We start from the raw sequence: 72,089 nt of genomic DNA on the forward strand, positions 1-72,089 counted from the left end.
TCTGATTTAGATAGATATCCAACTCACCATCTTCGCGATACAGTTATGCATGTGTATCGGATTCAAAGTCCAATTTAACAGCCCATATTGTATCAGAGATTGATTAGATCTTTAGTTATGATTATGGGTCGGGTTGGGGTGAAAGCAGGCCCAGATCATGGTTAATCCTGGTCTGAATCGATCAGTAGAGGTAGTTTGCATTCAAATCCTTGTATGGATCGGTGATAGTGGTGGAACCCAGATTCGCTATTTGTCTGCGATGCTAGGCCAATAGAAATTGGTAATCAACCAGGTTTTACAAAATGGTTGAGGTATAATTGACATTTTTGTCTTATAAAGCGTTCACATTATATGCAGCACCGCTGACAGCCACCCATCTTGGCAGTTCTTGAGATGGGTGTGGTCTCCATCTCGAGAAATGTTGAGATGGGTGGTTGTCAGCAGCTCTGCATAAAAAATACCCTCTTTTGCAAAGCAACTCATCTTTTATGATTTTTGGTAAACAATAACAAGTGAGGGTGTTTTAATCACTTTTTTTCTAAACAAAATGATGGCAAAGAAGCATGCGGTCAAATGCAATAACCAAAATGTTTGTTGTTCCTGTAAATTTTGGATAAGTTACGTGGCTTTTTTGTAAATAATTCTTTAATTTAATATCATATAATATGTAACGGAACATTAACTTTCTGTTTTAATGTATCCCAAAGAGAGATGGTATCACTATCGCTCATTCGGAAAACCCTTTTAAATTATTAATCATCAAGGCCAGTTGGTTGATCCATCATCTGCTGGAGGATTTATCCACTCCATGAAACCAGCAATTCAGCTTGAGGCTATAAAAGCTGACTTTTAATATCTTATGGATCGCACATTAGCTGGCCTTTGGTTGGTAAAACCTTGAGGTGCCTCCTGCCATCAGAGAGTACACCCAACTTCAACCATGTGGTTAGGGACGCCACCTTGGGGTTTTGAACTTGTGATGCCCCCATCAACTTGGTGACATTCTCAAGTCGCCACTACCAGATGAGCAAGCCCTTGTGGGCTTAGTGCCTCATATTAAGCCTTGGTTGGCCAGACTTAGAAAGGACATGCTTATTATTATTATTATTATTATTATTATTATTATTATTATGATGATGATGATGATGATGATGATGATTGTGGTGTTAGAAACCTTTGGAGAGACACTGGTCACTTAATGAGTCAGTCCCCTTATGAATGGGTGAGTCAACTGGCTCCCAGCCTTAGCCTTATGGGGACTCGCCTTGAGAAAGCAATGGGGTGCTATACCAATGATAGGACTCGATTCCAGCTCTTTTTACTTGGACACCTTCATAATACCCCCTGGGCAAGAGTTATCAACTCATGAAGGCAAGCTTAATCTCAATTTACGTCAAAGAACAAGTCCAAGCCAAACTCTTGTGGCTTTATCAAATTTAAATTTACTTGGGAAATGCCTTAAACTAATTTGGATTTTTCTTCTACTTCTAGTTTTTTTTTGTTGGATACACTTTAGGAAGACCACACCTTACCACATAGCATTTTTATTTGGATCTGATACCAGCTTTTAACATTCCGTTAAATTGATTTTAGTAGGTCAGATATCTGGTCCTAACCCTTACCATTGGGCACCACTTGGGACCTTTTTTTTTATATTTACATTCCGAAACAGACCCAGGATCAAAGGCCTAGCATGGCTCTGCCTGCCGTACTTACGATCACTGTCCTCACAACATAAAACTCCATGGCACCACTTGAGATCTGGTAATGGATTTGTGGCATAGATAGAGATGTGCAATGGGTCAAGCAGCCAGGTGGGCCAATCCGGCCTGACCCAATTTAGAGAATTCGAGTCAAGGTTTTAGGCCCCTACCCGTTATAAGAAGCTAGGCTGAAAACTGACCTGTTTAATAGTGGGTCGGGTCGAGTTGGCTATACAATAAAACGATTGTCATCCTATAAAAACAAAACTTTGATTAATTCAACAAAGACAAAGTATGACCCCAACTTTAACTCTTAGCATATTAAAAAAAGGGTACGTGTCGTCCATTGATTTGTATATAATTTAAACATGGCAATTGGCACCAACAACAGGCTTAAGCTTTTGTAGGTGGATAATGCATAACTTGTCTCCCGGAGGCTTATACCAGGCCATTAGTGAAGTAGGTCAAGGCTTAATGAATTCTCCAAAAATGAAAGACGGACAACATACTACTTGACCAAGACAACACTCAAACAAAAATGGGTGTCCAAATCACAGCAACATTTTTTATGCTTCTCATATCACCTAAATCTATTTGCAGATAAAGCTGTCAGGTTATCTCAGATGGGCTTGTTTTTAGCTCTTATGTGATAAAGCTCATCTACAACCGAGGAGGCTGGCTTGTATTCCCAAGAGTTTTTTCTTTCTATGGCCGAGTGTTTTCTTTTTCAAGGAAAGATGGCTATTGATGTTCTCTAAGTGGCTGTTGATATTCTCAATATGATAGCTCATAAGTTTTCCATCTTTTGAGGCTCGGATCCTATATATATGTGACCTCGGGCTCTCAATAATATATAGTGTCTTCTTGATCGGTCGCCTATTTTTCTTATCCTTGTGTCTTGATGGTGGATCAACAAGGAAACAACGACGGTTCCTCAACTTCCTCCAGCGGCGTTAGTCAAGTTACAAAAACAGTAATTCAAGAGCAAAATCATGCTCGTAAGATTACTACCACTCCTCTCAACGGAGTTAACTATCTCAGTTGGGTTAAAGCAACGAGCTTGTTCTTAAGTGGTAAATCTTGTATTGGATATATCAATGGAAAAATTGATGTTCCTGCAAAAGGTTCTCTTGAATATGATGAGTGGGAATCCAACAACCACCTTGTTATGTCCTGGCTTCTTAATTCTATGGAGCCAAATATTACTGATGAAATATGGGACTCTCTTAGTGAAATTTATGAAGAAAAAAATAATTAGGCTCGTATTTATCAATTGCAACAAGACATAGCCAATTTGTCAAAAGGAGACAAACCTTTTAGAACGTATATGAGCAACCTCAAAGGTATGTGGGAAGAACTATCTCAATATGGACCAATTACTGCTAATATTGAGGAGATTAAAGAGCGCCTAGAAGAAGATAAAATTTTTAAGCTATTAGCATGGCTCAATCATGACTCTAAAGCCATTTAAAATTCAAATTCTCATGTCTTCTCCCTTGCCCTCATTCAATAATGTATGTGCCATCATTCAAAAGGAGGAAACTCGTCGTTTGGTTATGAGATCAGAAATCAATCAAACCGACACCGTGCAAGAGAAGGTGGCGTTCAAAGTTGAAACTATCAAGAACCAAGTTTTTGTTGCTGCAGTTGTAAAACAAAACAACAATGAATGACCTCACAATCGGCCTCGTCTTCAGTGCACATATTGCAAAAAGATTGGGCACACTAGAGAAAGATGTTGGGAGCTTCATGGTAAGCTCGGTAAGGATAAAGACAATGTGGTCACCAAATCCAATGATTCCAAGACCAAAAACATGCATAGCATCGAAGAACTTGCAAAACTCTTTAAGCACATGTCAAAATCCAATCTTGCCGTTTTCAAGGAATCTGAAGCTGATAACAATAAAGGTTTGAATCTTGCCTTATTTTCTACTACTCATTTTGATTATTGGATTCTTGATAGTGGAGCTACTAACCATATGACTGGAGACCCAAAAAATTTATGTGATATAGTTGAATGCAAAAGGCCGCCAGTTTGCATTGCTGATGGAACATTTATTCCAATTGATGGTATTGGAAAAATGCCTCTAACTAAGGATGGAAAAATGATCGAGGTTCTTCTTGTATTCAAGTTTCCTGCCAATTTATTGCCCATCAAACGGCTTATAAAGCAATTGGACTCTGATATAACTTTTTTGTCTAAGGGTGTTTTGATTCAGGACTCCAAGACTCAGAAGAAGATTGGTGAAGGGATCGATCATGGTGGTCTCTATGTTGTTGCTTCTCCTTCATTGGCATGCATATCTAATAGTAATGTCCCTTCTCATAAGCTTTGGCATGATCGACTTGGGCATCCTTCAGATAAAGTTCTCAGTTGTCTGTTTCCTAAGCTCCAAAAATGTCCTAGTTCATGTGAAGCCTGTGAGTTTGCTAAGATGTCTTGACTTCCTTTTAAAACATCTGAAAATAGAAGAAATCTCTCTTTTGAGCTTATTCATGCTGATGTATGGGGGCCAGCACCTGTCGACTCACCTTCTGGCTTTAAATACTTTGTGTTATTTATTAATGATAAATCTAGAGCGACATGGATATATTTTCTCAAATGGAAAAGCCATGTTTTAGAAAACTTTAAAAGGTTTTGCCAAATGGTCTACAATCAATATAGTAGCAAGATCAAAATTTTCACATCTGATAATGGGGGAGAGTTCATTAATTTAGCTTTTGAAGATTACTTGAATGAGAAAGGAATTCTTCTTCAAACAACTTGTGCTGGGACGCCACAACAAAATGGTGTCTGTGAAAGGAAAAATAGACACATTCTTAATGTGGCTCGAGCAATAATGTTTAACATGAATATTCCTAGTCTTTTTTTGTCAGAGGCAATATCTAATGCATGTTATTTGATAAACCGATTGCCTAGTCCTAAGTTAAGCAATAAAAGCTAGATGCAAATCATACTTAAAAGAAAAATATTCCTGAATCATCTACGGGTATTTGGTTGTAAATGCTTTGTTCGCATCCAAGAACAAAGTAGAAATAAGTTTGAGAAAAGGGCAGCAAAATGTATTTTTTTAGGGTATTCTTCTGTCAAAAAGGGATATAGATGTTATGACCCTGAAAAACAAAAATTCTATGCTTCAAGGGATGTGAATTTTTTTGAAGAAGAACCTTTTTTCTTACAGCAGGTGGATCCTTTTCCTATTGATGTTTTTTGTAATGAGAAAATTCAGAATCCTCCCTTACCGGCTTTAGGAGCCTATGATGATATTGAACTAGTTGAAAAGACTCATGTCGTTGAAGATAATGGAGAGTCTCAGGAGACGAGTATCACTACTAGCCCTTCTATTCATTCTCCTAATGTTCGAAGATCAACAAGAACAATAAGGCCTCCATCAAGATTTAACGATTTTTATACTTATGTGTCGTCCTCTACACCATACCCTATTGAAAAATACATGTCTATTGGAGGCTTTTATAGAAAAGATTGTGCCTATCTTTATAGAATTTATGCTCAAACTGAGCCCAACACTTTTCAAGATGCAAATTCTATGCCAGAATGGAGAAAGGCTATGCAAGAGGAACTAGATGCCTTGAAAAAGAATGACACATGGGATCTTGTTCCTCTTCCTAATGGAAAAAAACCCATTAGATGTAGGTGGGTTTTCAAAATAAAATATCAAAGTGATGGCAATATTGAGAGATATAAGGCTAGACTTGTCGCCAAAGGGTATAATCAAGTTGAAGGGATTGATTACAATGAAACCTTTGCTCTGGTTGTGAAAAATGAATTCTATTTGAATCCTTCTATCTGTTGCCACCAACAAAAACTGGCCTTTGTATCAACTTGATGTTAAAAATGTTTTTCTTCATGGAGATTTAGAGGAAAAAATATTTATGAAAGTTTTGCCTAGACTTCGTATTGCTTCTAATTAGAATCTTGTGTGCAAGCTAAAAAAGTCCCGGTATGGCCTCAAACAATCGCCAAGGGCATGGTTTGCAAAATTAAGTGAAAGTCTTTACAAGATTGGTTTCAACAGAAGTCAGTCCAACCATTCCATGTTTACTTATGTTAAAGAGACAAGCACTATTGTCATTCTAGTCTATGTTGATGATATTATCATAATTGGTAATGATCTAAGACTCATCGAAAAGACTAAAACTGCTTTAAATAAACTGTTTGAAATCAAAGATCTTGGGCAATTAAAATATTTCTTGGGTATGGAGATAGCTCATTCAAAAAAGGGGATCTTTCTTTGTCAAAGAAAATATACTATAGATCTATTGAAGAAAACAGGTACTCTTGGAGCCAAGCCATCTGACACACCAATGGAGGTAAATGTGAAACTATTGAAAGATGAGAGAGAAAAAATACAAGAAATTACAAGTTTTGAAAGACTCATAGTTAGATTGATATATCTAACTATCACCCGGCCTGATATCACTTATGCAGTCAACACTCTCAGTTAGTTCATGTATTCTCCCAGAAAGGTTCATGTAGATGCTGCTCACAGGGTCCTTCGATATCTCAAAGGCACAATTGGAAAGGGCATTCTTATGAAATGAAATGGAAATATTAATGTCACAGGCTATGCTAATGTCGACTGGGCAGACAACCTTAATGACAGAAGGTCTACAACAGGCTACTGTTGTCTTGTGGGAGGAAACTTAGTTACTTGGAAAAGTAAAAAACAGAGTGTGGTCGCCCGATCTAGTGCTGAGGCTGAATATCGTGCAATTGCTCTAATTGCATGTGAGCTAGTATGGGTGAAAGCTATTCTCAAAGATATGGGAATTCAAGTTGAAGAACCTATAGATTTAAAGTGTGACAACCAAGCTGCCATCTACATTGTAACTAATCCCGTTTTTCACGAAAGAACTAAACATATTGAAGTAGATTGTCATTTTATTCGTGAAAAGGTTCAATCAAAGGTCATTACCTTATCCCATGTCCGAAGCAACTGTCAATTGGCTGATATGTTTACAATGGCTCTAAGTAAGGATCAAATGGCTGATATCTTAGTCAAGTTGGGTTTTTTACAAATAGGATCCCAACTTGAGGGGGAGTGATAAAGCTCATCTGGCTCGTATTCCCAAGAATTTTTTCCTTCTATGGACGAGTTTTTCTTTTTAAGGAAAGATGGCTCTTGATGTTCTCTAAGTGGTTGTTGATATTCTCAATATGATAGCTCATAAGTTTTCCATCTTTTGCTGCTCAGATCCTATATATATATATATATATATATATATATATATATATATATATATATATATATATATATATATATATATATATATATATATATATATAGAGAGAGAGAGAGAGAGAGAGAGAGAGAGAGAGATGTAACCTCAGGCTCTCAATAATATATAGCGTCTCCTTCTCTCATGACGTAGGCCTTGGAGCCGAACCACGTTAATCTTTGTTGCCTTCTTTTTCTTATTCTTCTTGTTGTTTAACATTATGAAATCGATACTCACATGCTTCAACACTTTTAGTTCCAAACATTTCTTAAACACCGATCCACTTTTTACCCAGGTAGCAATGATACAATCATTCCCCAGGATCTCTTATAAGCTGTCAGAAATATACAGGTATGACCCGAAATTCGAAAAAACAAGACACGGGGACACGGATTTTTTTAATTTTAAATTAACAGATGGCTAATTTTTTGATATTTTAACATATAAAAATGCATTTCTATTGAAACACAATTAAAAGTATCAAAATAATACCCATCTATATCTGGGTCATGTCAACGTGCCACAGTGTATCCGATTCGTGTCACTGAGAGCCACAGCTAAAATGGCAGCTCCATGTGATACAGCTTATAAGTATTTCATCAAAAAATAATCTAATTGTGTAAGTCAAAAGAGGCTAGCATACTCTTTCAATCACACACACACACACACAGAGAGGTTCAGCAAAGTCTGTTTTCTTTTATTATTTTTTATTTTTTCTTCTGTCCATTGTGTTTTTTCCGTTTAATCGCAACTATTGAACAACTGTGTTCTTCTGTACATGTTTCAGTTAATCCTGGTCCAAAAAACTCTCCTCGAGCTCGAACTTTTAGGAAGTCAACTCAGTCACCTGTACGTATAAGATCAATACTGACGGTTACTGTAAAGCTCCAACTGCCATTCACACTTGTAGTAATTGGAAAAATATATTTGGAATCTCAGCCTATGGAAGTCAGGAGTCGAACACGATAATCCGTCTTATCAAAGATTTCCTGCTGCATAACCAATAAAGGATGGTTAAAGATAGCCCACACGAGAAATACCAGTCTGCTTGCTTAATCACTGTAGCATTCTAAGGCTAGACTATTAACCCCCGAGTCTCAAAATGTGTATAACCCATAGTTAAAGCAATGCATGAAGCATAAGTGGGGAAGCGAGGCAAAAAAAGGAAACGAGAGGAAAACAATTGGAAGCAAGCAAGAAGCACACTTCCCACATATGGAAAGAAAGTTTCCTCAGTGTGGCTCTTCCGGCCTCGAAAGTGCGATTCATCCCCCCTTAGGAAGGTGCTTCCGGTAACTATGGTATAACCCACTGTATACAAGCTTTGAAATTAGATAGATCCGATTGTCTTCTAAAAGAAAAAAAGGAATCGAGAATGCGGGGAGAGAAATATTTTATTTTCTCTTGAAAAACTAACTGAATTCAAAGTGGGCAATGCCCAATAAATTACATATATACTTCAGAAAAAAAACTGGATACTAGTACATTTACAATAACCGGAGCACTTCTTATCGTGATCCTTGATTGTCGATATCTTCTTTGTACATGTTGCCTTATATTGATATCCTTGATTGTCGATATCTTCCTTGTACACGTTGCCTAGATTATCGATACACTATATATCAATATCATTGATTGGCGTTATCTCAATCCCTTGTTTATCGATACAGTAAAATCCCTTGGTTATCGACATCGATAATCTGCCTTGATTGCAGTAACAGGTGCACGTGTACAGTAAAATGTACAACACTTGAAATAATCTTTTATCTTCTGTTCGTAACATGGGGGATCCAATATAAATACTAACACAGTAAGCTCCTAATAAAGAATCATTAGGAAGCTGCCACACGGATATTCCATTTTGACTCCTGTTTGATATCCGTTCATATATTAATCATATTGAAAACTTCGTAAACATGGCTGTATGCCCGTATCCGCCTCTAACCATGTGACATAGGAAGCCACATGCTAACATCCATCTGAAACTTGGATGATGCTCAACATTAGGGGTGGCAATTGGGTCGGGTTGGCGGGTCGTGTCGGCGGGTCAGCATACCTCAACACGAACCTGACCCGTTTAATAAATGGGTCGGCTGTGGCAAACACGAACCCGACCCATTTATTAAACGGGTAACCCGACACGACCCGGTTAACCCATTTAATAAACGGGTTGGGTCGGGTAAATGGGTTGGTGGGTTAGCGGGTCGGGTTGGTGGGCAGGTCGGGGTTGGGTAAACGGGTTGGCAGGCGGGTCAGCAGGTCGGGTTCGGGTAAACGGGTTGACCCGCCCGCCTAACCCGTTTATTAAACGGGTGAGCCAGGTTGGCGGGTTGGCATACCCCTAACACGAACCCAACCCATTTAATAAACAGGTTAGGCGGGTCGACCCGTTTTATGACACAAACCCGTTTAAGCCAAACCCGAACCCGCCTAAGAGTCGGGTTGGCGGGTCAGCATACCTCAACACGAACCCGACCCGTTTAATAAACGGGTCGGCTGTGGCAAACACGAACCCGACCCATTTATTAAACGGGTAACCCGACACTACCCGGTTAACCCATTTAATAAACGGGTTGGGTCGGGTAAATGGGTTGGTGGGTTAGCGGGTCGGGTTGGCGGGTGGGTCGGGGTTGGGTAAACGGGTTGGTGGGCGGGTCAGCAGTTCTGGTTCGGGTAAACGGGTTGACCCACCTGCCTAACCCGTTTATTAAACGGGTCAGCCGGGTTGGCGGGTTGGCATACCCCGAACCCAACCCATTTAATAAACAGGTTAGGCGGGTCGACCCGTTTATGACACAAACCCGTTTAAACCAAACCCGAACCCGCCTAAGAGTCGGGTTGGTAGGTCGTGTCAGGTTTTGCCACCCCTACTCAACATTGGGGTGTGGCTATTCAGTTATATTCTATTGAAGATTGCCCATCTTTCAAATTGACAGCAGATGAAGATAAAGTTGTTACTGGCACTGGTCCTCCACAATTACAAATAGGTACATGAGAAATACCTGCAAGAGCTCTTCAATAACATCTTCCATTGTAATTATACCCACAACTTCTTCATTTTCACTAAGCTTTGGTATAAAGTCATTTTCAATTTGAAGAACATCTGCAAACTCATCCCTTGACCATTTTTTGCCTCTCGGGGTGCCTCCGTATGACAAAGAAGGGAAACTCTTCCATCTGTGCATTTGGTTTTTAACGTACAGCAGCATCGTCATCAATATTCAATCGCACCTCTTTTCCTATATCAATAATGGCATGTTGGAACACTTCAATCAATGATCAACAAACTATATGCATCAAAAAATAAATTTCGTTTGGATCAACATATGAAATTAGAAATTGCAATTAAAATTCCTCCCACTGGTTTCACTTTACCTTGGTCACCCTGTTCATGCGGTCTTACAACAATGGCCATGTGATTGTGACCTTTCTGAAACTCATTCAAAATATCATACAAGGGCCTGTTCTCAGGAACCCTATCATCACAAGAGAAAATAAATCTATCAACTTCCACTGGTGAGAGGTAATGGCAGGAGCCAAATAAGATCAGTGAATGAAAGAGTGTTTCACTAATTCTCTATCTACACCCTTAGGAGCTCAAAACTGACATAGACAAGAGGTGAAAGTGCATACTCTAAAAAACTAGATCAATGGATTCCCTAAGAAATTCCAAAGGTTTAGCCTAGAGAAAACTGAGTATATTTTGATCCACTTCCCCCCCGTTACAAAATGAACAGGAACGGAAGGGACGAAAAAAAAAAAACATCGACGGGCGCTCTCTCTCTCAAGCATCGGGCGAGCCCATTGGCGGAGTGGCCACCGGCGGCCGGCGAGACCATCGTCGTGCTCTCTCTCTCTCTCTCTCTCTCTCTCTGAGTAGAGGTCTCTCCCTCGTGAACCCTAACCCGATTTTAGGGTTAGGGTTTGCTAAATCCGATTTTAGGGCAGGGGCATGGCCGTCCGACGTCCGAGTTAGGGCTTTTCATTTTTTTCCCTTCCCCCAATTTGTCTTGAGAATGGCTGAGGCTGTGGAGGATTGGTACAAGCAGATGCCCATCATAACTCGCTCCTATCTCACTCCCACCATCGTTACCACCGTCGGCTGCTCCCCTGAGGTATTCCGTTATGACCATCCTCCTCTGTTTTGGTTTCGATTTGATGGGGTCCTGGCTTTCTTCCATGATGGGAAATTCATTTCTTTTTTTTTTATCTCTAAGTCTCTCTCGTTGATCATTCCTTTTTTGGTTCATTTAGTGATGCTGGTTTTTTTTCTTTTTAATTTGGTTCAGATTATATCTTCGTATAACTTGTACCTGAACCCCAGCTGGATCGTGAAGCAATATGAGTTCTGCTGCCTAATCACCATTTTTTTCTACTTTCGGAAGATGGATAATTTTGATTCCCTCTGTTTGTTTCTAAATTTCTGTGCTCCGAGTTTTCCGTTTTTGCTAAAGAATATTTTTCTTTGGACATGCATTTAAATTTCTTCTTCCCCAAATTAGTTTGGTTTCCGATCTTATGCCCTGTCCCTTTTTTTGTTTCGTTTTTTTTTTTAACGATATTGCTTTGCTTTTTTTTCATGGGATGAGTTCTTCTGGAGTTTCTTATTTCTTAAATTTCTCCTTTTGCAGTACATCTTTGTGTGGGTTGGTTTTTCAGTTTAGGGGAAATTGCAATTATGGATGTTGTTGCACAAAAACCATATAGTGATTGCAGTTTTCTTTTTTCCCTTTTTTCTGTTATGTGCGAGTGTGAGGGCGCTTGATTTATAATTCGAAAGTGGAGATATTGAGCTTTTTCTTATATGGATTCTGCAGTTCCTCGATATTGCAAACTCCTTGAAGAGAATTCATTCAGGGGACGCTCGGCAGATTTCTTTTACATGCTGTTATTTGGGGCATCTGTCTTGACTGGAATTGTACTTGTTGGTGGCATGATACCGTGTCCGCATCTTTTGCAAGAATTATCCGTTTGGCTTGTTTTGATTGCTGAAGATTGGTGGTCGGATACAGTTGCTTACAGATTTGTTGTGTGTGGAAATTGATTGCCATTCAACTGTTGCTAGTATTTCGCTCTGATAGGTGGTTTACTACATCGATCTTCCATCATTTTCGTGATTATTATAGTGTACACGGATGTGATGCACGTTCCTTTGGTCATGACAGAACCTCTGTTTGCTGCTCTTGAAGCAATAGTGAAGAGTTCAACCTTCTGACTGCACACTCATATCAGGTCATTCATATAAGGAGTTGGAATAATTTGGTTTCCTTTTTTCCCATTTATGGATCATTCCAAATTGTCTTTAGAAATTATGCATCAGACATAATGATCATGGTTTTAAGTTTAAACTTTCTGCCGTGATGTTGATTTGTGTGGTTCGTTGTGGAACAAAATCATAATGCAATAATTGGCACATGCACCACTACATGTATATTGTATAGAAAAAGAAAAAAAAAACTGAACTCATGAAGGTGTTTTTGCTTCAATACTTCCTGGGCTAACTTCTTGCTGAGACTATTTTTAAATTTAATGTATATCTAATAGTAAGTTTGATGATATAACATCTGTTTGAAATTGTTACTGCAAGTAATCATTTGAATCTCATTGGCAATCATAGCATCTACTCTGGATTCTCTCCTAGATTTTTTGTCAGGTTTTATCATGTGGTTTATTGCATTCTCAATGGAAACACCAAATCCCTATCAATATCCTATTGGGAAAAAGCGTATGCAGCCACTGGTCAGTACCTTCCCTTATTCATTATGTTATAGAGTACCAGGCATGATTATACGTACACATGTATGGTGATGGTCATAATGATACTTTTCTGTTTTGTTTAAACTTCTCAGAAAATGCTGCATACAATTAGAATTGCGACAATAATGCTAGCATCAATTTTTATGTTCATTATGTTAATAGTAAAATATTAAATTGATGGCTAAGCATAATATTAGCTCCTAGAATTTACTGGATTTGATATTACTCTGTGTTTTTCTGAGAGGGAAGAAAACGGTTCTGATACTACTTGAAAATGGGAAAGCTTCATCCATTGATGAACTAAGAATCTTCTCACTAATATTATGATTATCATTGTTTTAATGATTTGCAGGGTATCCTCATCTTTGCTTCTGTCCTGGCAACCTTGGGTTTGCAAATAATTTTAGAGTCTGTTCACACCCTAATATCCGATGTAAGTCTCTCTCTCTCTCTCTCTCTCTCTCTCTCTCTCTCTCTCTCTCTCTCTCTCTCTCCTCCTGGTCAAATGTGCTAGCTGATTGTTAGGGTGTCTTTCTTAGCTGATAGATCTTGTGTTGAAATCATCTATTCCTAGCAAAGAAAAAAAAAAGGAAGAAAACCTTTCTCAAAGAAATATTCTAGTTCCACCAAATGGTTTAATATCTCAAACTTTTGTAAATGACAAATTGAAAAAACCCTCTAATTTTTCTCTATTCGATTGGAACTGGTATAATGACTTCTATTTCTATTGCTTGTCAAAATACATCAGCAATAAATGTGGTTGGGTTTCCCTTTTGTTCATGACTTCATATTAACATGTGGTAACAAATTCTTCAGATGAAGTAAGGTTTTTCGGCATACTTTGAGTGTGTGAAGATAAGGATTGGATTGTGCATTTTGGCTGATTTTTGGTTAGTGTGATTTCTTTAGTATAGACTCAGTGTGTACAAATTTGTGCCAAGAGATTCCTTGTTTTTTTATGTACTTTTGTTATGTCAAAGTTGGGTTCAGAATAAGTCTTGTATTTTCTATTTGTTGCTAAGTTTGTGAAGTGTTCGATAATTTGTTTTTGAGTTCATAATTATATTGTAAATTGGCTAAGTGTGGCCTATTGTGATCAAAGGGTCTGTAATTGATTAAGCACAGTTGGTTTTAGTTCTTCAGAGAGGTGGAATCATTTGTAATGGATGCACAAGCTTATTGAATGTTGAAGCTTTACAAGACATCATATGAACTCTGTCTTATGAACTCTTTCTTGCATCATAAATTGTTTACGAGAGTAGCTTACAAGATTCACTGTTTTTATTCAGTTGCTTTCAACATATTTACTTTTGGTAGTATAGAATGTCTTACATACATACTCCTGCCACTTCCATGGCCCAAGTACATTCAAAATTGGTTCTTTTGAAGCACTCACATGGCTAACGTTAGAACATTAATAATAAGGAAACTATACAAACTATGAAACAACAATAATAAGGAGACTACACAAACTAGGAAACACAATTTTTTATTCATGTTGGATCTGGGTATTGGATTTGGATCAAATATGGATTTGTATCCAATATCTGGACCCAAGTGACATTATATCTTGTTAAAATTTATATATATATATATATAATCTATTTTGTTTTAGTTCTACAACGACGTCTCTGTGTTGACTGATTCGGGTGGGGTCTCGCTCAGATTCGGGTTGTTCTCTCTCGGATCATGATCTAAAAGAAGAAGAAGGTAAAAGCCCTATAAGTTTTCAGGGCAAAAATTCATATTCTTGGCAAAAATCTAATTTGAGATCCATATTCGGGGCAAAAATTCATATTCGAGAAAAAAATCCAATTTGAGATCCATATTCGAGAAAAAAATCCAATTTGAGATTCATATTCAGAGCAAAAATCCATATTCGGGGCAAAATCCAATTTGGTGCAAATTTTCATATTTTGGGCAAAAATTCAATTTCAAATTCATATTTAGGGCAAAAATTCATGATTTTAGATATAATTTCATAATTGGATTCATATTCGAGTAAAAAACCCTAATAAACTTGTTAAAACATGTAAAATGGTAGACAGATTGGGTCATACGATCCAAAACAAAGTAATTCTACTCATTATCCATGATTGTTCAAGTTGTCCTCACATTGTCATCAAACAACGGACATTTGAAACATAGCATCTGAGTACGGTCCAAACAAACACTGGACTTGAAACCATTGTTACAGAATGAACAGAACTATTGTTCTGTTCTGTCTTTTTTGTTCATTTCGTCCAATTCTGGACAAGCCATCAAACATACCCTAAACTTCAGTTCACATTCATCTGATTTTCATTTGTTGAAACCACCCAACAGAACAGACTACAATGTTCCCTCGTATGCGGTTTCAACTCCTCCAGTCCTACCATCTCTGTTGTTCGTCCAAGCCACGTCACATTGGGCTCCAGAACTGAGCCTCTGTCATTGCGCTCGGTTTGGACCTGAAACTGAGCTTCTATGGTTGGGGTCATGCTCCACTTTCTAGGTTTACTCCTAAAACTGGGACAGCCTAGTCTTAAGTTTGACATGTTCGAGGTCTGCTTGTTTGGGCATGGTGAGCAGCTCAGGGGCTTGATGCCATACAGTAAGGGCGGAAGTAGGTCTGGCACTCAGGGTGTAAGTAGGTCCGAACAGGAACTAGGCCAAGTTCATGAACAGGGCTACCTTGACCTGGACCCGGAACTGGATCCTACTGGAACATATTGCCATAGATCCTTGAAACCGATCCAGCATGATCTGAAAATATGGTTTGCCAAGACGACCGATTATTTATTGGGCCAGATCCGAATATCAAGGGGTGGATTAGAGTTCAGCTTCAAGGTGTAAACAGTTGAGTCCCGATAAGTTCTTGTCAACCTATTTTAATTGGATCTAAATAGATCTGGAATCGATCCAGCTTGATTTTCGTCCAATCTGGGTATGGCTGAAAACTGTGGACCCAATATGGATTTTAGCGGGTTGGGGTGCAAATGGGCCAGGTCTTAAGTAGACCCATTTTTTAACTGGGTATAAAAATTAAACCCAATGACTCAATTCGATCCATGTTTGAGTATGGCTGAAAATCATAGACCGTATGTGTTAATCGATTCAAGTACAAAGCAGGTTGGTCGTCATTTGCTTCCGGTTTGGGTTCAAGATCGAGTATTGTAGATTGGTATAGGGGTTAATGTGTTCAAGTATAGACTGGTTAGGGTATAAATGGGTTGTGCTTGTCACGAGCTCATTCTTAATTTAGTTGGCTGCTCCTTTTACAAGATTATGCACTCTTAAAAAACAAGATTATACATTAAAAAGCCTTATTATATATAATTTATAAACACTTGTGATTCGTAAAGCATATTAAAGATAGCTTTTATAAAGTATGCAAAAAATTAAGCCTTATTATAGTGTGTTGAACAAGTTGTTCCACCAAGTTTCCCAATTATTTTTCCATCAAAGCCTGAGTTAAAACCACCTCCAGATCCAATATCACAATACCAAAAGTCACATACCAATCCAATTCAAAAGTGTTATCGAATAAAGGGCTGAGATCTATTAGACCCAGTATGAATCAAACCGATTTTAACATCTTTACGTTACCGAAAACTATACCCATAAAGGCCCCGACAATTGATAAAAATTTAATATTGGAGATTGGTAGGGGTGCGCCAGGCCCGTGCAGTAGTGCAACGCAAGGGCGACGCTCGAAGGGCCCAGTAGCAAGCTACTGTGGTGGCACCCCCCCCCAAAAGAAATTAATTTAATATCGTGTGGTCACATGGACCACATATCAGATATTAAACTGATAAGAACAGATACTACACTTGATCTTAGCCAAAAGGCCGAGAAAGGTATGAGTTTAACACTCCTCTCAACCTCATTTTATACACCCTTCACTCCTCTCACTCCGCTCTCCTCATCGATATGGGACTAAAAACGGAGCCTCATTTTTCTACCACCAAGCACAGACACCCACCCACCCATGGTTTTCCTCGCTTGGGCAAGGGTTCCTCATCATAAAAAAACATGACGATAATACCATGATGACGATAACATTTCTCGCATTGCATGTGAGGCCACAACTCACCACCCATCTCCATTTTCTTATCGGCTCCATTTCAGTCCTCATGAGCAACAAGAATCCATAACTACCAAGCCCAACATTTCTGACTCACAACACCTAAATCCTTCAAACCCAATAAATTCACGACGGACATTGATCATACAAGATAAAACAATCCGCCTAACTGCCGAAAGCACAGCTCATTTGGATACGATTCAAAGCATATCAAGTTCTATGTTTACAATCCTAACATCAATACACATCAGCAAGACAACAACATCATACAAAGAAGAATGTGACTGAATTTCCGAGCCGGGGTCCTGCCTCCCGGCCCAGTTAATTTTTTTTTAAAAGCCCAGTCCTAGCCCAACCCTGACTGCTGCAAATAGTTTGATTTGTCCATATGAAATATATTTTTATTAATAATTGTAGCCATTTTTTATTTTATCTCAAAAAACACATTTATGGGGCGCTGCCCCGGAACCCTAGACTATCACACCATTTTTTTTTTTTTGCTACACCCTTGTTTGCCACACACACACCCCTCACATGAATCCTAGCTACGCCCCTGGGCAGGGGTCCTAGCCTCGGAGTTTTATCTTTGTGCCAGGTGGGGTTTGTTCGGGTTATAAATCCAAAAAAGCACCAGACAAGTTAAGCATTTACTTGGTATTTTTTTATGGTATACAGGCAGATAAATGTAAAGTCGTCATACGTGATTTTTTTTTTTGTCTTGAATGATATGGTCTCAACCTTTTTAAGGACTTGTTTGGGAGCTGGCGGTTGAAGTTTGGTCAATGTGATGGGGGTGGCTGTTGGGGACAATAAACATTAAAGGAGGAAGTTTAACTCTCAAAATGAGGCAACTATAAATATGACAAAGGTATTAAACCCTAACCGATACTTGGACAAAGTCCATACCAAGGGAGCTATGACCATGCACCCCGGAGGGGTTTGTGGTGGGCTTCCGTCTCGGGCCTAAAGCTCGATCCCTCTGGTACCACCACAAACCCCCTTGAAAATTCCTATTGGATATCTTAGGCATGGACTTACAAACAATTGGGATCTTGAGCGTGAGCTTGGTTGACCTTGACTCAGGCAGAGCCTGACAACCGTTGGTCAAGCTCAGGGTTGGGTGCAATTTTAAGACCCCAACCAATCAATACATAGTGGGGTCAATTGAGTCCGGATCAGGTCCAATCACACTGCAGAAAAAGAGTATGGCAGTGCACCTGTCTGGACAACGTGTAAATGGGTCTAATAGATCAATCCATGAACCGATCAGAAAAGGCAGGGCCCATAAGCTGTATCGAGACAAGTGTTGCCTGGTTCGGTGCAGCAGCACATTTTTTTTTTGTGTGGTGTGGTAAGGGTGACTTGCTAAAGTTGAGGGAACACCACAAGTTCGAAACCCATGAGTGGCGTCTCTTGCAAAGTCGAAGCTGTACGAACATGAGTCACTATTCAAGGCACCGCACATATATATATATATATATATATATATATATATATATATATATATATATAGTAGTAGTAGTAGTAGGTAGGTGCCTGATGCTTTCTACTGAGTTTTGGAAAGATTGTTTATATTTTTTTTTAAATTTGATCATACAGATGTGATCTGCATGCTTGCTTTTATGGGAATGGACTTTTTGATGTTTTTTTCAAAAAATTTGATCATATATATGAAAATGTAAACCTATCCACTAAAAAACATGCCAACCATACAGACCAAAAAATTTTTGATGTTTTTTTCAAAATTTTGATTGACACTGATCATGAATGTTGGATAGAAAAAATGGTATTTGGAGCATAAAAAATTTATAAAAATTGTACGCCGTTGATTTTTTGAAACTTATAAAAACCTTCAACTCCGCCTGTGTAGTTATACACTGCCGGTCCCAAACCCGGACAAAGGAGGAGGGTTGCGGTAGGCCTGTGACAGCCAGCATAAAAACTTTGTCATATCCTATGAAAATGAACCAATATGAGAATTTCGTTGGGGCGTTTCCTACTGAGCGACGCGCTGTACTCTCTAGGCCCGGAGGCAGTGATAAATGTGCAAGGGTTGCTAGGTCGTCGCCCAGAAGCGACGCGTCACACCGGCGCCCGGGTGTGATGTCAAATAGGCAAGGGTTCCCTCACTTTGTTGGACGGGTGGGGGTAAAGAAGTTAGTCCAAGACCATAAAATTAGGTTAGCCACTTGGAACATAGGGTCTTTAACTGGTAAGTTGGTAGAGTTAGTAGATGTTATGTGTAGGAGAAAGATTGATATTTTATGTCTTCAAGAGACCAAATGGGTAGGTGAGAAAGCTAAAGTGATAGAACCTTGGGGATATAAGATTTGGTATACAGGAATAAATAGGAATAGGAATGGAGTAGGGATTGTTATGAGTCGTCAGTTTATAGATAATGTAGTTGAGGTCCGTAGGAAGGGTGATAGAATTTTACTTATTAAATTAGTATTAGGTACGGATATTATTAATATTATTAGTGTTTATGCACCTCAAGTAGGTTTAGATGATTCCATTAAGCATCAATTTTGGGAAGATTTAGATGGAGTAGTACAAGAGACATCTTATGGAGAAAAGCTTTTCATCGGCGGTGACCTTAATGGACATGTAGGTATTAGTAGGGATGGATTTGAGAATATCCATGGAGGCTATGGTATAGGAAAAAGAAATGAAAGTGGAGAAAGGATTTTAGATTTTTGTTTGTCCTATGATATGATCTTAGCAAACACTTGGTTTAGGAAGAGGGAGTCTCACCTAGTAACATTTAAAAGTGGGGTTAATACGAGTCAGATAGATTTTTTCCTACTTAGAAAGAGAGATAGGGGTTGTTGCATCGATTGTAAGGTTATACCAGGAGAAAGTGTAGCTACACAACATAGAGTCTTAATTTTAGATCTTAGAATTAGACAATGCCGCAAAAGGGATAGACATAGGATAGATCCTAGAATTAAGTGGTGGGCACTGAAAGGAGCTAAACAAGGAATGTTTGTAGAGCAGGTAGTTAAGGAAGTTGATTGGTGTCTCGAGGAGGATTCAGAATCAATGTGGAATAAGATAGCGGGTGGTATGAGAAAAGTAGCTAAGGAGGTAGTGGGTGAGTCTAAAGACGGTGCACCACTAGGTAAGGATACATCATGGTGGAACAAGGATGTCAAATTAGCTATTAAGGTTAAAAGAGAGTGTTATAGAAATCTAAGTAAGAGTCGTGATAATGAGAATTTGGAGAAGTATATGATAGCAAAGAAGGAAGCTAAAAAAGTTGTTCGAAACGCGAGGGCTAAGGTATATAAGGAGGTTTATGACAAGTTAAATACCAAAGAAGGCGAGAAGGATATTTATAGGCTTGCAAAGATGAGAGATAGGAAATCGAAGGATTTGGGTATGGTTAGATGTATCAAAGATGAAACGCAAAGGGTTTTAGTCAAAGATGAGGAGATTAAGGAGAGATGGAAAGATTATTTTGATAAGCTATTTAATGATAGTCATGCTCAAGATCTTGGAGACTTCTCCATTCCTTTTCATGAGATAAATCGTAACTTCATGCGCAAGATTCAAAAGACAGAAATTGCAGAGGCTTTGAAGAAAATGAAATCAAGAAGGGCAGTTGGCCCAGATGGTATACCTATCGAGGCTTGGAAATGCTTGGGAGAGAAAGGTTTAGAATGGTTGACAAATCTTTTTAACTTGATTTGGCGAACAAATAAGATGCCTAATGAGTGGAGGAAGAGTACTTTGGTGCCTTTATATAAGAATAAGGGTGATATACAAGATTGCACAAACTATCGTGGTATAAAACTCATGAGTCATACTATGAAACTTTGGGAGAGGGTGATTGAGTCTAGGTTGAGAAAGGTTGTCATGATATCGGAGAATCAATTTGGTTTTATGCCTGGAAGATCAACTATGGAAGCTATACATCTTCTTAGACAACTTATTGAAAGATATAGAGAGAGGAACAAAGATTTGCATATGGTTTTTATTGATTTAGAGAAGGCATACGATAGAGTATCTAGGGACGTTCTCTGGTGGACAATGATGAAGAAAGGTGTTTCTCTCAAGTACATTAGTATTATGTATGAAGGAGTAGTAACCAATGTCCGCACTTGTGGAGGGGTGACAACCAATTTTCCGATAACGGTTGGGTTACATCAAGGATCTGCTTTAAGCCCTTTCCTATTTGCGATAGTGATGGATGAGCTTACGAGATCAATTCAAGAAAATGTACCGTGGTGTATGTTGTTTGCTGATGATATTGTTTTGATTGATGAGTCTAGAGCTGGGGTTAATGCTAAGTTAGAATTATGGAGACAGACATTGGAAGCTAGAGGTTTTAAGTTGAGTAAGAGTAAGACTGAATATATGGAATGTCGGTTTAGTAAGCAACGAAGTAGTGATGGGAGTGTAGTGAAGCTTGGTGAGCAAGATATACCGATGAATGACTATTTCAAATATTTGGGATCCATCATTCAAAAGTATGGAGAAATTGATGAAGATGTAAATCATAGGATAAAGGTTGGGTGAATGAAATGGAAAAATGCTACTGGAGTGCTGTGCGATCGTAGAATGCCATTGCGGTTGAAGGGAAAGTTTTATAGGACGACTATTAGACCCGCTTTACTATATGGTACGGAATGTTGGGCTGCCAAGAGACATCATATTCAAAAAATGAGTGTAGCTGAGATGCGGATGCTTAGATGGATGTGTGGAAATACAATAAAAGATAAGATTCAGAACAAAGAGATACGTAAGAAGGTAGGTGTTGCACCCATTGAAAATAAGATGCGAGAGAATCGTTTACGGTGGTTTGGACATATTCGGCGAAGGCCTAATGATGCTCCAGTTAGAAGGTTGGAGAAATGGGAAAATATATTAGTTAAAAGAGGTCGGGGTAGGCCTAGGAAGACTTGGATGGAGATGATAGGAAAGGATATGAATGCTTTGAACCTCACCGAGGACATGGCGTTGGATAGAAATGATTGGAGGAAAAGGATTCATGTGGAAGACCCAAAATGAATTTCTTTTTTGGTTCATATCGCTGACCCCAATTGTTTTGGGATGAAGGCGTAGTTGTTGTTGTTGTTGTATAAAAACCTATCTATGCATCAGAATCAAATGCTCCAAGAACTGATTCCTATAAAAACAAGCATATAGATCACACCTGTACTATTAGAATTTTGAAAAAAAATATCAAAAATTCAATAAAACATGTGGTGAGTAGGTTTGACATGTTTTTTAGTAGGTAGGTTTCATTCCTCCACATAGAGTCGTTGGTAGCTGCAAAATCCATAGGTAATAAATTTGTTGTCAAACATGCTGACCTTCCTGCACGTAGCCAGCGCAAAACAAAACAAAAATCACATTTTTGACGAGTTTTTCTGTCAAAGGGGCTTGGCGAAAAGATGAGCATTAGTAGCGACAAAAATCACTGCTAATGACCTTTAGCGGCGATTTTTGTCACCGCTAATGACCCTTTGTCATTTTGATGCTATTTTTTTTTTGGCGTGACCATCCATCACTGTGCGCGATGAACCAGCGATTGACCACCGATTTAGTACCTAAGCATTCTGCAGCTACCATTCTCTCTCTCTCTCTCTCTCTCTCTCTCTCTCTCTCTCTCTCTCTCTATATATATATATATATATATATATATATATATATATATATATATATATATATATAAAACTCTTCAACCGCCGTCTCTGCGGACCCTGCCCACCAGGGAGCCTGGTGCTATATGCTTGTTATATTCCTTACTTCCAGCAGCTGCATAGGGTGAGTGATACTTTGTATTGGAGAGATCAGCCACCAGATTGGATACTTACACGTGGCTCGCTATCTTTAACTGAATGTAAATCCTATGCTGTTTAAATTAATACAATTTGGAGGGAGCCGAATCCCCCAGCTTGCTTATTGATCAATATGCTTTTTAATGAAACTTGAAACATAAAAGCATGTAATAGCATGAAGAATTTATCACTATACTTGAAAATAAGCATTACCAACAGTTCTAAGAAATATAGTTGTTAAATGCTTTGAAATACTGGCTGAAGAATCAATCATAATCTGCAACATAGCTGAATCTTGAGACAGACGGCAACAACACAGGTGAACTCTTTTCTCATGGCTTGCCCAGCAGTTGCCAATTGCTCTCAAGAGATTCAGTTTTTGTATGATTTTGGTTCAAAAGAAAGATCCACATGAGTAGGATATCAGTGTAGCAAGCAGAAATAGTGACCAAGATCTAAGAAGTGTGTATACCAGCAGCAGCAACAAAATTGGTGAAGATTCACCAATAATCCCCGCATGAACACTTCCCATCTTTAAAATGATGAAAACGCTTGACATCCCTCACAATGATTTCTCTATGTAGAATCTTGAATATAAATTTGAAAGCAGTATGACAATCACCACAAGCTCGCAGGTTCTTTGTTACCATGATCCTTGAACCTGCAGTTGTGTTCAAGAGGGCAAAAGCAATTGCCAACCTTTCACTATGACCACAGAGCATCCCCTCCTTCACATGCTCTGCTAGCTCATGCAGCACAAGCTCGGTATCGGGAACATAACCAGCTTCTCTCATTTGATGATCTAGAGCCTCTAGAAGTGCCATCATCGCCTTGTGCTGCTCATGCGTCTTATCCTCCATAGCGAATCCATGAAGCTTCCCATTCACAAGTGTTACACTATAACCCGGTGTCTTGTTCATCCCCAGCTTCTTCATGATCTTTCTAACTTCTGCAACATCATCCCACCTCCTTCCCAGAGCATAAACATTTGAAACTAGTACATGCATGCCTGGATCATCTGGCTGCATGTCACAGATTATCTTTCCGACAACTTCGCCAAGCTCTGTATCACGATAATTTTTGCACCCCACAAGCAGTGCACTCCGAGCAACAATCCCTGGCTTAACTACCATGGATTTAATCAACTCATGAGCTTCCTTTAATAGACCAGCACGAGCCAATAGATTGACCATGCAAGCATAATGCTTCTCACTTTGTTGAATGCAGAACTCATCCAACATCAGGCAGAATCAATACCTGGCCTTCAACAAGGCCTGTGTGGCTACATGCTGATAATAAAGAAGCAAATGTAGCATCTGGCTTCACCTGGCAGTGCTGCATCTGCACGAAGAGTGCAATTGCATCACTTCCAAGACCATGAATGCCATAGCTAGAGATCATTGCACTCCAAGCAATTAAATCACTACAGCTCATCCAATCAAATAATCTCTGTGCCATCACTAAGCTACCACATTTTGCATACATGTCGATCAGTACAGTGGCTGAAATATCATCAAAATCAAGATTCTTGATTATGAAGCAGTGTATAGATTTCCCCTGTTGGAGGAGACCAACATGAGAACAAGCTAGCAGTGCACTCACAAGTGCAACTAAATCTGGCTCACATGTCTCTTGTTGCATTGCAATGAACAGGCTAAGTGCATCCCGCACGACCATTTTGGGCGTATCCAGACACCATTGCACTCCAAGACACCACATTCCTCTGTGGCATTGCATCAAACAAGCAGCGAGCTGCATCCAAAGCGCCATTTTTTGCCTACATATCCACAAGACTTGTGTTCAACACCACATCCATGGGAAGCTCCCTCCTTAAGATATGCCCATAAACAGAGAGACCAAGTTTAAGTGCCCCCACATTAGCGCAAGCTTGAAGCAAACCCACCATGACAATCGCATCACCACCAACTCCGGCTGACTGCATTCTCCTGAAAAAACCCAAAGCCTTCTCTCCCATCCCGCACTGTGCATAACCGGTAACCATGGTCGTCCAATCAACAAGATCGCTTTTAGGCATCCTATCAAACACCTGGATCGCATCATCCATTCTGCCAAATTTAACGTACATATTGACAGCAGCAGACCCAACGAACATATCATCTCCATACCCCGATTGCACAGCGAAATTTCGGATCTCTTCACCCTTTTCGAAAACTCCAAGCTTGGTGCAAGCCTTGATCGCGAGAGTAAACGTCGAGCTATCGGGCCGAACTCCCTCCGAGATCAACCTATGATACGAATCGAGAACTTCCAAAGAAAACCCATTTCTCGAATAGCCGATTATCATGGCAATCGTTCGTTGAGGCATTAAATCGAACACTTTGCGCGCAATGCCCACACACCCAAACTAAGAATACAAACTCACCAATCTGCCCCATATTGCAATGTTGGAAGAGGGCCCTCTTATTACAAAGTGAGCGTGGAGTTGGCCAATAGGCCTCACGTTGGTGCAGACCCGGAGAAGTGAGTCATAGTGAAGTTGGTGCGTCTGAAAATCTATGGAGGATTGATACAGGAAAGAGGGATATTTAATCATGAAGGATGAGGATGGAAGGGATGACAAAAGATGTAATGTCCTTGATGGAACTAAAGCATGGCCATGTATCATCCATCAAGCCCACATGGGTGTGATCTTGGTTGTTATTTGGAGCCTCAGCTCATGCACAGGACTATGGATGATGGGCACACACACATCATGTGTACTTAATAGAGTCAGAGACTCGAGTACTGGTCTCAAGTAAGAGGTAGGGATATAAATGGTTCGGATTCGGTTCCAATTTTGGTATATCAACTAATCCAACGTAATAAGTTCGGATGGATCGGGCAAGAACTTAGAATGGGCTAGCAAGAGACCTCATTCTGTTCTGTTTTTTGCTTTTTTCTTATTTTTGTTTTCTCTTGCCAGGCCAAGGTAAAACCAGCCAGGATCAGGCACACTTTGAGTGTGCCTCTGCAGCTGGCTGCCCTTCATCTTTGGCTGAGAGTATGGGGCCCAAAAACAGATGGAGGGCAGCCAGGTGCAGAGGCACACTCAAAGTGTGCCATGTGATAAAACCCTATGTCCTCCGTACGCACATTAATTAGCAAGCCTCTAGTTAGTAAAACACTTAAGCCACACCAACGGTGGCTCCGGTTCTGGTAGGATCAGCTAGTCGAAGTCACCCTGTATTGGGTCTTTGCAGGTTCAAAACCTAAGGGCATAGTTGTATAACTGGTAGGGGTCGGCTTAACCTCACCTTTCAAAAAAAAAAAAAACCTTTTTTATTTTCAGGTAACCAAAAGGCTTTAATGAGCACTGATTTCAAAAAAAATACACTCACTTGTGCCAGAGGATGATTTGATGTTTGTTTCATGGGAAAGATTACATCACGTTGTAAGTTTTATTAAACAAACAAAGCCTTATGGTCTCTTGGGAAAAAAGATACCAATCTTTGATCTTACAGCAATGGCTGATTTTTGTCAAATAGTAATTAATATATGATTGATATTTTGAAAATATTTTGTGTTTTTTAATGTGATATTCTTAAAAGCTGTTATTTTGTCCTTGATATTAAGAAAAGACTTCACATTCACATTATATTCAGCATAGCTGCATGCTGCTTGACAGCCACCCATCATGGCATTTCTAACGATGGGTTTGGTCTATTTTGAAAAATGTTGACATGGTCATCAACAGAGAAACTGTATGCGCTGCGTAAAACATGACCTCTCTCTCTCTCTCTCTCTCTCTCTCTCTCTCTCTCTCTCTCATATCGAGGGAGCGGCTCAAGTCCTAAGTGACCCTTGGACAAAGGCACCATGGATGCCATCAATGTAGAAATTGAATGGAACCCAAAACCCATCAAACAAGATGGTCTCCACCTAGATAGGCCCCACAGATTTTTTTGATGCCATCCACTTTTCAGATGAACATCAGTTGCAGAAAAATGGACTGTTGACATTTTAAATTCATCTAAAATGTCAACCTTTTAGTATAATTTTGGACATCTAACGCAGGAGCCGAGTGATGCATATTCCATCATTAGAGATTCATATTATTTAGTTTAAATATTTTAGTATTCATATCATTTTGTAATGGATCTTGAATTCGATACTCAGATTTAATTAGATTAGAATAATTAAGTTGCATTTTATCTTTTTAAGAGTTTATCAATTTATGTAGTTTATTTGAATTAAAATTTGGAAGACCTCATTTATAAAAGGATGTGAGCCCTATGTAGAATATACATTTGAATTTTATATGAAAATCTTTGTTACTTTCTTATTATGTTTTCAATTGTTTCATTAATTTTCTTAAGTTTCTCGTATTTCTAGATTTAGTTTATATCTTTTCTAAATAATTCACAGTGTGAGTAGCTTTATCGTAAATTGAGCCATTCTCGATTTACATCAAGTGGTATTAGAGCGTCTCTTATAAATCAAGCTCTTTTCGGTTTACTCTCACTTAATAGAAGCTTCAATTTTTTTAAATTTGAGTGCTTTTTTCGTTGATCATATCATGTTGATATGATCTACAATTATTATTTAGTGAAAAACAAGTTTTGTATCATATGATTATGATATACATGTAGGTCTTTTAAGATCTTCAAAAAAACATATACCAAAATTTCATGACTTAAAAAAACCCATTTTGATGTTCAAAAGCATGATCCAAAACATGATTCCTATAACTTACAACTATGATTTCTACTAGGTGCTCTCTCTCTCATCAACTTAGCCAAATTGTGAAAACCCTTTTTTTAGTTTTTTTTTCTCACATCTAACAAACAAACACACACAAACACCCACCCCATATATATATATATAGAGAGAGAGAGAGAATATTTGAAACCGTTTATTAAGATTGTAAATATAGATCACATCTGTACTGTCAGAATTAAAAAAAACACCTGAAAACAAATAGCATGTTTCATTTAGTACGGTGCCCATTTTGTAGGTTTTCATTGCCATAATATATATATATATATATATATATATATATATATATATATATAGAGAGAGAGAGAGAGAGAGAGAGAGAATGGTTTTTTAATTGGTGGTTGAATATGTTGAATTTTGTGCAACTCCATCATTTCTGTGGTAATGTCAAGGACTCTTGGCTAATTTCGAAGCAGTTAAAGGTTGCATCCATGGTCTATGGTAAAAAAGAGTTGATTTGTCCTACACTCATGGTGTCTGCAAGAAAAAGATTTTATTGGCTTGCTGCAATCAATAATGCCTCCCTAACAACTCTTCAAGCTCTCTCTCTCTCAAAAGGAAAGACTCAGCGCATGGTGATCATACTTTTCAACTACGTGCAGTAATTTTTTTAACGCTTTCTGCATGTTCAAATCTTATCTCCTCTCCGGTGCTACTTATCAGCATCTGACCAAAATTTGTCTCACTTCAGGTATAGGCCTCTAGCTTCTACCATAACCTAATATTAATAGCTGGACGAAAAAGGACGATTTCAGAAAAAAAATCACAAAGGCCTCATAGTACAGGAAAAGCATATGCATCAGGGATTCATAGTTTGCAGGAATTAGAAATCATCTATTACTAATTCTTCTAAATGCTTTTATTTACTATTCTTGCACAAAGCAAATGCTTCGCGTCACGTTCAGACATGGGATGCAAAGGGTTTTTATTTGAGAGCTTATTGTTGGATCATATTTCGGATCACACAGTTTAACAGTCGTCATCATGATATAAAACATGATATAAATCAAGAAATACAACAAAGTATAAAGCATGATCAACAAATGACCGAAACAATAACAAGGTGCATGCATGTCGATTTCCGCAAACAACCAAAATTCAGACAAAAGCATATAAACAAACATATGCATAGAACATAATAAACATAAGAGAAACATGTTAATATTGTTTAACAGGCTAAGGCGTACGGAAGTACTCCCCTTAGAGAAGATTCACCCCCACATACAGTGCAAGTCAGGGTCCGGCGTCCTTTCCCCAGGATACAATAGTCACGACGAACCGAACGGTGCACTCCGACTAGTCATCCTTCGAAAACAACCTCTTCGAACCAAATGCTGTTGCAGAACACCCTTTCAGGATACCTCAGGAAAGAGAGAGAGAGAGCAACAGAGGAGATGCCGTTACGGATTCTGAAGAGACGTGATCCGTTAACGGTACGAAATTCGAAGAGCCATAACGAGCATAAAATACGAGGAGTCGTGACCCGTTATCCATTCCCATAACCCGTAACCGAATCCAAATAACCAAAGAAACTTTGGGTAAAAAGGTACTTTGTCTTGATTGGATATGGCCCTAAAGGACCAATTACCCGAACCGGAACCCGAGCCCGAGCCCGAGCCCGGCACGACACGGCACGACGGGCGCGCGCGCGCGCGTGTGTGTGGTGGTCATCCCAATCCCTTGTTCTCAGGAACAAGTGTATGAGTTCACTAGTTGCTTATAAAGCCCTCAGAAAACTCAAGCAAAAGCAATATGAGACTATTCCACCTCATCAAGACCACTTCCTCTAAACACCCATGTTTCTCCTTTGAATTCTTTCTCCCTACCTTCTTACACCTAACATTCCCCCATAAATTCAAAGAATGAAATTGGAGGAAACCAAGGAGCAAGATGAGACAATCTGCAACAGGACATATCATGCTTTCAGCAATGGTACCTTCCAGTTTGAACCACTACCTTAGTTGACTAACTTTACCCCCACAGGAACGAAGTGAACTGAAGTCTTGAACTTGAACCTTAGGTGTAGGAGTGTCCATTAGCAACAACACGATAAAGGTTCTGGTTGTAATCTTTAGGGGCGGCGCGTTAAAAGTCATGCGCCTGAATCCTGTTTCATGAGTGACTTCAGGAATAACCCAATTCCTTAAACTGCGGCCACACAGTCACACTCACATAGGTGGGCTTCTCCAAAGGTGTACTACTAACATCTCGCCTATAAGGCTTTGAACCCATTCAGAGTTTTAACTCTTCCTTAACTTGCAGCTACAACATCATTCCAGAGTAAACAGGGGAACAGACACAGATACAAGGTATCATATAATAATGTGATATCCAGTTCACCCTACAGCTTGTTATTACCACATTGAACCTACTTTGTGGGATCTCCACTCAGATAGGTTGGGTTGCTACTGCAGATGAACTACTGATGGGTTTCTGTCACATCCCCTCTCTGGATTTTAGGACTAACGACTTATCTAGTCCTTTCGTTAATGGATCAGCTGTGTTCTCTTTGGATCCAACAACCACTAACTTAGACACCAGTTCCCTTACAGATTTTATTCTGACTTGGATGTGTCTTCTCTGCTTTTGGTTATATTTTGTGCTTTTAATCTTTGCAATAGTGGCCATATTGTCACAATGCACATATATCGCAGGAATTGGCTTGCACATTAAAGGAAGTTCCTCAAGAAGTCCCTTTAACCATTCAGCTTCCAATCCTGTGACATCTAAAGCACAGAGTTCAGCCTCAAAAGTAGACTGGGACAAGATGGTCTGCTTTACTGATCTCCAGGCGACTGTGCCGCCACCCAAGGTAAATGCATACCCTGTCACGCCATAACTTCCAGAGTTCATGGCTATCCAGCTTGCATCACTATATCCCTCAAGAACTGCAGAGAACCTCTTGTAATGCAAACTCAAGGAAATAGTTCCTTTCAGGTACCTAAGTATCATGTCCAATGCCTTCCAATGAGTGCGATTTTGACAACTTGTGTATCTACTTAATTTTGTCACGGAGAACGAAATATCCGGTCTCGTGCAATTTGTAAGATACATCAAACTTCCAATAATCTGGGAATACCTTAATTGAGACACATGAACACCAGTCGTATTCTTATGAAGAAGGATAGAAGGGTCATATGGAGTTGCTACAGATCTCCTTTGGTTATAGCTAAATTTCACAAGTACTTTCTCAACAAAGTGAGATTGAGAAATGGTTAACATGTACCTACAGCAAACAAACTGCAATATCCTGGTAACTAGTACCATGCCTATCATGGAATCCGTACTCCAAAAATAAGAACACTTCTATTCTCATACATTAAAATCATGCTCAGCATGATCTCTAAACTCCAACAAAGCAATTCTAGATATCAACAACTAAGTGAGTGTGTGAACAGTAAAATGTTGCATCCAATAAATTAAATAACATGTGATGTGCTTGCATCACTTACTCACCACGGGTATTTACCCGATTTGCAATGTTTTTTTCACTTACTTACCACGGGTGGCGGGGCACAAGCGGGATCTGTTAAGAAATCAGCAAAAGGTACTGTGTTAAAATGAAGTCATCCTCTGGCGAAAGGAAAAAATTTAGAATAAATATCAAATTCGGGCGGGATTCCGGTGAGGCGGAACGCCTCCCGAGCGTCGACCACCTCTCCGTTCGGCCCGACCGCCCTCGAGTTCGGCCGACCAGTCAGTAGGCCAGCGATGTACGCCAGCAGCACGAGGTCTCCAGAGGCAGTGATCGTCCCAAGCGACAGGCATGAGGTGATGCCGTGGTTCAGGAACCCGACGATCGCCAGGCACCACCCTGCCCATCGCCCCCCTGTCAAAAAAAAATGATGCAGAAAGGGTGACCCCCTACCAAAAAAAAAAAAAGAAGAGGCAGGGTCACCCCCTCCCCCCTGCAGGAAAAGCAGGGTGGGCGACCCCCTGCCTGAATAAAAAAATGAGGCAGGGGAGATACCCCCTGCCGAAAAAAACAAACGAGGCAGGGGGCGACCCCCTGCCTGAATGAAAAAATGAGGCAGGGGGGCGACCCCCTGCTGAAAAAAAAACGAGGCATGGAGTCGCCCCCCCCCCCTACCTGAAAAAAAAGTGGCGAGGGGGTGACCCCCTGCCGGAAAAGCATGGGGGCGACCCCCCGCCCGAATAAAACAACGAGGCAGGGGGGTCGCCCCCCTGTTGGAAAAAACAAAATGCGGCAGGGGGTCGCCCCCCTGTCAAAAAAAATAAAACGCGGCAGGGGGTCGCCCCCCCTGCAGGAAAAAACGAATGAGGCAGAGGGGGCGACCCCCTGCCGAAAAAAATAAAAGGGGCAGGCGCCCCCCTGCCGAAAAAAAGAGAGAGATTTACCCGGAAGACGGGGGGGGGGAGGCGGCGGGTCAGGCGGCGGAGGAGTGCGTCAGACGAGAGAGACGAAACATGAAAGAGAAAAAAGGACTCTGATTAGGGATTTACTGGAAAATTAGTGACGAATTTGGCGACGACCTAATTTCGTCGCAACTCCATCGTAAATTTACATGACCAGTTAACGACGAAAGATTTTCATCGCTAACGGCATCGCTACGTAGTGACGGAAAAACTTTCATCGCCAAATCCGTCGCTAACCGTCACGTGTATTGTGACAAAAACCTGCCGTCGCTAACTAGCGACAGAGGTAGCGACAAAAGTTTTTCCGTTGCTAGTTTCAAAAATATTACAAATCTTAGCGACGGATTAGTTTCTTTCGTTAATCCGCCGCAACGTTGCGACGAAAAAAATTTGCCGCAAATATCCGTCGCTAATTGAAAATTTTCTTGTAGTGAAAAAACAATGGTTAAAAACATATATATCACTTTTAAATTGTGATATTTATGTTTTTGACAAAAACATGATATTTTAAATATATTATAAGAAATTACCGTTTAAAACATTCAAGTAATTTCTCATGATATTATCGTGAGATTTTCATAAATATAGCAATACTTATCACTATGAACCCTATATATATAGGAAGTTGAAGTATTACTTGACACATGACATGGATTTTGAAACAAGGCAAAAATGATGTCTTTGTGCCGCGAGCCACGACCAATTCATATGACTTTGTATGAAATGCACTAAATTTAACTAGCTATGCATGAGCTACTAGTGCCTGGCCTTTGACTTTCATGCATCTCATCATTGGCCATCTATAGCCAAAAATGGAATAAAGGTAGGCTTCAAATAGGCTCGACTTCCCACTCATATATATATATATATATATATATATATATATATATATATATATATATATATATATATATATATATATATATATATATATATATATATATGAGAACTGAACATTTTAGGCCCCATTGTTGGTTTTGCCCTGTTCTGCTCCATAGGTTTTAAGTGATAGATCTGAGCCATTAGACGTGTTTAGCATGCTCTTTTTAGTAGAAATCAACTCTTGAATCATATTTTTTAAATTAAAGAACATATTTTTCTGGGCCAAAAAAATGGGTAACTTCATGACTATTGATTTTAGATCACCGAAAAACATATATTGTACTCGTCAGATTTCAGTGATCCAAAAGCTGGTTCTTACTAAACAAAACCTATAGATAAAATCTACCGTGTTAGATGAGAGAAAAAATAATTAAAACTATGATTTTTGAAGGGGCCTAACGAGACCTAATGAAAAAGAGGCCCTAAGGAACACATTTCTCTCTCTCTCTCTCTCTCTCTCTCTCTCTCTATATATATATATATATATATATATATATATATATATATATATATATATATATATATATATATATATATGCTCCCGAAGCAATTACTCCCACTTAATAGAAGCTTTGAATTTTTAAAATTTGAGTGCTTTTTTGGTTGGTCATATCCTATAGATATGATTTGCAATCATTATTTTGTGAAAAACAAGTTTTGGAACATGTGATTATGGCAAAATTGTAGGTTTTTTAAGATCTTCAAAAAACAACGGTTCACAATATACTAAAATTTTATGACTTAAAAAAACCTATTTTGATGTCTAAAAAACATGAATCCTATAAAATAATTGTTAAGTACATACCTAACGTCTGATTGAGAAGATGTAACCTACAACTATGATTGCTCTCGAAGGACTATATATATATATAGAGAGAGAAAGAAAGAACGAAAGTATACTTGTTACAGTGATGTACATACAATCAACTTTGCCAAATTGCTGAAACCCTTTTTTTAGTTTTTTTTCTCACATCTAACAAATACACACACAATATATATATATATATATATATATATATATATATATATATATATATATATATAGAGAGAGAGAGAGAGAGAGAGAGAGAGATTGTGAATGGTTTTTTAATTGGTATGTTGAATTTTGCGCAATTTGTGTGCCCTCAATCATTTCTGTGGTAATGTCAATTGCCTCTTGGCAAATTTCGAAGCAGTTAAAGGTTGCATCCATGGTCTATGGTCAAAAAGAGGTTTTTTGTCCTACACGCATGGTGTCAGCAAGAAAAAGTCAGCCAATTTTATTGGCTTGCTGCAATAAATAATGCCTCCCTAACAATTCTTCAATCTCTCTCTCTCTCTCAAAAGGGAAGACTCAGCGCATGGTGATCATACTTTTCAACTACGTGCATTAATTTTTTTTAACGCTTTATGCATGGTCAAAACTTATCTCCTCTCCGGTGCTACTTATCAGCGTCTGACCAAAATTTGTCTCACTTCAGGTATAGACCTCTAGATTGTAAGTTGGACCCCAATAGATGAGATTATTCATCTCATGGTAGAGGCTAACATGGTCTTGAATTTAAGCATTCCCTGGTCTAGCATGCTTGCCTAAATTAAGTTGTCACTTTCTAGAAGACTAGGTAACTTATTAGAACATAAACGAAGACTAGGCAATCCCTGGTCTTGAATTATCCACTTCTTAGCCAAGTTTGGATGGTAGCAGTGAATGATCCACTGCTCAAAATTTGATCATCAATAACATAAACGAAAAATGACTCTTTGACATGAAAGTCCCCTTCAAAAGTAGCTTTTCCTCTTTCATTAAAGCAAGTTATCAATTCAACCTAGTATTTAATCTACCACAGCCAGGACCAGGTTAGGGTCTTCCCACTCTGGGTCTGGAGGCAAGCCAAGGTACCAACCACTTTTTCTTTTATTAACTAGGCCCAGGTACAAAACCAAATGAAAATCTAACCCCAGCATTTCAAGTTTAAAGGTTTTAGGATTAATCCAATTTGGGCATGGTTGAATCTGTATGAGTACCTTGTTAGGGAGCTTGTGGGATATTGACCTGGTCCAGTTGGATCCTACCCTTGTAAAGGCTGAAGCAAAGGCCCCCCCCACTCATTGGGATTATGAAAATACACAACCAACAAAGCCTGAGCTACAAAATAACAAGACATGAAAAGTGACAATAAAGAAGACAAAGAATGTGTGTGGGAACAATGAGCAAGGGTTATGCAGCCATCTATGTTAGGTGGAAGCCGAGTGAAGACAATAAATGCCCCATTTAATCTGAAGTAGTCAAGGTGACCGACCACCCCTTCTTCTCTAACCCCTTCAACGTTCCATGCACTATATATACTCTCATCCCTGGAGGGGTCCTTCAAACAACGTCCTGTCTGCCCCTTCAGCTCTCCAAGTCATGGCTTCCTCTGCAACCTTGTTTGTTACCTTCTTCATGTGCTTAGCCATCTTCCTTGGGAGCTCCTCTGCTCAACTCTCTCCTAATTTCTATGACTCTTGTTGCCCTGGTGTGTTCGAGACAGTCCGAGCCCAGGTCAAGCTAGCTGTGGCTAAAGAACCTAGAATGGGCGCGTCGCTTCTTCGCCTGTTCTTCCATGACTGCTTTGTTAATGTAACATATCTATATCAACCAAGACTCCGTAAATTATTCTTTGTCTTAACCTTCCCATAAGATAGAAACTGATTGGTGCATGTTTGATACTCTAAATTTGTGTATTAGGGGTGTGATGGCTCAGTTTTGTTGGATGACACGGCTACGTTCACGGGGGAGAAGAATGCAGCTCCTAATAGGAAATCTGCTAGAGGATTTGAAGTGATCGATGCGATTAAGGCCGCGGTGGAGCAGGTCTGCCCAGGGGTTGTGTCATGTGCTGATGTCTTGGCCATTAGTGCTAGAGACTCTGTTGTTTCTGTAAGTGATGAGTTTTAATTGCGGTTAAGCTCAGTAATGCTTTCTCTTAGTACATGCTTGTTATGAAATTAACTTGAATATCTCTGTTTTGTGTTAGCTGGGTGGACCTAACTGGGATGTGAAGGTTGGAAGAAGGGATGCTAGGACAGCTAGCCAAGCTGCTGCTAACACTAGCATCCCTGCTCCCACATTTGACCTTAACCGTCTCATCTCTAGCTTCCAAGCTCAAGGGCTCTCTGCCAAGGACATGGTTGCTTTATCAGGTATGGATCCAAGTCAAAGTTATAGATATTGGGCTTGACTCAGCTTCGTGGTCATAAATTGGAGTATCTATCTTTAAAAACCCTATGCTTGGTATAGCAAAACTTGTGGCCCTTGGTTGGGGCTTAGGTGTAGCTCTGTTTTGTTTGATCCTCTCCAATCATTTGGGATTGAAGTGGACTCTCTCTCTCTCTCTCTCTCTCTCTCTCTCTCTCTCCAGCAATAACACCATTTTTGGAAGCAGGGTCTCACACTATCGGTCAAGCACGTTGCACCAACTTTAGAAGCCGCTTATACAATGAAACAAACATCGATGGTTTCTTTGCAAGGACAAGGCAGGCAGGCTGTCCCAGGACTGCAGGCTCTGGGGACAACAAATTGGCACCTCTTGACATACAGACCCCTACGTACTTCGACACAAACTACTTTACTAACCTCATCAGCAGAAGAGGCCTCCTCCATTCTGATCAGCAGCTCTTCAATGGTGGATCCACTGATTCCCTGGTCAGGACCTACAGCCAGAGTGCTAGCACCTTCAACGCCGACTTCGTTGAAGCGATGATCAAGATGGGAGACATCAAGCCTCTCAGTGGCTCCAATGGAGAGATCAGGAAGAATTGTAGGAGGGTCAACTAGTTAAGAAGTCTTGGTTGCATTTGTTGCAGTAATAGTTTCAACCATGGACCAAACAAGCTTCTCAACAAATATATCTTGTAGCGATTCATGGGTTCCCTTTGGAGGACCACCAATATTATCTTAATTGCATTGTTTCTTAATAAGGCAGTATTAGCCTTTTCTATGCTTCCAAATGTGTTTTATGATTATTATCACCAAACCTGTTGTATGGGTTTAATATCTTAAATGGAATCAAATGCAGTTATTTGCAATAATTTTCATTTTATTTCACATCATGACTTATTTTCTAGCGAGTTCAAGCTAAGTTTAAATAGCTCGGCTCATTGTGCATCCCTAGTGGTGGATACTATAGGCACCCCAAGGGGTAGCAATGACATTTCTCTTTTCTTATGCAGACCTTTTCAAAGCACATCAGAGATCGGGTAATTTGACAAAACAACAATTTTTTGTGTTTTGAAATCATCACCGTCCATCACTTCAATCACCACCATCCATTATAAAATGATGACATCATGACTTTTGGTGGGTTCCATTGCTCGTAGAATAAATGGTGGTGATTGAAGTGATGGACAGTGGTGATTTCAAACAAAAAAGTTTGTGTTTTGTCAAATCACCTTATGTGTCCTCTTTTTAAAGGGCCATGGTGCTCTCTCTATTGTGTGTCGCTTATTGAAAGGATACTTTCCTCCTGCTTCCTTTGGGTGAAAGACATACTTTTCATGCATGTATCTGAGGGCCGGCCGGCCTCTTTGAGTTTTGAGGCCACTGCCTAGGGCTTCCTTTTTGAAAGGGCCTTCAAATTTGAAAGAATCTAGTTAATAATGGTATTGCATATATAATACATGTACATCGTCTTTTAAGAGATCTGAAATAGTCTCATATCGAAGAGGGTGCGAGAGAGAGCCTCCTACGTTTTATAAAAGGTGCTCTCCTACTCATACATCAACTTAATTAACATGCCATTTTCAAGGGCGAATTGTAATCAATGCCACTGTTATACAACTTTTGATGTTTTACATGCATGACAGTCATGCAACATTCAATACTTGTTGTTTATGTTAAAAAAATGTTTAATATATTATTTAATGTTTATATTGCATTTTTTCATGTAATATTAAAAAATTTGGCAATATTTGAAAAAAAAAATTAGGGCCGAAACTTCTCGAACCACCACTGTGCACATGTTGGTCAGAATGTGACTGGGGCAGGTAAATGAATCCAAGGAACTGAACAGAGGGTATTCAGGCTAAGTTTATTATGTGTTCTGATTGACAACAGATCCGGTGTGAATCTACTCCATAAGTCTATGTTGCCAGTACTTGGCATCCTTGAATCTGAGCCCAGTTGAGCTTGAGCTCATGAAAAGCTCTAGCTTTACAAGCCAAGCACTAACTAGCACATTTACTATTGAAACTAATAAAGTTTGGACCTTAAACCTACTAATCTAAGCTGAAATTAGCTTATTTAAAAAAGTAATAATTGTTTCAAACTTGTAAGCAATAGAAATTGAACTCTGAACTTATTTCTTGCAAGCCAAACACTTTGACCATCTTCACTTGGTAGTTCATGTTTTAGTTTGCCGAGCCTATTTCATGAATTCAAACAAACTCTTTACTAGTTCAGCATGAGCAGCCCATACTGTTTCCCAGACTAAATGCGGCACCATGCCATAAGAGAAAAAAGTTTTTTTTTTCCAGTAATCATCCTTCTCTTATAAAGCAAACACAAAAAAAAAATCCTTCCCTTATGTCATTTTCCAAAATCTCCCTTCTTTTTTGCCAACCATAGCAAAACTGTCCTATGATGCATCTGTAAGAATGATTACGAAAAAAAAAACTTTAAATAAAAGCATACTTTGATTCATTTTAATTCATGCATGAACAACCAAACTATGATGCATGTCTAAGCAGTTATGCTAGGATTTTTGTTTTTTTAGATGGATGTCTACGTACGCCGAAAGCAGAATGGTTTTGGTAAACGCTGAAGTAGTACCACAAAGCAAAGTAGGGGTGTTAACTGGTCGAGTTTGGTTCGGACCCAGGTGAAACCAGATTTAGACCCGATTTTGGGGTATGGTATTGAGTCCGGACCCAAGTCTAATCGAGTTCATCATAAGAGAAACCATACTCGGACCCGATAAGAACTACATGAACCAGACCCAGATCATACTCGCTAAAACAATAATTTTTATTATTTTTACATTAAAAAATTGCAGGTCTATCTTAATCGAAACTCAGGCCCAGATCAGGTATAAAATTTTACAAACTATACCCGGATCCATGTATTAATCGGACCTTCGGGTCTGAACCCAGGTCTTCTTATTTATCAGCATACCCAGACCCTATAGGGTTTGGTCAGGGTCGGGTTTGGGTAAATCACCCCTACCACAAACAGAGGAGATAAACAATCGTGCTAGTTTTGACCGTGCATAAAGCCTCACAAAGAAAATATTGTTTGTTGAAAAGCATGACCAACATGTGCTGAAAAGGAAAGTCAAGGCTTTCTATCTTTGACCTCCTTTTTTTTTTTTTGTGTGTGTGTGTGTGTGTGAGGGAGAGAGAGAGAGAGAGAGAGAGAGAGAGAGAGAGAGAGATTAATAAAGGTATGAAGAGAATCAAACTTGGAGTAGTTAGAGTCCTAGAGAGGTATTGATGATTCCATCAAGCTGACCAACTTTCCTGGATTTTTCTTGTTGACAAATTAAAAGGGGGGCATAGACTACCTGTGTAGGATCAAGCTAGAGGATCATCCAACAACTTTTGTGCCTATTTCTATTTTTTGCTTGACCATAGACCATGGTTGTAACTCTTTAACAGCCACAAAATTAGTCAAGAGGGCACCGTTCGATGTTACACAGAAATTGAGTAGAACATCCAAAATAATACAAAAGTCAGCATATTCATCCACCTATTGAAAAGCAATCTCAATCATATGCAAATTCGTATGCTTCGCTTTTTCCTGTGGCTCTTACTAGTTAAGCATTGCCGGATTGATGCATGGTGTCCCTTCCCCTTGTTGACTCGCTTGCTGATTATCCAAGCAACACTCTTGTCCGAGAGATGTGTATTAATTTAATGGTGGGGAGTCGAGAATGATGGAAGCCTAACTCTATACATTTTTCTAATGGAAGGTAAATGATTGAGATGCATGGAAGTCATAGGCCAATCACCTACTTACTACAAATATAGCTCGTTAATTCAGTGCCTTTCATGCCGAAATTTAAAGGAATTCGTCGTGCCAGGCACAAAGATATCATCTTGTGCCGTTGGTCAAAACTCACGTATTCATGTGTTAGAATAATAATTCAACTTCCTATTAGGGTGTATCTGGTCTTGGCCTACGTTGATTGGTGCAATGAAAAGGATTGGTAGAAGAAGGATCGACTGCAAATGATTGGAAAGAGATAAATTGTAAGGAGAAAAGATTTTTTGGTTAGACGCATGGAATTAACTCAGCATTTTGTTCCAATATGGAAGAAATGCACCAATGACTTAGTTTTTTAAGCCTTCCGGCCATCATGCCTATCGTTACTGGCTGCTTGCTCGGATAATGATGGGTCACCAACAACTGCAAAGGGAATTTAATTTCGGGGATTGGATGATTTTTCATCTGTATTAGGTGCTAATGAACAAGAACAACACAAGCCAGGATAAATAAATACCCAGTTTTTTTCTCTCCAAAAATTTACATTTTTTAAGTGTGACGAACCTAGAGTAGTCTTGGGTCAAATCCAGATCTGATGCAGGTGCGATGCAAAGCAAACTGGACCTAGCAAGGTCCATTCAGACCTGTTTTAGATTTTGGATTCTTCGTTATTTGGATCTTTTGTATTTGGGTATTTCGTGTTTGGATATTGGATTTTTATCTGATCCATATTTTGAGGACAATTTTCATCGCTTTAGAATGATTTAGAATTAGAAAAAAACTCATCCATTTATAGATGATAAATCTTTGTAGTTAATCAGTTCATTGGAGTTTTCAGATATCAGTTACTTTCCCTTTATTTCATTTAATTTTAGGTTATTTCTTGCATTTTCTTGTTATTTTCAGCTTTTCTAGATAAAATTAGCGGTAATGTAATTAGGTAGTTTGTTTTCCTAAACCAGATTTTGGGTTTACATCAAGATCAAGCTCAGATATTAATGCAAACTGAACCCTCAATTCGTGAAGAAAAACTGGGTTACCAACAACTCCTATGAATTTACGCTACAAAAGCAGGAAATTGCAAGAAATTAATAGGAATGCAGGAAAACTGCAATAATAAAATTTATCTTTCTCTAAATTATGTATACTACATAGAGCTCTCAGTTTTTTATAAATGAGGTCTCCCAAATCTCAATCCAAGTAAACTATCTAATCTGATAAACTCTTAAAAAGTAAAACTCTTCTTAATTATCCTAATCAAATAAAATTAAATATCAGATCCAAGATAGATTACAAAATGATCTAAATACTACAAATGATTCAAATGATAAAAAGATCCAAAAACATCAAAGTGGATCCAAACAGATCCTCAGGGACTCGGGTCTTTTATTCCGCTCATGCATTAGATATGCAGAAACTGATGCAGGATTCAACCTTCTATTCCGATTTCATAAGCCTACTGGACCCCACTAGCTAGGAGAGTGTAGATACGTTTTCGTCTGTTAGATTTGAGTTTTTTTCTTTTTTCTTTTTTCCTACAATATGTTGAAATGAAGTTAAAAACAACAACAACCAAACTCGGTGGCTAAGTAGGATGGATTGATCCAAATGTGTGCCGACTGAGCTGCAGACTTGCAAAGAAAGGTTTGTGGTGTGCCTCATGTGAGTCTTGAAGAACATAGTTATGACCTGGACCCACTTAGGTGTCCTCAATAGTAGTCCAGTTAACTAGGTTAAGATCTATTTACATGCAAATACCAATTCTAAAAGATTGATCAGCATAGCCCCAAAGGTGGTTGGCATAGTGGGAGTGGGGCCGTGGCTGCTAGACGGGATGGTCAAGGTTCAATTGCCATGGGTGTGACCCATCTATGCAATCCAATGCCTTTCATAGGCCCCGGAGGTGGGGTTCCTAACCTCAAAGTTTTATGACACCGGCATGACGATCGTAGGTGTGGCAGACTAAGCCAGTGCAATCAGATCTTTGTGTTGAGTGTGGTTTCTTTGGGTTATAAAAAAAAAAGTTTTGATCATCATGAAAATGGAACTTGAAAGAAGAGTAGAATTGAGAATATGAGAGATTAATTTTTATTCTGTCTTATTAAAAAAAAGAAACAGGAGACGATACACATATAACGTTACAAAATTATCTTGAACATAAAAGAAAACATGTTAGACGGTTTTTCTTGATTATAGCCGATCATCTTCCTTTGATGTGAGTAACTGTATGCCCTTGATATCAACTGATCTTATTTCCTTGACTATAGTAACGAATATAACATAACCATATGCCCTTGATATCAGCTTATCTTATTTCCTTGACTATAGTAACCGAATATAACATAACCGTATGCCCTTGATATCTGATCTCATTTTCTTGACTATAGTAATCAAATACAACAAGATCAACTTATCTTCTTTCCTTGATCTTAGTCCTTGATGTTGGATGATCTCCATTTCCTTGATTATAGTAATCAAATTTAACTGGAATGGCAGGATAAAAATACACATGGTAAATGGTAAGTAACATTTCCTTCTTTTACTATCCCTCAAGTTGGAGTGTGAGGGTTGAGTATGCCCCACTTGATTTTGAGACGAGAAATGATCGTTTCCAAGCACTTTTTTGAAAAAATCTGCATATTGTGAATGTGTAGAAACAAATTGTGTTTGAATTAGTCTGTTGTAAAAAGATCTGTATATTTATAATGTATATACTTGAAACATTGAGAAAGGTGGTTTTCTGCCTTTCACAAGCTGCCTCTAGAGCAGTTTTGGAAAGGTCATACATCTAGAACTAATATGCATATGGCATTTAATGATCACGTTTTCAACAGTTTGAATGTTTTCTACTTTTAGGGTTAATAGTTCAAATCATTGTCTAGAGCTTGAATATTGTCTAGGATGAAGTTGAACCCAGATGGGACCAAGTCCATATCGATCTGAAGGGTGCTCTGATCCAGTCTAGATCTGGATTCGATCTGAATGCCTTGGGTTCCATCATTTTTCAAAATTGATGCACATCTCAAACCAATTAACTGGACCAATATTGAGGACACCAAGAACCAGGCCACTTAATGGGCCCACCTCCTAGTGAGGTAAAACTTTGAGTTGAGGATACTACCATCTAGTCTTACGTGCCCCAATCATGATAAAACAACCAGCAACCCCGTGCGCCAACAATATTCGATCCTAGGCCTTCAGCTTGACACAAGACTCTGCTTGTTCCCTTGCGACTTACATTGTACAATTGCGCTTAGAGTCTGTTTTGCTTTTGTTGAGTCTGATTTAAGCTGCTCGGTTCAGGTGAATCAATACCCCGAAGAGACAGCCTGTATACTTGAACTGTAATAGCCTGTAGGCCAAATTGTGAATTAAGTAAATGCATTTAGCTTTCTTTTGTTCACCCTCGTTGTGATTGTTTTTTGTGATTGCAATTTCTCTCCCTCAATTCTCTATTGCTCTCTTGCACTCTGATTACAAGCTTTCGCTATCGGCAAGCGAGCTAACAAGTAGGCTTGCGGCAGTGAGGAGGGACCGTCGCGCTGCGCTGGCCCATTGAAGAAAATAGGCCAGTGATAAGTGGTATCAGAGCCCGTTCTCGTGCTGAGGAAGGGACTCCAGAGTCGGTGTCGACAGACACGCCGACAGGCTGCGATTTATGAGCAAGACATCGTGGTGTCTTATCAAAACTTGCGCAACACCAAAGGCAAGGCAGTTGTCGAAGCTGAGGAGATGGGTTCACCTCAAGGCCAAAAAGAGTTGGTTGCAACTGTTAACAAGTTAGTGGAAGAGGTGACTTCGCATGAGGAAGCGATTTCATGCGCATGTGAATCATTCAATGGACTGAATGATGTGGTGGCGAGCCTGCAAGAGCAGGTAACCTTATTAATGGGTCAGGTCACTTCGTTGACGACTACAATGGCCGATTTGTAGACTGAAGTAGGGGAGCTTCAGTTGAAGAACCGTACGTTGCAGCGGACAGTGACCTTAAATGGCAAAAATGGTGAGAGACCATCAAGGATTGATGTGCCGAGACCCACAAAATTTAATGGTTCTCGTGACAGCAAGGCCATTGAGAACTTCTTGTTCTAAGTAGAAGATTACCTGGATATTCAGAATGTGACCCTTGAAAATATGAGGATTAAGGTTGCAGCGGCCTTACTTGATGGAGATGCTATCGCTTGGTGGAGGCAGAAGCGCAATGACATGGAGAGGGGTCAATGTGTGATGGACACCATTGATCACTTCAAAATGAAGTTGCGTAACTACTTCATGCCAAGAAATGCGCAGAGACATGCATATCGGATGGTTCGTGAGCTCAAACACTCTGGTTCGTTGCAAGACTATGTCAGAACATTTCAGAAGCTTATGTTGGAGATACCTAACATGCCAGAAGACGACATGCTCAACTGGTTCATTGTGGGACTTAAGCCATGGGCACAGTCTGAACTGGAAAGAAGCAACCCCCGTATTTTGGAAGATGCATATGTGGCGGCCGAGCACTTAGTTGACACTCAGCGTAAGCATTTCACCCCATCAACCAAAGTCGGGAAGAAGCCTGACCACGGAGGCAAGAAGGACGAGCAGCGCAATGATAAAGGTGAGGCATCAACACACTTTCAATCCGAAAAGAAACAAAACTTCACAAAGTATAACAACAACAACAAGGATGCAGTTGTGACATGCTGGTTCTGCGGCGATAGACATATCGCCAGGCAGTGCCCAAAGCGTCTCGTAAAGGACGACGAGCAAGCTAATGCTGCATAGGAAGAATGCAGCGATACTGAATGCAGTGACACTGAAGCGATGCAACAAAGGATGGGGGTCATGCGATCGATTAATGCAGCTAGAAGTTACGCGGCTAAGAACATGCAAAGCCAACTTCTTTGTGGTGCCCCTAAACGATTTCAAGATGATTTTGGGTATGAAGTTTCTAGTAAGCCAGAATGTTATGATGCTGCCAAAATTTAACACGTTGACGATCATGGGGTCAGACCTGTCACACACATTGTAGTGTCTTCCGCAGAAAGGCAAGTCTTCAGTGTTATCGACAATGTAGCTGAAGAAGGGTGTTAAGCATGGGGAGCAGACATTCTTAGTGGCAGTGCGTGCAGAAGAAGGGAAGGTAGAAGCAGTAGTGTTGCCGACCCTAGCCCCACTATTGAAGGAGTTTTGGGGGCTGCTGCCTCCAGAATTGCCAAAGCGTCTTTCGCCAAGACGTGAGGTCGACCACAAGATTTAGTTGACCCCGGGAGCGAAACCTCCCGCAATGGTTCCATACCGTATGGGGCCAGCAGAACTGAAGGAGCTGCGCAGGCAGCTAGACGAGATGTTGAACACAGGCATTGTTCATCCATCAAAAGCCCCATTTGGTGTCCCAATCCTTTTTTAGATGAAACATGATGACTCCAAACGGTTATGTGTGGATTACCGAGCTTTGAACAAGGTCACAGTAAAGAACAAGTACCCATTGCCATTGATAGCGGACTTGTTCGATCAACTAGGCAGTGCTCGTATCTTTTTCAATCTAGATCTGCGATCGAGTTACTGGCAGGTGAAGATTGCTGAAAGTGATGAGCCGAAGACAACTTGCGTCACCCGCTATGGTGCTTACGAATTCTTAGTAATGCCATTCAGGCTGACAAGTGCTCCAGCCACGTTCACGACTTTAATGAACCAGATCTTCTACCCTTACTTAGACAAGTTTATGGTAGTCTACCTGGATGATATCATGGTTTACATCAGCAACATGGAGGAACATGTCGGGCACTTACGAACAATGTTTCAGGTGCTGAAGGAGAATGACCTCTGTGTCAAACGAGAGAAGTGTCTCTTCGGGCAGGAGGAGATTAGCTTCTTTGGCCACGTTGTAGGGCGTGGTGTGCTGCGTATGGATAAGCAGCAGATAAGGGCCATCCAGGAATAGGTTCCGCCAAGCAAAGTGCCAGAATTGCGGTCATTCCTCAGTTTGACAAATTATTATCGGCGTTTCATCGAAGGCTATTCCCCCATTGCTGCCCCCTCACAGATTTGTTAAAGAAGAATCAGGTATGGCTCTAGACAGGAGTGTGCCAAGATGCCTTCGATGGCTTGAAGAAAGCCCTAGTGAGGGAGTCAATGCTGCAACTGCCTGATCATTCGAGACCCTTTGAAGTCCACACGGATGCCTCAGACTTTGCCATTGGAGGAGTTATTATGCAAGATGGCCATCCGATCATATATGAGAGTCGAAAGCTGAAAGATGTAGAAAGACGTTACACAGTGCATGAACGTGAGATGACCGCCACTGTGTATTGCCTCAGGACCTGGCGGCACTACCTCGTGGGTGCTAAGTTCGTCGTCAAGACGAACAATGTGGCCACGAGCTATTTTCAGATTCAGAAGAAGTTGACGCCTAAACAAGCTCGATGGCAGATGTTTTTGACTGAGTTCGACATTGCCTTGGAGTACAAGGTTGGAAAGACCAATGTTGTGGCAGATGCTCTGAGCCGTAGGGCTGAACTGGCAGCTACGCACGCGGAGCCTTCTGAAGTGCACTTGAAGGGCGCATTGTTGAGCTGCATCCATGAAGGTACGCAGAAGGATTCGACTGCACAACACCTTGTTTCTCTGGCGCAGGCAGGAAAGACTCAGTGATTTTGGTTATAGGATGGCCTCTTTATAACAAAAGTGGGACACATCTTCGTGCCGCGATGAGGAAGCCTTCGCCGAGAACTACTTAATGAGTGCCATGATACATTATGGGCCGACCATCCTCGTCAAGAGCGGACCTTAGCACTTCTTGAGTGCGGCTATTATTGACCGCAGATGAGAGACGACGTTGAGGGGTATGTGCGGACATGCCTCATCTGCCAGCAAGATAAGGGGACATATCAGTAGGCTGCCGATCTCCTGGAGCCTCTACCAATTCCAGAACGTCCTTAGGATAACATCTCCATGGACTTTATTGTTAGTCTGCCAAAGGTAGAGGGCTTTAGTTCTATTTTGGTTGTGGTGGATCGTTTCTCAAAGTATGCCACCTTCATCCCAGCTTCCAAGGAGTGCCCTGCAGAGTTGTTTGTAAAGCATGTGGTGAAACACTAGGGCATACCAAAGATCATTGTGAGTGATTGCGATGCTCGCTTCACGGGCAAGTTCTGGCATGAAGTATTTCAGCTACTTGGCTCTGATTTGCTATTTTCAACAAGTTTTCATCCACAGACATATAAGCAGACATAGTGCATCAACGGGATACTCGAGCAGTACCTTAGGCACTTTGTTAGAGCCAATTAGAAAAATTGGGTGAAGCTCTTTGATGTGGCACAGTTTTGTTATAATCTGCAGAAGAGACAGTCTTCAGGACACAACCCGTTTGAGATAGCCACGAAGCAGCAGCCACTGACCCCGCACACTCTTGCCGCACAAGAAAAGGGAAGGCCATCCTTTGCCTATCAGTTTGTTCGCGACTGACACGAGCAGAATGAGTTGGCGAAGACATTCTTACACAAGGCGACAAAGAGAATGAAGAAGTGGGCGGACAAGCATCGTTGGCCCGCGGGGTTCCAAGTTGGGGACCAAGTATTGGTGAAACTATATCCTAGTCACATAGGCATCTTCCGTGGGCGGCACCGCGGACTACTCAAAAAGTATGAGGGACCCTTCACCATCACAAAGAAGGTGGGCAAGTTGGCATACAAGCTGAAGTTGCCCTCAAACTTCAAGGTGCACCCGGTGTTCCACGTGTGCAACCTCAAACAGTTCCATCCAGATGATGGGGACCCAGAACACAGTGTGCCTCAACGCGCTCCCATCATGCAGGAGGCCTCAGCAACACAACGGGCCGAGAAGCATCTCAGTCAGATCCTTCGCCACAAGGTCAACTACTTAGGGCAAGCAAAGAAATACTTGGTGCAGTGGGAGGAAACAATAGAACCAACGTGGGAGCCTGCATTCCGAATGAACAACCGCTACCCGACTGAAGTCAGAGCTTACCACAAAATAGATGGTGCCGAGGACGGCGCATGATTTAAAGGGGGGAGCATGTTCCCTTGCGACTTACATTATACAGTTGCGCTTAGAGTCTGTTTTGCTTTTATTGGGTTTGATGTAAGCTGCCCGGTTCAGGTGAATCAATACCCCGAAGGGGCAGCTCGTATACTTAAACAGTAATAGCCTGCAAGCAAAATTATGAATGAACTAAATGCGTTGAGGTTTCTTTTGTTCACCCTCGTTGTGATTGCTTCTTGTGATTGCAATTTCTCTCCCTCAATTCTCTCTTGCTCTCTTGCACTTTGATTACAAGCTTCCGCGACCGGCAAGCGAGCTGACAAGTAGGCTTGCGGCGGTGAGGAGGGACGGTCGCGCCGCGCTGGTCTATTGAAGGAAATAGGCCCGTGACACTGCTGGCCACATCTGTTAATGTTTTTGTTTTTCATTTTTCACAACCTGATGCCTCAAGTAATTGCATGACGGAGCAGATCTAACGATCGAGTACAATGCACTTGGGCTACACACAAAAAACCATTGCATTTTACAACAGGAGATGGTAGGGATTTGAGAGATGGTAATAGTGATACAAGCCGAAAAGCGAGTGAAAATCAATCCTTTTTCCAATATGATATCCTCAAAAGAATGTACTTGACAACTCTAATCTCATCACCCAATGCATTCTTAACTCAGCATCACCCCTCTCATCTCTATTACGACCCACCTCCATAAACTTTTGATTATTGCATCATTCACTTGACAACTATTCGAAGATTCAGCTCCTCCCCACAGTATATTGGAGTTGTCTTAGTCAATATAGCATTTAGGATGTAGATGTGTCAGAACTTCACTGAACCAAGGTGGTTAGAACTTGGATCTCACTTTGAGGTGCTGGTACTAGTCGTTTGGGTTTGGGTTCAATTTGATCTATCAATGACGAAATCATACCCTGATATTAGATAATAGAAACCTGGACTTGAAACAAGCTTAGTAAATAATAAACTTCTATGCTTTTGTATGTTAAAAAGTTGCAGGTCTTAATTTAAACTCGAGTAAGATCAAGTTTGGTATGAAATTTTATAAACCATACCCAGATATGATAATGGGGTCCTAGGAGTTAGCATTACAAGGATGAGGGTCAATAGTGGCAACTTTTTTTCAGTGAGACAAAATCTCGCCGCTACTGATAAAGCAATAAGGGAAAGAATTTTGTCCTCACTAATTGATAGGTAATAGTAGGAACATAAATATATCACCGCTATTAATCTAGTACAACCATAAATCTCGTTGTTATTAGCTTATCAATAACGACAAGCTATATAGCTTCTGGCCTGTCTTGCCTTTGCACATGTCTCGCCGTTATAGGTTTTTCTCTATAATGATGACCGTTATAGGATTTTTGTGATAATTATGTCACCGTTATAGAGTTTATAAATAACTGCGAGATTACCTAGCCGTTAGATATTGCCTTTAAAACACTTTACAACTATATTTAATAGCCATAAGATCTCGCTGTTATAGACCAATAACGGCGACCGATTATGTCATCATTACAGGGTTTTAATATATAATGGTAACAGTTATGTCACCGTTATATAGTTTATAAAAGGGGTCGATGGACCCTTTTCATCTCTCTCTCTCTCTCTCTCTCTCTCTCTCTCTCTCTCTCTCTCTCTCTCTCTCTCTAATCCTCCACATGTCGGACCATCACCGGACCACCGGCCATAGGATTTCGGCCACCCTCCATGGAGCCGCCGCCAGCGATCCCCTCCCTCCAGTCTGCTGCCTCCCTCATCTGAGTAGCTCTCTCTAACCCTCCACCCATTGGACCACCTTTATAGGTATTTTTTTGAAAGAATTTTAGGGTTTTATTTATTTATAGTATATCTATGAGTAATGTTTGTTAGGATTTAGGAATTTGATTTAATTTTTAATGACATAAATGTTGAGCTACAAATTTAGTTTTTTTTTGTGTTTTCTCTATTTTTTAATTTTGCAATTGTTTGTAATATTCTTCTTGATGTCAAAGTTATAGAACCAATTTGAGTGCACAGTAGTTAGTTCTACCATGACTGAGTTATATAGTTTTTTTTAATGGTGGTATATTTGAACTTGTTGTTTGATGGTTGGATGTGTTTCCACAAAGAGTAAAAAGTAGCGTTGGCTGGCCTCTTTGAGATTTGAGGCCACCGCCTATGGCCTCTTATTTTGGAAGGGCCTCAAATCTCAAAGTGAGGTTGTCATCTCAAGTATGTCGAGTTGGTGGTGTGACCTCACATGAGACATCAGCAAATTCCCTTCCTGCATCTGTTTCATGTCTTGATAACACCAGATTGTACAACCCATTTCTGAAAATTTGAAGCAAGTCTTCTTAACCAGCTTAAGTAGTCAAACTCGCTCATGTAGCTAAGTTAGCTTTCCTCTCATCCAAGTTTTACAAGTTTGTCTCATTTTTTTTATTATGTCTCAACAATGTAAGTGAATATACCAATAACTATCTTGTTCGTGTTTTAATTCTCATCTCCATACATATATGTATTTATAATGTAGGTATGAGTGTGGATAAGCATGGAAAAAACTTATGTTCATACTTCTAGATGCTCTCTTTAGTTATTTTATACACTATTTGTAATTTCAAACGGTTAGATCTCATGGATTTCAATTTTTAATGGCTGTTTTCATTTTTAACTCATGTTCATGGTTAAGTCTGTAAAATGTTTCTTAAGCTCTTTAGTGAAAAAGATAGAAATTGATTACAAAGTGGCCTACATTCTATTGAAGTTATAAACCTTATATATCTAGAATTGATTGATTCCTTGAAGCATCACGTGCTTATGTTAATTCTCTTGGTAGGATGCGATACCCATGTCAGAACTGCAATAATAAAAAAATTAAGGTTCTACGACTGATCAAACTATACTTGATTAGATGTGGGTTAAGTCTGAAATATATTCAGTCCTATATGAGTGTGACCCAAACCCACATAGATGCAGTGCATGTACATCATGATAAGAGCAAGGATATGCCAGAGGTTTATGACCAGGTCAAAGAAATATTAGATGACATTATTATAAGCACAACATTTGATCAAACTCTAGATATTGATGGGGAACATAGACTCCTTCAAGACTTAATGGGTGATGCCCAAAGCGATCTATATCCAGGTTGTACAAAGTTAACAAAACTAGATTTCATTCTCAAGTTGTTATATATCAAAATAATGGACAATTAGAGTAACATATCATTCAACATGCTGATTGATTTGTTCAAGGAGGAATTACTTGGGTAAAAAAAAATTGTCAAACTCTTACTATGAGGCAAATAAAGTTATAAATCACATCGGCTTTGATTTCGTGAAGATAGATGCATGCGTGAATGATTGCATACTTCTTTGGTAGAAGCATAAGAATAACAAAACATGCCTAAGGTGCAATGCTTTAAGATGAAAATCACAGAAAGGAAAAGGAAAAAAAGTTTCTCAAAAGGTGTTACAATATTTTTTCGTAAACCCGAGATTGCAACACTTGTTCATGACAATGAAAACAACATCAAATATGAGATGACACAAGACCCAACATGCAAGTGATGAGAACATACTAATTCATCCATCAGATTCTATAGTGTGGAAGAAGTTTGATAAAGAACATATATCATTTACAGTGAAACCACACAATATTCGTTTTGGCTTGACAAATGATGCTTTCAATCAATTTTTAAATATAAGTCAATTATACATGTGACATATAGTATTATTACTGTATAATCTATCTCTATGGATGTGTATGAAAGATCCTTTCATATACCTTTCCCTACTCATTCCTAGACCAAAGGCACCTGGAAACAATATAGATGTTCACATGTAGCTGTTACTCAAAGATTTGCAATAGTTATGGGATGAAGGCATTAGCACATATGATGCATCAACTAAAGAGATATTTCAGATGCGAGCAGTGGTAATGTAGAGTATCAATATTTTTTTAGCATATGCCTAGTTATCAAGGTAATCTACGAAGGTAGAGCTTGCGTGTCTAGTTTGCAACATTGATACATGGTTAGATAGCTTGAAGTTCAGCAAAAAGACGTGTTACATGGCACATTATTGATTCTTATCACACGATCACTCATGATATTGCCAAAAGAAGAAGTTTGACAGTAAAGTGGAGCTTAGAGGGCCACCAATTGAATTATTTGGAGCTGAATTGGAGGTACAATTAAATAACGTTACTGTTGATTTCAGAAAAATATGAGTTGTGGAAAAATGACAATTAACAGTTTCTAAATTGGACAAAAAATATATTTTTCTGACTTTGGTTATAAATTAAGCTAAAATACAACTTATATGTGATACATGTTGAGAAGAACCTATATGATAATATCTTATATACACTGCTCGATGTCAAGGAAGAACGAGACCTAATGAAAAAGAGGGCCTAACAGAGACCTAATGAAAAAGAGGGTCTAAGGAACACATTACTCTCTCTCTCTCTCTCTCTATATATATATATATATATATATATATATATATATATATATATATATGCTCCCTAAGCAATTACTCTCACTTAATCACTTAATAGAAGGTTCGAATTTTTAAAATTTGAGTGCTTTTTTCATTGATCATATCCTATAGATATGATTTGCAATCATTATTTTATGAATAACAAGTTTTGGAACATGTGATTATGGCATACTTGTAGGTTTTTTAAGATCTCCAAAAAACAACGGTTCACAGTATACTAAAATTTTATGACTTAAAAAAAAAACTTATTTTGATGTTCAAAAATCATGATCCAAAACATGATTCCTATAAAATAATTGTTAAGTACATACATAACGTCTGATTGAGAAGATGTAACCTACAACTATGATTTCTAGTAGGTGCGCTCGAAGGACTATATATATATATATAAATATATAGAAAGAGAAAGTATACTTGTTACAGTGATGTAAATACAATCAACTTAGCCAAATTGCTGAAACCTTTTTTTTAGTTTTTTTTTTCTCACATCTAACAAAAACACACACACATATATATATATATATATATATATATATATATATATATATAGAGAGAGAGAGAGAGAGAGTATTTGCAACCGTCTATTAAGATTGTAAATATAGATCACATCTGTACTCTGTACTGTCAGAATTAAAAAAAAAACATCCGAAAACAACTAGCATGTTTTTTTAGTACGTGCCCATTTTGTAGGTTTCATTGCCAATATATATATATATATATATATATATATATATATATATATATATATAGAGAGAGAGAGAGAGAGAGAGAGAGAGAGAGAGAGGGTGGCAATCGGGTCAACCCGCCGGGTTGGCTGGCCAGCATACCTCAACCCGAACCCGAACTGTTTATTAAACGGGTCGGCTGTGGCAAACACGAACCCGACCCGTTTATTAAACGGGTAACCCGACACGACCCGCTAACCTGTTTAATAAACAGGTATTGTCGGGTAAACGGGTTGGCGGGTTAGCAGGCGGGTCGGGTTGATCCGCCCGCCTAACCCGTTTATTAAACAGGTCAGCTGGGTTGGCATACCCCTAACACGAACCCGACCCGTTTATTAAACGGGTTAGTTTAAGCCCAACCCGATCCCGCCTAAGAGGCGGGTTGGCGGGTCGTGTCAGGTTTTGCCACTCTTTTATATATATATATATATATATATATATATATATATATATATATATATATATATATATATATATATATATATATATATATATATATATAGAGAGAGAGAGAGAGAGAGAGAGAGAGAGAGAGAGAGAGAGAGAGAGAGAGAGAGAATGGTTTTTTAATTGGTATGTTGAATTTTGTGCAATTTGTGAGCCCTCAATCATTTCTGTGGTAATGTCAATTGCCTCTTGGCTAATTTCGAAGCAGTTAAAGGTTGCATCCATGGTCTATGGTCAAAAAGAGTTGATTTGTCCTACGCGCATGGTGCCAGCAAGAAAAAGTCAGCCAATTTTATTGGCTTGATGCAATAAATAATGCCTCCCTAACAACTCTTCAAGCTCTCTCTATCTCTCTCAAAAGGGAAGACTCAGCACATGGTGATCATACTTTTCAACTACGTGCAGTAATTTTTTGAACGCTTTATCTCCTCATCGGTGTTACATATCAGCGTCTGACCAAAATTTGTCTCACTTCAGGTATAGACCTCTAGATTGTAAGTTGGACCCCAATAGATGAGATTATTCATCTCATGGTACAGGATAACATGGTCTTGAATTTAGGCAATCCCTGGTCTAGCATGCTTGCCTAAATTAAGTTGTCACTTTATAGAAGACTAGGTAACTTACTAGAACATAAACGAAGACTAGGCAATCCCTGGTCTTGAATTATCCACTTCTTAGCCAAGTTTGGATGGTAGCAGTGAATGATCCACTGCTCAAAATTTGATCATCTATAACATAAACGAAAAATGACTCTTTGAGATGAAAGTCCCCTTCAAAAGTAGCTTTTCCTCTTTCATTAAAGCAAGTTATCAATTCAACCTAGTATTTAATCTACCACAGCCAGGACCAGGTTAGGGTCTTCCCACTCTGGGTCTGGAGGCAAGCCAAGGTCCCAACCACTTTTTCTTTTATTAACTAGGCCCAGGTACAAAACCAAATGAAAATCTAACCCCAGCATTTCAAGTTTAAAGGTTTTAGGATTAATCCAATTTGGGCATGGTTGAATCTGTATGAGTACCTTGTTAGGGAGCTTGTGGGATATTGACCTGGTCCAGTTGGATCCTACCCTTGTAAAGTCTGAAGCAAAGGCCCCCCCACTCATTGGGATTATGAAAATACACAACCAACAAAGCCTGAGCTACAAAATAACAAGACATGAAAAGTGACAATAAAGAAGACAAAGAATGTGTGTGGGAACAATGAGCAAGGGTTATGCAGCCATCTATGTTAGGTGGAAGCCGAGTGAAGACAATAAATGCCCCATTTAATCTGAAGTAGTCAAGGTGACCGACCACCCCTTCTTCTCTAACCCCTTCAACGTTCCATGCACTATATATACTCTCATCCCTGGAGGGGTCCTTCAAACAACGTCCTGTCTGCCCCTTCAGCTCTCCAAGTCATGGCTTCCTCTGCAACCTTGTTTGTTACCTTCTTCATGTGCTTAGCCATCTTCCTTGGGAGCTCCTCTGCTCAACTCTCTCCTAATTTCTATGACTCTTGTTGCCCTGGTGTGTTCGAGACAGTCCGAGCCCAGGTCAAGCTAGCTGTGGCTAAAGAACCTAGAATGGGCGCGTCGCTTCTTCGCCTGTTCTTCCATGACTGCTTTGTTAATGTAACATATCTATATCAACCAAGACTCCGTAAATTAATCTTTGTCTTAACCTTCCCATAAGATAGAAACTGATTGGTGCATGTTTGATACTCTAAATTTGTGTATTAGGGGTGTGATGGCTCAGTTTTGTTGGATGACACGGCTACGTTCACGGGGGAGAAGAATGCAGCTCCTAATAGGAAATCTGCTAGAGGATTTGAAGTGATCGATGCGATCAAGGCCGCGGTGGAGCAGGTCTGCCCAGGGGTTGTGTCATGTGCTGATGTCTTGGCCATTAGTGCTAGAGACTCTGTTGTTTCTGTAAGTGATGAGTTTTAATTGCAGTTAAGCTCAGTAATGCTTTCTCTTAGTACATGCTTGTTATGTAATTAACTTGAATATCTCTGTTTTGTGTTAGCTGGGTGGACCTAACTGGGATGTGAAGGTTGGAAGAAGGGATGCTAGGACAGCTAGCCAAGCTGCTGCTAACACTAGCATCCCTGCTCCCACATTTGACCTTAACCGTCTCATCTCTAGCTTCCAAGCTCAAGGGCTCTCTGCCAAGGACATGGTTGCTTTATCAGGTATGGATCCAAGTCAAAGTTATAGATATTGGGCTTGACTCAGCTTCGTGGTCATAAATTGGAGTATCTATCTTTAAAAACCCTATGCTTGGTATAGCAAAACTTGTGGCCCTTGGTTGGGGCTTAGGTGTAGCTCTGTTTTGTTTGATCCTCTCCAATCATTTGGGATTGAAGTGGACTCTCTCTCTCTCTCCAGCAATAACACCATTTTTGGAAGCAGGGGCTCACACTATCGGTCAAGCACGTTGCACCAACTTTAGAAGCCGCATATACAATGAAACAAACATCGATGGTTTCTTTGCAAGGACAAGGCAGGCAGGCTGTCCCAGGACTGCAGGCTCTGGGGACAACAAATTGGCACCTCTTGACATACAGACCCCTACGTACTTCGACACAAACTACTTTACTAACCTCATCAGCAGAAGAGGCCTCCTCCATTCTGATCAGCAGCTCTTCAATGGTGGATCCACTGATTCCCTGGTCAGGACCTACAGCCAGAGTGCTAGCACCTTCAACGCCGACTTCGTTGAAGCGATGATCAAGATGGGAGACATCAAGCCTCTCAGTGGCTCCAATGGAGAGATCAGGAAGAATTGTAGGAGGGTCAACTAGTTAAGAAGTCTTGGTTGCATTTGTTGCAGTAATAGTTTCAACCATGGACCAAACAAGCTTCTCAACAAATATATCTTGTAGCGATTCATGGGTTCCCTTTGGAGGACCACCAATATTATCTTAATTGCATTGTTTCTTAATAAGGCAGTATTAGCCTTTTCTATGCTTCCAAATGTGTTTTATGATTATTATCACCAAACCTGTTGTATGGGTTTAATATCTTAAATGGAATCAAATGCAGTTATTTGCAATAATTTTCATTTTATTTCACATCATGACTTATTTTCTAGCGAGTTCAAGCTAAGTTTAAATAGCTCGGCTCATTGTGCATCCCTAGTGGTGGATACTATAGGCACCCCAAGGGGTAGCAATGACATTTCTCTTTTCTTATGCAGACCTTTTCAAAGCACATCAGAGATCGGGTAATTTGACAAAACAACAATTTTTTGTGTTTTGAAATCATCACCGTCCATCACTTCAATCACCACCATCCATTATAAAATGATGACATCATGACTTTTGGTGGGTTCCATTGCTCGTAGAATAAATGGTGGTGATTGAAGTGATGGACAGTGGTGATTTCAAACAAAAAAGTTTGTGTTTTGTCAAATCACCTTATGTGTCCTCTTTTTAAAGGGCCATGGTGCTCTCTCTATTGTGTGTCGCTTATTGAAAGGATACTTTCCTCCTGCTTCCTTTGGGTGAAAGACATACTTTTCATGCATGTATCTGAGGGCCGGCCGGCCTCTTTGAGTTTTGAGGCCACTGCCTAGGGCTTCCTTTTTGAAAGGGCCTTCAAATTTGAAAGAATCTAGTTAATAATGGTATTGCATATATAATACATGTACATCGTCTTTTAAGAGATCTGAAATAGTCTCATATCGAAGAGGGTGCGAGAGAGAGCCTCCTACGTTTTATAAAAGGTGCTCTCCTACTCATACATCAACTTAATTAACATGCCATTTTCAAGGGCGAATTGTAATCAATGCCACTGTTATACAACTTTTGATGTTTTACATGCATGACAGTCATGCAACATTCAATACTTGTTGTTTATGTTAAAAAAATGTTTAATATATTATTTAATGTTTATATTGCATTTTTTCATGTAATATTAAAAAATTTGGCAATATTTGAAAAAAAAAATTAGGGCCGAAACTTCTCGAACCACCACTGTGCACATGTTGGTCAGAATGTGACTGGGGCAGGTAAATGAATCCAAGGAACTGAACAGAGGGTATTCAGGCTAAGTTTATTATGTGTTCTGATTGACAACAGATCCGGTGTGAATCTACTCCATAAGTCTATGTTGCCAGTACTTGGCATCCTTGAATCTGAGCCCAGTTGAGCTTGAGCTCATGAAAAGCTCTAGCTTTACAAGCCAAGCACTAACTAGCACATTTACTATTGAAACTAATAAAGTTTGGACCTTAAACCTACTAATCTAAGCTGAAATTAGCTTATTTAAAAAAGTAATAATTGTTTCAAACTTGTAAGCAATAGAAATTGAACTCTGAACTTATTTCTTGCAAGCCAAACACTTTGACCATCTTCACTTTATGATGTAAAATTTTAATTAACGAGCCTACACGAGCCAAAAATTGGTAGTTCATGTTTGAGTTTGCCCAGCCTATTTCATGAATTCAAACAAACTCTTTACTAGTTCAGCATGAGCAGCCCATCCTGTTTCCCAGACTAAATGCGGCACCATGCCATAAGAGAAAAAAGTTTTTTTTTTCCAGTAATCATCCTTCTCTTATAAGGCAAACACAAAAAAAAAATCCTATGATGCATCTGTAGGAATGATTACGAAAAAAAAAACTTTAAATAAAAGCATACTTTGATTCATTTTATTTCATGCATGAACAACCAAACTATGATGCATGTCTAAGCAGTTATGCTAGGATTTTTGTTTTTTTAGATGGATGTCTACGTACGCCGAAAGCAGAATGGTTTTGGTAAACGCTGAAGTAGTACCACAAAGCAAAGTAGGGGTGTTAACTGGTCGAGTTTGGTTCGGACCCAGGTGAAACCAGACTTAGACCCGATTTTGGGGTATGGTATCGAGTCCGGACCCAAGTCTAATCGAGTTCATCATAAGAGAAATCATACTCGGACCCGATAAGAACTACATGAACCAGACCCAGATCATACTCGCTAAAACAATAATTTTTATTAGTTTTACATTAAAAAATTGCAGGTCTATCTTAATCGAAACTCAGGCCCAGATCAGGTATAAAATTTTACAAACTATACCCGGATCCATGTATTAATCGGACCTTCGGGTCTGAACCCAGGTCTTCTTATTTATCAGCATACCCAGACCCTATAGGGTTTGGTCAGAGTCGGGTTTCGGTAAATCACCCCTACCACAAACACAGGAGATAAACAATCGTGCTAGTTTTGACCATGCATAAAGCCTCACAGAAAATATTGTTTGATGAAAAGCATGACCAACTTGTGCTGAAAAGGAAAGTCAAGGCTTTCTATCTTTGAGCTCCTTGTGTGTTTGTGTGTGTGTGTGTGAGAGAGAGAGAGAGAGAGAGAGAGGGAGAGATTAATAAAGGTATGAAGAGAATCAAACTTGGAGTAGTTAGAGTCCTAGAGAGGTATTGATGATTCCATCAAGCTGACCAACTTTCCTGGATTTTTCTTGTTGACAAATTAAAAGGGGGGCATAGACTACCTGTGTAGGATCAAGCTAGAGGATCATCCAACAACTTTTGTGCCTATTTCTATTTTTTGCTTGACCATAGACCATGGTTGTAACTCTTTAACAGCCACAAAATTAGTCAAGAGGGCACCGTTCGATGTTACACAGAAATTGAGTAGAACATCCAAAATAATACAAAAGTCAGCATATTCATCCACCTATTGAAAAGCAATCTCAATCATATGCAAATTCGTATACTTCGCTTTTTCCTGTGGCTCTTACTAGTTAAGCATTGCCGGATATATGCATGGTGTCCCTTCCCCTTGTTAACTCGCTTGCTGATTATCCAAGCAACACTCTTGTCCGAGAGATGTGTATTAATTTAATGGTGGGGAGTCGAGAATGATGGAAGCCTAACTCTATCCATTTTTCTAATGGAAGGTAAATGATTGAGATGCATGGAAGTCATAGGCCAATCACCTACTTACTACAAATATAGCTCGTTAATTCAGTGCCTTTCATGCCGAAATTTAAAGGAATTCGTCGTGCCAGGCACAAAGATATCATCTTGTGCCGTTGGTCAAAACTCACGTATTCATGTGTTAGAATAATAATTCAACTTCCTATTAGGGTGTATCTGGTCTTGGCCTACGTTGATTGGTGCAATGAAAAGGATTGGTAGAAGAAGGATCAACTGCAAATGATTGGAAAGAGATAAATTGTAAGGAGAAAAGATTTTTTGGTTAGACGCGCGGAATTAACTCAGCATTTTGTTCCAATATGGAAGAAATGCACCAATGACTTTGTTTTTTAAGCCTTCCGGCCATCATGCCTATCGTTACTGGCTGCTTGCTCGGATAATGATGGGTCACCAACAACTGCAAAGGGAATTTAATTTCGGGGATTGGATGATTTTTCATCTGTATTAGGTGCTAATGAACAAGAACAACACAAGCCAGGATAAATAAATACCCAGTTTTTTTTTTCTTCAAAAATTTACATTTTTTAAGTGTGACGAACCTAGAGTAGTCTTGGGTCAAATCCAGATCTGATGCAGGTGCGATGCAAAGCAAACTGGGCCTAGCAAGGTCAATTCAGACCTGTTTTAGATTTTGGATTCTTCGTTTTTTGGATCTTTTGTATTTGGGTATTTCGTGTTTGGATATTGGATTTTTATCTGATCCATATTTTGAGGACAATTTTCATCGCTTTAGAATGATTTAGAATTAGAAAAAACTCATCCATTTATAGATGAGAAATCTTTGTAGTTAATCAGTTCATTGGAGTTTTCAGATATCAGTTACTTTCCCTTTATTTCATTTAATTTTAGGCTATTTCTTGCATTTTCTTGTTATTTTCAGCTTTTCTAGATAAAATTAGCGGTAATGTAATTAGGTAGTTTGTTTTCGTAAACCCGATTTTGGGTTTACATCAAGATCAAGCTCAGATATTAATGCAAACTGGACCCTCAATTCGTGAAGAAAAACTGGGTTACCAACAACTCCTATGAATTTACGCTACAAAAGCAGGAAATTGCAAGAAATCAATAGGAATGCAGGAAAATTGCAATAATAAAATTTATCTTTCTCTAAATTATGTATACTACATAGAGCTCTCAATTTTTTATAAATGAGGTCTCCCAAATCTCAATCCAAGTAAAGTATCTAATCTGATAAACTCTTAAAAAGTAAAACTCTTCTTAATTATCCTAATCAAATAAAATTAAATATCAGATCCAAGATAGATTACAAAATGATCTAAATACTACAAATGATAAAAAGATCCAAAAACATCAAAGTGGATCCAAACAAATCCTCAGGGACTCGGGTCTTTTATTTCGCTCATGCATTAGATATGCAGAAACTGATGCATGATTCAACCTTCTATCCCGATTTCATAAGCCTACTGGACCCCACTAGCTAGGAGAGTGTAGATACGTTCTCGTCTGTTAGATTTGAGTTTTTTTCTTTTTTCCTACAATATGTTGAAATGAAGTTAAAAACAACAACAACCAAACTCGGTGGCTAAGTAGGATGGATTGATCCAAATGTGTGTCGACTGAGTTGCTGACTTGCAAAGAAAGGTTTATGGTGTGCCTCATGTGAGTCTTGAAGAACACAGTTATGACCTGGACCCACTTAGGTGTCCTCAATAGTAGTCCAGTTAACTAGGTTAAGATCTATTTACATGCAAATACCAATTCTAAAAGATTGATCAGCATAGCCCCAAAGGTGGTTGGCATAGTGGGAGTGGGGCCGTGGCTGCTAGACGGGATGGTCAAGGTTCAATTGCCATGGGTGTGACCCATCTATGCAATTCAATGCCTTTCATAGGCCCCGGAGGTGGGGTTCCTAACCTCAAAGTTTTATGACACCGGCATGACGATCATAGGTGTGGCAGACTAAGCCAGTGCAATCAGATCTTTGTGTTGAGTGTGGTTTTTTTGGGTTATAAATAAAAAAAAAGTTTTGATCAGCATGAAAATGGAACTTGAAAGAAGAGTAGAATTGAAAAAGAAACAATTACAATTACAAAATGAAGTTAATTTTTATTCTCTCTTATTAAAAAAAAGAAACAATTACAAAATTATTTTGAACATAAAAGAAAACATGTTAGACAATTTTTCTTGATTACAGCCGATCATCTTCCTTTGATGTGAGTAAACTGTATGCGCTTGATATCTGCTGATCTTATTTCCTTGACTATAGTAACCGAATATAACATAACCATATGCCATTGATATCAGCTGATCTTATTTCCTTGACTATAGTAACCAAATATAACATAACTGTATGCCCTTGATATCTGATCTCATTTTCTTGACTATAGTAATCGAATACAACAAGATCAACCTATCTTCTTTCCTTGATCTTAGTCCTTGATGTTGGCTGATCTCCATCTCCTTGATTATAGTAATCGAATTTAACTGGAATGGCAGGATAAAATACACATGGTAAATGGTAAGTAACATTTTCTTCTTTTACTATCCCTCAAGTTGGAGTGTGAGGGTTGAGTATGCCCTCACTTGATTTTGAGACGAGAGAAATGATGGTTGTGAAGCACTTTTTTGAAAAATTTTGCATATTGTGAATGTGTAGAAACAAATTGTGTTTGAATTAGTCTGCTGCAAAAAGATCTGTATATTTATAGTGTATATACTTGAAGCATTGAGAAAGGTGGTTTTCTGCCTTTCACAAGCTGCCTCTAGAGCAATTTTGGAAAGGTCATACATCTAGAACTAATCTATATAAAGCATTTAATGATCACGTTTTCAACAGTTTGAATGTTTTCTACTTTAAGGGTTAATAGTTCAAATCATTGTCTAGAGCTTGAATATTGGATAGGATGAAGTTGAACCCAGATGGGACCAGGTCCATATCAATCTGAAGGGTGCTCTGATCCAGTCTAGATATGGATTCGATCTGAATGCCTTGGGTTCCATCATTTTTCAAAATTGATGCACATCTCAAACCAATTAACTGGACCAATATTGAGGACACCAAGAACCGGGTCACTTAATGGGCCCACCTCCTAGTGAGGTAAAACTTTGACTTGAGGATACTACCATCTAGCCTTACGTGCCCCAATCATGATAAAACAACGAGCAGCCCCCGTGCACCAACAATATTCGATCCTAGGCCTTCAGCTTGACACAGGACTCTGTTGGCCACATCTGTTAATGTTTTTGTTTTTCGTTTTTCACAACATGATGCCTCACGTAATCGCATGACAGAGCAGATCTAATGATCGAGTACAATGCACTTGGGCTACACACAGAAAACCATTGCATTTGACAACAGAAGATGGTAGGGATTTGAGAGATGGTAATAGTGATACAAGCCGAAAAGCGAGTGAAAATCAATCATTTTTTCAATATTATATCCTCACAAGAATGTAGTTGACAACTCTAATCTCATCACCCAATGCATTCTTTACTCAGCATCACCCCTCTCATCTCCATTACAACATGCCTCCATAAACTTTTGATTATTGCATCATTCACTTGACAGCTATTCGGAGATTCAGCTCCTTTCCACAGTATATTGGACCTGTCTTAGTCAACATAGCATTTAGGATGTAGATGTGTCAGACCTTCACTCGACCAAGGTGGTTTGAACTTGGATCTCACTTTAAGGTGCTGGTACTAGTCATTCGGGTTTGGGTTCAATTGATCTATCAACGACGAAATCATACCCAGATATTAGATAATAGAAACCTGGACTTGAACCAAGCTTAGTAAATAATAAACTTTTATGCTTTTGTATGTTAAAAAGTTGCAGGTCTTAATTTAAACTCGGGTAAGATCAAGTTTGGTATGAAATTTTATAAACCATACCCAGATATGATAATGGGGTCCTAGGAGTTAGCATTACAAGGATGAGGGTCAATAGTGGCAACTTTTTTTCAGTGAGACAAAATCTCGCCGCTACTGATAAAGCAATAAGGGCAAGAATTTTGTCCTCACTAATTGATAGGTAATAGTAGGAACATAAAGATATCACCGTTATTAATCTAGTACAACCATAAATCTCGTTGTTATTAGCTTATCAATAAGGACAAGCTATATAGCTCCTCGAATGTCTTGCCCTTGCACACATCTCGCAGTTATAGGTTTTTCTCTATAACGATGATCGTTATAGGATTTTTGCGATAATTATGTCACTGTTATAGAGTTTATAAATAACGGCGAGATTACCAAGCCGTTAGATATTGCCTTTAAAACACTTTACAACTATATTTAATAGCCATAAGATCTCCTGTTATAGACCAATAACGGCGACCGATTATGTCATCGTTATAGGGTTTTAATATATAATGGTAACAGTTATGTCACCATTATATAGTTTATAAAAGTGGCCGATGGACCCTTTTCATATTTCTCTCTCTCTCTCTCTCTCTCTCTCTCTCTCTCTCTCTCTCTCTCTCTCTCTTTCTCTCTCTAATCCTCCACACGTCGGACCATCACCGGACCACCGACCATAGGATTTTGGCCACCCTCCATGGAGCCGCCGCCAGCGATCCCCTCCCTCCAGTCTGCTGCCTCCCTCATCTGAGTAGCTCTCTCTAACCGTCCACCCATTGGACCACCTTTATAGGTATTTTTTTGTAAGAATTTTAGGGTTTTATTTATTTATAGTATATCTATGAGTAATGTTTGTTAGGATTTAGGAATTTGATTTAATTTTTAATGACATAAATGTTGAGCTACAAATTTAGTTTTTTTTTTTGTGTTTTCTCTATTCTTTAATTTTGCAATTGTTTGTAATATTCTTCTTGATGTCAAAGTTATAGAACCAATTTGAGTGCACAATAGTTAGTTCTACCATGACTGAGTCATATAGTTTTTTTTAATGGTGGTATATTTGAACTTGTTGTTTGATGGTTGGATGTGTTTCCACAAAGAGTAAAAAGTAGCGTTGGCTGGCCTCTTTGAGATTTGAGGCCACCTCTTAGGGCCTTTTATTTTGGAAGGGCCTCAAATCTCAAAGTGAGGTTGTCATCTCAAGTATGTCGAGTTGGTGGTGTGACCTCAGATGAGACATCCGCAAATGCACTTCCTGCATCTGTTTCATGTCTTGATAACTCCAGATTGTACAACCCATTTCTGAAAAATTGAAGCAAGTCTTCTTAACCAGCTTAAGTAGACAAACTCTATGTATAATGGGCTCATGTAGCTAAGTTAGCTTTCCTCTCATCCAAGTTTTACGAGTTTGTCACATTTTTTTTATTATGTCTCAACAATGCAAGTGAACATACCAATAACTATCTTGTTCATGTTTTAATTCTCATCCTCATACATATATGTATTTATATTGCAGGTATGAGTATGGATAAGCATGGGAAAAACCCATGTTCATACTTCTAGATGCTCTCTTTAGTTATTTTATAGACTATTTGTAATTTCAAAGGGTTAGATCTCATGTTATTCAATTTTTAATGGCTGTTTTTCATTTTTAACTCGTGTTCATGGTGAAGTTAGTAAAATGTTTCTTAAGCTCTTTAGTGAAAAAGATAGAAATTGATTACAAAGTGGCCTACATTCTATGAAGCTAGTAGAAAATTTTAGTAGCATTGTCAACTGGGTCATAGGTTGGGCATTATGGTCTGTCAAGTGCCCAAACGTCAGTGCCCAAAACACTAGAAGAGGATTATTTATCCAAAAAGGACCTTGATACACTGGTAGTGTAGGGTCGTGGGCCATGAGTCATGAACAACTGCCAAAGTAGGGAAACTAATAATCGGAGCCTGACAATGATAATGTGGCATTAGATGTCTACTTCCATACATTATGTCCAGTTTCTCTTATTTGTTGATCTGCAGATATTTTTAGCATCTAGTGTAGGTGTTTATTTTTCAAATGCAAATGATGCTATTGTCATTTAATTGCTATCATATTATTTTGCAGAGAACCATCGACATAAGGCATGTGCAATGTTTATTGTGAATGATAGAGGACGCTAGCTTGCATGTTAAGTAAATATATATATATATATATATATATATATATATATATATATAAACCTAATTAGTAAATATGGGAGATATTAAGAATTTTTAAAAAAAGGTGCAACCCCTTTAATAAATAATAGAATTTTTATGTACAATAAAAAAAATTAGGGCCTTATTTGGAGGTTTCTCCTAGGGTCTCAACTTTTCTTGAGACGCCCCTGGTTGTATGTAAGTGGTTGCTTCTTGTAACATTATAGTTGTTTAATCTACCTTTATAAATGTTTCTTCGTCATTTTGTTCGATTTGTTGTAACTCATATGTCATTGTAAAAGTTAAATTTAATCTTGTTTCCATATTTGCTTCTATACATTGTGTTTGATTTTTGTTAGAATATTAAGTGGTTTTTAATTAGCATAAATGCATAACTTTTTTTACGATTTAGGGTATTGATTTTGGATTCTTTTAAATAACATGAGTATTTAATTAGGTTTTTTTTGTGTTTAATTAAAGGGTTTTAGGTTTTTAGTATATATATCCCACTTATCAAAGATTCACTGATTAAATATAGTGGGATCATCGTCTATGAATATGGATCAATCGTGGATACACATTCACGACAAAAGTTATAAACCTTATATATCTAGAACCGATTGATTCCATGAAGCATCACGTGCTTATGTTAATTCTCTTGGTAGGATGCGATACCCATGTCAGAACTGCAATAATAAAAAAATTAAGGTTGTACGACTGATCAAACTATACTTGATTAGATGTGGTTTAAGTATGAAGTATATTCAGTCCTATATGTGTGTGACCCAAACCCACATAGATGCAGTGCATGTACATCATGATAAGAGCAAGGATATGACAGAGGTTTATGACCAGGTCAAAGAAATATTAGATGACATTATTATAAGCACAACATTTGATCAAACTCTAGATATTGATGGGGAACATAGACTCCTTCAAGACTTAATGGGTGAAGCCCAAAGCGATCTATATCTAGGTTCTACAAAGTTAACAAAACTAGATTTCATTCTCAAGTTGTTATATATCAAAATAATGGACAATTAGAGTAACATATCATTCAACATGCTTATTGATTTGTTCAAGGAGGAATTGCCTGGGTAAAAAAAATTGTCAAACTCTTACTATGAGGCAAATAAAGTTATAAATCACATCGGCTTTGATTACGTGAAGATATATGCAAGCGTGAATGATTGCATACTTCTTTGGTAGAAGCATAAGAATAACAAAACATGCCTAAGGTGCAATGCTTTAAGATGAAAATTACAGAAAGGAAAAGGAAAGAAAGTTTCTCAAAAGGTGTTACAATATTTTTTCGTAAACCCAAGATTGCAACACGTGTTCATGACAATGAAAACAACATCAAATACGAGATGACACAAGACCCAACATGCAAGTGATGAGAACATACTAATTCATCCATCAGATTCTATAGTGCGGAAGAAGTTTGACAAAGAACATATATCGTTCACAGTGAAACCACACAATATTCGTTTCGGCTTGACAAATGATGCTTTCAATACATTTTTAAATATAAGTCAATTATACACGTGACTTATAGTATTATTGTTGTATAATCTGTCTCTATGGATGTGTATGAAAGATCCTTTCATATAACTTTCCCTACTCATTCCTAGACCAAAGGCACCTGAAAACAATATAGATGTTTACTTGTAGCTGTTAATCAAAGATTTGCAATAGTTATGGGATGAAGGCACTAGCACATATGATGCATCAACTAAAGAGATATTTCAGATGCGAGCGGTGGTAATGTAGACTATCAATAATTTTTTAGCATATGCCTAGTTATCAAGGTAATCTACGAAGGTAGAGCTTGCGTGTCTAGTTTGCAACATCGATACATGGTTAAATAGCTTGAAGTTCAGCAAAAAGACGTGTTACATGGCACATTATCGATTCTTATCACATGATCACTCATGATATTGCCAAAAGAAGGAGTTTGACAGTAAAGTGGAGCTTAGAGGGCCACCACATGAATTATTTGGAGCTGAACTGAAGGTACAATTAAATAGTGTTACTGTTGATTTCAGAAAAATATGAGTTGTGGAAAAATGACAATCAACAGTATCTAAATTGGACAAAAATTATATTTTTTTGACTTTGGTTATAAATTAAGCTAAAATACAACTTATATGTGATACATGTTGAGAAGAACCTATATGATAATATCTTATATACACTGCTTGATGTCAAAGAAGAACAAAGGATAATGAAAATGCATAAGAAAATTTAATACTCAGAAAGATACATCATCACTTGTACTTAGACAAAAGTGGTTAAACACTGAAGAAATCACATGCATAATACATATTTTTAAGTAAGCATAAGGAGTTTTTTGATTGGTTTAAGGATGTAAAGTTTTCTGACAGCTATGTATCTAACATTGGGTTACACATAAACATAAACAATGCTAAATTTTTTAAGAACGAAGAGTCATGATAACCATGTCTTCTTTCGTTTACTTCCTATTGTATTTTGTAGATATCTAAATAAGACAATCAACATAACTTTAATCCGTTTGAGTGATATGTTCAGATTATTGTGTGAAAGAACTTTAAGAAGATATGCTTTAATATAAATGAAACAAAATATTCTAGTAATCTTATGCACTTTGGAGAAGATATTTTCAATTGCATTTTTTATCATCATGGTGTACTTAGACATTCATCCACCACATGAGGTCAAACTTAATGGACCAGTACAATATTGTTGAATGTATCTGATCGACAAATTCTTTGGTAGATTAAAGCAAACTGTGAGAAACAAAGTACGACCGAAAACTTTCATTCCTGAGACAAATATTTTAACATAATGTACGCCATTTTGCTTAATGTATCTTAGTGGTATTGATACTAGATTTAACCATTGAGATCAGTATGATAAAGGCCAACACAACAAGGTCATCTAGTTTGTATGTATTCTTATATGATATTCTCATGAAATTCGGATGCAATTTACCAACTGTACTTTCATATTCAGAACGTGCGAGAGCTCATCGGTATGTGATGTAAAACTGCATTTTATTTGACACATATCTAAGAAAACACAAGCATATAATCCATGACTTGTGCAATAATGTTCAGGAAGCTATAGTACGACATGACCAGGAGTTCGCAAGTTGGTTTCTATAGGCTCACGATGATGCTTCTACATAATTACAAAGTCTCGCAAGAGAACCTAAACGCAAATCACAGTCCTATCAAACTTATGATGCAAATGAAATCAAGTTTCATACACAATCTTGAGATCAAGACCGTAGTTCTCAGAATAGTGGGGTAATTGTTACATGTGCAGGTGATGTAAAAGAGCCTAATATAGACTATTATGGTGTTTCTAAAAGATATTATCGAATTTAAATATATAGAACAAAATTGAGTATATATATTTAGATGTGATTGGTTTGACAATAGGCATATGCATAAGGACAAATATTTTACATGTGTCAACATGTCTCACCGAGCATACCATAAGGATTCCTTTATTTTAGCCTCTCAAGTTATGTAAGTATTTTATATTAGAGATCCCATAAATAACGAAATACATATAACACATAAGATAATACCAAGAAATGTGTACGAAATTTTACCATCTTCAGTTGAACGAAATGAATAACAGAACAACAATGCATATCAAGAGGCCGATTGCAGAGGGGTTGATTCATTACTTCAATACACCATCGCGAAGATCCCATGTTGTTACATCGAGATGATTAAGAAGATGATTGAAAGGGTTTTGATAGTTAATATTCTTGTATGTTAACATAAATATTGAATATTATTGTATGAGTCACTTCTATAGTGTAGTTTGATCTAATATTGTTTGCATGAAATTAACAGATATTGATATTTTCATGATGAGGAAGACATGAACATTCTTTTTCCCTTAGGTTCAGTTCACCACCCGCTAGCCAAGGTGAACACCTAGAAGAGGTGCCCCCCATACACCACTGGCCACTGCAAATCTAAAGCATTCCACATCGGTCTCAAGTAAATATTCTATTAATCTTTAGTATAATCAATAATTTATTACTATTATTCACATCAGTATTATTTGTTTCTATAATTTAGCAATTATAGAATCTTTTCAATGCAATTATAGTATGAAGTTGATCTACCCCCAAATAGATTAAATCCATCTGTACATAGACCGAGTCTAACATTTCTCACTTTCATTACGAAGTTCTGATGAGTACGATCAAAGTGCTTCCAAGCTTCCGCATCAACAGGATGCGTGATCTTGTTTTCATCATGTCGAACTTTATTTGCATGTCATCTCATGTGTTTAGCTGTCCTTGAAGACATATACAATCATTGCAATCTAAGAGTGATAGAAAAGTAGCAGAGCGACTTGTATGAAACTTCTTTTGATCTCGTGCTACCATTGCCTCTTGCCTTTGGCTTGAACCGAGGATGCCCACATGACAGGTATGATATGTTGTTTTCCTGATCCTTGAAATACAACATGCAGTGATTTGGATAAGCATCTATCTTTTTATACCCCATACCTAGACCGTTGACCATAACCTTCACACGATAGAAATTTAGTGGCAATTTCTCATCTTTGAGCAACATACTCTTCACAATCATGCACAAACGGTCAAAACATGATTGACTCAAATTATAGTCAGACTTTAAATTCATTAGTTGAAGAACTACAGACAAGATAGTGTGACTCTCGCAACCGTTTCAAAGTGGCTCATCAACATCTCTAAGTAAATAATAAAATCTACTAGCTACATCGTTTGGTGATTCTTCATCTACTGCAGTTGTTACATCACTAAGACCCATAGCAGAACCCAGTTCTGTTCCTGCGACATCAAATATCAAATCCATATATAGATTATCGTGCACCACATTCACCCGTGCATCAAAATTGTTTCTAAATTCTTCACCATGAAACATTCAATTCTGATAATCACTCACAAAACTCTTCATGTATAGGTGATGTCTAACGTCATGAGGTTCTACAAATCGATTGTTCTTACAAATCTTGTAGGGATACCTAATCCGACCTGTAGGATCCACTGTACTGACACTTGTCATTGTAAATTCAATAAAACTTTCAACACCATCCATATACTCATGCGATAACTCATTGTCAACTATCCTACGGTACATCCATTCATAGTTTGCAGTCATTTTGTCGTATGGTGTTACGAATAGTATCTTGACCAGTTAAAAGAGAATCATCAGAATGCTATGATGAAGAAAATATCAAATTTATCATGTAATATATGATGTCATACAATCATAAGAATTATGGTGCATGCATTTGATAACTTTATATTTTCATGTGTAAACTATTCATAACATGATACATTTATTTGAAGCGTGCTTTCATTATACAATTTCACATATAAGTCATAATCAAATTGAAAGTAACTACATGCAAGCATGGATACAATCACATCAAATATTGTAATACATCGAAAACATTCATATCAAAAAATTATCAAACATGTACATGTAGCAAAAAAACTCCAATTTCTTGCTAACTACTACCATGCCTATCATGGAATCCGTACTCAAAAAATAAGAACACTTCTATTCTCATACATTAAAATCATGCTCAACATGATCTCTAAACTCCAACAAAGCAATTCTAGATTTCAACAACTAAGTGAGTGTGAGAACAATAAAATGTTGCATCCAATAAATTAAATAACATGTGATGCGCTTGCATCACTTACTCACCACGGGTATTTACCCGATTTGCATTGTTTTGTCACTTACTTACCACGGGTGGCGGGGCACAAGAGGGATCCGTTGAGAAATCTGCAAAAGATATTGTGTTAAAATGAAGTCACCCTCTGCCAAAAGGAAAAAATTTAAAATAAATATCAAAGTCGAGCGGGATTCCGGTGAGGCGAAACACCTTTCGAGCGTCGACCACCTCTCCGTTCGGCTCGACCGCCCTCGAGTTCGGCCGACCAGTCAGTAGGCCAGCGATGTACGCCAGCAACATGAGGTCTCCGGAGGCAGTGATCGTCCCCCGGAGCGGCAGGCACGAGGTGATGTTGTGGTTCCAGAACCCCGACGATCGCCAGGCACCACCTGACCCATCGCCCTCCCTGTCAAAAAAAATGATGCAGAAAGGGCGACCCCCTACCAAAAAAAAAGAAGAAGAGGCAGGGTCACCCCCCTCCCCCCCTGCCGGAAAACAGGGTGGGCGACCCCCTGCCTGAATAAAAAAACGAGGCAGGGGGGCGACCCCCTGCCGATAAAAACAAACGAGGCAGGGGTCGCCCCCCTGCCGAAAAAAAAAGAGGCACGGGGGCGACCCCCTGCTGGAAAAAAAATGAGGCAGGGAGTCCCCCCCCCTACCGAAAAAAAAAACTGGCGAGGGGGTGACCCCCTGCCGGAAAAGCATGGGGGCGACCCCCTGCCTGAATAAAACAACGAGGCAGGGGGGTCGCCCCCCTGCCGAAAAAAAAGTGGTAGGGGGGCGACCCCCTGCCCGAATAAAATAATGAGGCAGGGGGTCGCCCCCCCTGCAGGAAAAAACAAACGAGGCAGGGGGCGACCCCCTGCCAAAAAAAAAGAGGGATTTACCTGGGAGACGCCAGGCGACGGCGGGGAGGCGGTGGACCAGGGAGCGGCAGGCGGCGTGCGTCGGTTGGCAGACCGAGGAGTGTGTCTGGCGGCGGAGGAGTGCGTCGGACGGGAGAGATGAAGCAGGAAAGAGAAAAAAGGACTCTGATTAGGGATTTACTGGAAATTTAGCGACGAATTTGGCGACGACCTAATTTTGTCGCAACTCCATTGTAAATTTACATGACCAGTTAGCGACGAAAGATTTCCGTCACTAACGGCATCGCTACGTAGTGACGGAAAAACTTTCATCACCAAATCCGTCGCTAACCGTCGCGTGTATTGCGACAAAAACCTGTCGTCGCTAACTAGCGACGGAGGTAGCGACAAAAGTTTTTTCGTTGCTAGTTTCGAAAATATTACAAATCTTAGCGACGGATTAGTTTTTCTCGTTAATCCGTCGCAACGTTGCGACGAAAAAAATTTGCCGCAAA

General features: G+C 39.0%; 2 protein-coding genes, 1 non-coding gene and 2 pseudogenes across 3 annotated transcripts; 2 read left to right on the forward strand and 3 right to left on the reverse strand.

Annotated features, from left to right (window-relative positions):
* Positions 1 to 16,347: 16,347 nt before the first annotated feature.
* LOC149835525 (U2 spliceosomal RNA) lies at positions 16,348 to 16,544 on the reverse strand. Its single transcript, XR_016432842.1, has one exon. It is a non-coding gene; the product is annotated as a U2 spliceosomal RNA (small nuclear RNA).
* Positions 16,545 to 23,053: 6,509 nt separating this feature from the next.
* Positions 23,054 to 24,323, reverse strand: LOC149835526 (pentatricopeptide repeat-containing protein At1g11290, chloroplastic pseudogene; annotated as a pseudogene).
* Positions 24,324 to 24,330: 7 nt separating this feature from the next.
* LOC149835527 (putative pentatricopeptide repeat-containing protein At3g25060, mitochondrial pseudogene) lies at positions 24,331 to 24,879 on the reverse strand (annotated as a pseudogene).
* Positions 24,880 to 34,879: 10,000 nt separating this feature from the next.
* LOC149835528 (peroxidase P7-like) lies at positions 34,880 to 36,380 on the forward strand. Its single transcript, XM_090010559.1, has 4 exons — positions 34,880 to 35,127; positions 35,236 to 35,427; positions 35,525 to 35,690; positions 35,933 to 36,380. Exons 1-4 carry the CDS (start codon positions 34,915 to 34,917, stop codon positions 36,322 to 36,324), a joined length of 963 nt encoding a protein of 320 aa, XP_089866685.1. The 5' UTR covers positions 34,880 to 34,914; the 3' UTR covers positions 36,325 to 36,380.
* Positions 36,381 to 54,488: 18,108 nt separating this feature from the next.
* On the forward strand, positions 54,489 to 55,970 carry LOC149835529 (peroxidase P7-like). The gene is made up of 4 exons (XM_090010560.1): positions 54,489 to 54,739; positions 54,848 to 55,039; positions 55,137 to 55,302; positions 55,523 to 55,970. Exons 1-4 carry the CDS (start codon positions 54,527 to 54,529, stop codon positions 55,912 to 55,914), a joined length of 963 nt encoding a protein of 320 aa, XP_089866686.1. The 5' UTR covers positions 54,489 to 54,526; the 3' UTR covers positions 55,915 to 55,970.
* The last annotated feature ends 16,119 nt before the right edge of the window (positions 55,971 to 72,089 follow it).

The sequence above is a fragment of the Nuphar pumila genome, chromosome 6 (genome assembly GCF_984573655.1).
Source record: "Nuphar pumila chromosome 6, dmNupPumi1.hap1.1, whole genome shotgun sequence".
NCBI classification, from domain to species: Eukaryota; Viridiplantae; Streptophyta; class Magnoliopsida; order Nymphaeales; family Nymphaeaceae; genus Nuphar; species Nuphar pumila.

Excerpts from the sequence above, each read along its gene's own strand:
- LOC149835529 (XM_090010560.1), top strand. The coding sequence starts at position 54,527 with ATGGCTTCCTCTGCAACCTTGTTTGTTACCTTCTTCATGTGCTTAGCC. Across the intron at positions 54,740-54,847 it reads TCCATGACTGCTTTGTTAAT|GGGTGTGATGGCTCAGTTTT; the intron begins GTAACATATCTA and ends TTTGTGTATTAG. Across the intron at positions 55,040-55,136 it reads CTAGAGACTCTGTTGTTTCT|CTGGGTGGACCTAACTGGGA; the intron begins GTAAGTGATGAG and ends GTTTTGTGTTAG.
- LOC149835528 (XM_090010559.1), top strand. The coding sequence starts at position 34,915 with ATGGCTTCCTCTGCAACCTTGTTTGTTACCTTCTTCATGTGCTTAGCC. Across the intron at positions 35,128-35,235 it reads TCCATGACTGCTTTGTTAAT|GGGTGTGATGGCTCAGTTTT; the intron begins GTAACATATCTA and ends TTTGTGTATTAG. Across the intron at positions 35,428-35,524 it reads CTAGAGACTCTGTTGTTTCT|CTGGGTGGACCTAACTGGGA; the intron begins GTAAGTGATGAG and ends GTTTTGTGTTAG.